At 46.3% G+C, this 70,888-nt stretch overlaps 1 protein-coding gene across 14 annotated transcripts; it reads left to right on the top strand.

The window, feature by feature from the left end:
* The first annotated feature begins 16,582 nt into the window (after window positions 1–16,582).
* On the top strand, window positions 16,583–62,878 carry RNF152 (ring finger protein 152). Of its 14 annotated transcripts, none has more exons than XM_087761444.1 (5): window positions 17,014–17,162; window positions 21,850–22,051; window positions 22,383–22,683; window positions 29,426–29,506; window positions 57,336–62,878. In XM_087761444.1, the coding sequence occupies exon 5, from the start codon at window positions 57,562–57,564 to the stop codon at window positions 58,171–58,173; it is 612 nt and encodes a 203-aa protein (XP_087617570.1). In that variant the 5' UTR covers window positions 17,014–17,162; window positions 21,850–22,051; window positions 22,383–22,683; window positions 29,426–29,506; window positions 57,336–57,561; the 3' UTR covers window positions 58,174–62,878. The 14 variants fall into 14 exon arrangements, with proteins under 14 accessions (XP_087617618.1, XP_087617580.1, XP_087617644.1 ...); XM_087761434.1 differs by lacking the exon at window positions 17,014–17,162 and adding an exon at window positions 20,921–21,276; XM_087761426.1 differs by lacking the exon at window positions 17,014–17,162 and adding an exon at window positions 21,232–21,276 and having other exon boundaries at window positions 21,805–22,051.
* Window positions 62,879–70,888: the final 8,010 nt, after the last annotated feature.

The following is a 70,888-nucleotide window of genomic DNA, read 5'->3' as shown; positions in this document are numbered from 1 at the left end:
AAGTCATTTAGCCTTTTTGGCTCCTCTAAAGAGATAGCGCGATAACACCTTACAGGCCTTAGTGTGAGCTCATTACTTAGTGTCCGTAAAATACCTTGTAGATGAAAAATGCAATTGACAGCAAAGGCCGAATTCTCTTCTCATTTATACCAGCCCAGCCGCTATTAAAGTGAATTGAGGCTGGGCCAGGGAAACCCGGAGGAAGATTTGGCTGTAGGTGTAAAGTACCATGATTGATCCGTCTGTGCAGAGCTCCTTGAGGCAGCTCCTCTGGCGAGCTCTCTGGCCTCTGCTGGCACAGAAGCCCCATGCTTATTTTATTTTGTAGCTACTTCTTTTTTTAAATTGGCTGCTGAGGACCCGGTACTGCTCTTGCTGAAGCCAGCAGGCATTGGCTAAGGTCGGCTGGGTGATTTGCAGACAGAGGCAACTCCCCAGGTTCTGCGGTGCAGCAGGCATCGCCTTGGGGCAAGCGATGCAAAAGTGGCTGGGATCCACCTGCATCTAACCCAAACTCCTCAGATGAACCTGCACCAGCATGCGGAAACAAGCCCCGGAGATGCCCTGTGAGGCTGGGGCGACCTGGGCTGGCTGCTCTAGTAATCATCTGGTAATGGTCCACTGTATGAGCTGAGGTGCAGGTACGCCAGGTGCGATGGCCAGGGCCATCCCCACAAGGGAGCTAAGAAAATGGGAGACCCTCTGTCATGCAGCCAGGCCCCACCTCTGCTTCTGGGGTATTTCGATTGTAGTGAAAGGCCGCAAGAGCTAGGGAGAGGCAAGGCTTGCTCTGTGCTAAATTGACATTTGAGTTGTGAAATGCTGCTAATAAATTGCATCTCAGGGAGTGACGTTTGACTGAGTCTGATACTGAATAAGGTGGTATCCTGTAACACCCCACATCTGATTGTAGGCTACGCTGAACCAGCATCATTTTGTGGCAACGTGTATCCACAGTTTATTGAAGTTGGAAGGGTGGAGCCCAGATGTTTGCTGCTGCTAGAGCACCTGTGTTCTTTGACTTCCTTTACTCCCACTCCAAACGCAGCCTGATGCTTCCTGTAACATCTTCCTTAATTGCAAGCAAGGGCTTGAAACTTGCCCATGATCAAAGGCTGCGTTTTGACAGTTCAGGTGCAATTAAATGCGAGTATCAAGTACGGTGCCTGCAGTTTAATATTAAATCTATGCTCAAGCGCGGGCATAAAACCAGAGCCACAGCACCTTCTTGCAGATCACGTAGTTAGATATCAAACGTGTGTACTTGCAGACACAGAAAACTACGCTCAAGTCATTGGAGGCTTGGGCAAAGCCCAGCTAACACTGAGTAGCCAGCCACTCCTATAACAATGTTTTTCATTGGACGCAAGTCTCTTAACTTGCTAAAAGGGAGCCAGGGGCAAGCATTCAACAAAAAATTTCTTTAATCGTGGACCAGATATGAGGGAGCCAGAAAGCTGCTGGCTTTAAAGTGGTTTTGAATCAAGAACATTTGCAGTATCCTTGGTATTTACACTCAAAGGCTTCTCTCAGAGCAAATAAATGCCTGAGCGTGGAAAGGCAAGATCACATTTGCCTTTGAAACCTGTGCTCTGGTGGATTAGGAACAGAAATGTCTAATCCACTCTTTTTTTTAAAAAAAAAAAAAGAAAAAAAAGTAAAGGTACTCCATTTAAGTAACATGTTCAGTGGGATCCAGACAGGATGAATACCAGAAACCTCCTCAAATGTTTGTTAAGGTAGAAGAGAAAAGTGGCTGTTGTCTAATTTCCCCAGCTCCTGAAAAAAGCACTCTCAGCTTCTGTTCTGCTTTTATAAGGGATCTTTAAACATGCTCAACTACAAGAGAGAATTGATGAAAACTCCATGAATCCAGGTCATTATTTCTATGGGGTTTATATGAGACTTGCTTGGAGGCTGGAGCAACAGGTAAGGTTGCCTCTGGAAGAAATATGCGGTCTGCTCCATGGCTGTCCTATTCACTCTTGTTCCTCCTTGTCCCCCATCAGAAAATAGTAATTTGTATTTCTCTTGTGAAAGTAATGAAAATCTTTCCTCTTTTGCTGCCACCTCTTTTCCTGCTGGATCGATGGTATTACGGACACTACTGATGTATTGTCTGAGGCTAAAACTCAATAACAAGCGCAAATTAGATTTAAGGAAATGAGACAATAAGCAGAACAGGAAGGAAACAGACTAATTTAAGCCTAGAAATCCACATACCCTAGCGTAGTGCAGGGGTTTAATACCTTTCTTTTGACTGTAAAACTGGGGACGTGAACTTTCAGGTGCAAGGTCTGTGAGGGGCAATGTTCCTACTCTGTCTCAAGTCAAAACATATTCATTATTTTAAAAAAATCAAATTGGCACGAAGCAATTGCTCTTGATGAGGTAAGACAAATGTTGAAACACCACAGAAGGAAAACCTGGTGAAAACTGTCCTGAAAACACTCAGGAAAGGCCAGAGAAGACAGGCGAAGGGAAGATGAAATCAGAAGTGAGTGAAATGCCAACCCTGCGCAGAGACCACGTGGCTGGAGGAACACGGGGAAGGGGTTTAGCCCTGCGCTGCAAGTTTCCACCTGAATTTATGAAAAAGAGGATAGCGTGTTCTGGAAGGTTTTAAATACCAATTCCTGCTCAACCCATTGCTGCCTGTAAATACTGAAACATAAATTGCCCGAATGGGCCGGCTAAAGTGCTACTGCCTGAGTACCGTGAGCAATGTGTTTGCCGACATTATTGCAATGGAAAGTGAGCCAAACTAATGACAACTGCCAAAAAAGTAGAGCAAAAAAGGTGTACTTTCCCCTGTGTGTCAGAGGCTGACTCCGTGCCAGGCTCTGTCAGGATGTGAAGGGAAACGTGCCCAAAGGCAGCAGAGTCCCCCCACAGACCTTCCGTTCCCACCCCTACTATTTTACCACATTTATATTTGGCCAAGCGTAGGGGGACGGTGATAAGGATAGATCCATTCTTTTGTGGAGTAAGGAGGAAGACAGGACTGCTAGAAACATCTGTTCATTTGGATTTGGGGCCTGGAGGCCACTTAATCTTCTCATGGACCCAGAACCAGCCACGGGAGCTGAGGGAAACCTCACTACGCTTCACGCCCCAGCGGTACCTTCCATGCGGGGGTTGAAAGCTTAGAAGACTATAAACAAGTTTTCGAATGCACCAGGAGGTAGCTTTTATTCTCTCTGGTTTGCATATTGTGAAACTGGAGCACTGAAAAGTTAATTTTCACAGTTTCCTACTGCTTGACACCTGCATGAAAGGTCAGGGTTTCAGAAGTGCTTCAGGCGCTTGGGAGGAACCAAGGACAACTGCTCTTTCTCACAACTTTGAATAGCAGCCACTTCTTTGCTAAATTTGCTAGCATGCAAATGCTGGTGAAAGTCAGCACTGAAGTTGACTACAGCAGAGTTTCAAATCTGTCCTCTCAGCGCTAGATAATGCCTCTCATTATCGCTGCGGTTTTACCCTCCCTAATGAGTACTGCACTAGGAATAAATCAGTGACATGCGAACTGGCATGTTTTTTGGTAAGCACTATCACCCATGAAATTTGTATCATTTTTCTCCTTCTGCCCAGCCTGCCCACTTAGCAGCGTTCCTCTTTCCCTAGGAAACCGATCCTTAATTTGGAGAGTCATTTACAGTACTGGCAAATGACTGAAAAGAAGCATTATGGACAGAGATGTTTCAAAAGGCCAGTTTCATCCCCTGGTCTACGAATAGGAGACCTGGTTGTTCAGATTGGTGTTTTGTCTCACGATGGCTCTGGGCAGGGAAGAAGCAGTGTTTCTTTGACCCATGATCATGCTATAATCATCCCAAGTGTAAGTGAAGAGCTGGAGCCACTGTCACTGAAAAGGAGCCAGTGATAGGGAATTTCACCTGATGTATCTGGTAACATTTTAGAACCAGTGGCCCAAACTCAAGCACAGAAACCGCTATGTATTTATTGCATAAACATATATAGGGCTCTCTAAATTTTGGACAGCTGCAATACGGTTGTCTACTGCTGCTATAGTTTTGACAGTGCTAGCTCTGTGAAATTACTAATTGCACTTGAAGTGCTGAAAATAATACAGCCATATGTGTAACTGCTGTGTGTACTTCATAAATGAGATGGTGCCACCATAAACTGTGAAAATAATGCAGCTGTATAAAATTAGAGTGATGAATGCGCATTGGCCTGCAGTTCTACTAGTGCAAGCCAATGCTGGTACCAAACATTTCCCTCAAAAATGAGGATATTTAAATCTGCTTTACAGGCAGGCGATTGCTTAGTATGCCCTTTGTTTATGTGCAGAATACAACACTGTTATGTTGTTTGTTTTTTTTTTTTTTCTTCCATCCGAATTCTTGGATAGAAGTGGGAGTGCTAACTACTGACATTTCTGTTATGATGGTCGCCCTCCAAGGTAGGTGGGCTTGGCTTCAGTTTTGGAGAAAATCACCCATTCTGCCCCACGACCAGCTGCTGGGGTCGGGAAGCTGCTGAGCGGAGGGAAGGTGAGAAACTGGGTAAAGCAGAGTATGGCAATGGGAAGCATTTGTCTTTGCTGCATTGCTCCCCACTTGTGTCTAAGTAAGTGCAGAGAAAATCCTCAGCTTAGCAGGTCATCATCACCACAGCCCATCTCCATGCAGCTCCTCAGGGACACCAGCTGGGCAAGCAAAGGACAAGTTAGGACAAAGGGCCAAGCGAAGACCTAGGCTATTTAGGGTCAAGAAACAGAATTCCAGTCAAATGACACCCAAGTAAGGAGACAAAGGACCGGGAGTGAATCCTAATGACTCGGAGAGGTGGGAGAGGATAGGGAGACAAAGACCATGATTGCTATCAGCTCCTAGAGGGAACATCGCAGCCACATCCCATGCTATCCCATGGTCACCCCGAGGGAGGAGGCTAGGAGAGATGCTGAGGACTGGTTAGTGAGTGAAGCTTGTACTCCTTGTAGTCACAGAGAAACCTGGCCAGGCTGCTGGGACGTTACCTGGAGAAGACAGTGGTGATGAGATCAAATGAAATCGGTTTTGTTTTAAAATAAAATCATCTGCGGCTGCTGCAGTGTTGCAACATTAAAGATGAAGGTTTAGAAGCAATTAAATCTCTGGCCAGTGTGACTACACTGCTGGATGTTTCCCGAAAGAGGCACACTCGGGATAAGAGTAGTTAAGCCATCAGCAGATAAACAGAGATTTGTCAGCTTCCACATCCTGAGCAGTCTCTGCAGGCGTGGGTGCATCACTGGGGAGTGACTGCCACTGTTTATCGATCTTGATAAGTATACAGAAACCTCTGTGGATAAATAGCAGCCAGGGCTGTTATCACCAGGGCCATAAAATGAGACTCTCCCTCTGATATCACTCAACAAAAAAAACCCCCTACATCCCAGAAGTGGTTAGCAGTGTGTGAGAGACCTGTAGAAAATACTGGTGGGTCCATATGGAGAGCCCAATGCCATAGCACACCTTTCTTACCTAATAAGCTACAGGTGGCTGAATGAAATGAGGTGGTGCATTACCTGTACTCAGCAGAAAAAGACCACACCACACAGCCAGCCAGAATAAGCCCACTTTTTAAATATTCACTCTTTTTTACTTGCGTTTTTCACGCTGTGGTAACACTATTGCACTCCCCCCCCAATGCCTTAAAACATAGTGTCAACAAGAACCAACCCGCTGGTGCAGCTGCGATGGTGCTTCAGCTGCAGACGTGACTACATAGCATCAGCTCCAGAGAGAGGTTTGTCATGCTGCCATCAGCACTTTCTTGTTATATGGGATGTCTGGACAGGTAGGAGAAATATTAGGCTCTGGCAAGCAGCAACTTGCAACTGCAGCTGTTTTCACAGCTTGAAAATAATCCAATGCGGGGCAAAGATTGGCAGCACTGAGAGCAGCAGGACCAAGGGACCAGAGGCGGGCTCCCTCCTCACCTCAGATTTACAGCTTGGTCCTCCTCGTTTATTTGAGCGTTTCCCCCAAAGCTGCCTGGCAGTCTCCTGGAGCCACCGTCGCACGTCAGAGAAGTTTTCCTCGTAAAATAAAGGGTAAAGCAAGCCGGCTGGGACTAGATCTGGCTGGAGCAGGGTGCTGTATTTATAACACGTCAAAGATGAGGAAGGTGGTTACAAGAGTTCAGGCCAAATAATATACTTCACAGCAGCAGGGAAGCAATTACAGGGCGTGAGGTGAAAAGCAAGAAGTAAAATCCTAGTATTGAGAATGATGCTGCTTGATTTGACCTCGATAAAGCCACAGCGAACAAGATTGAAACTACCTGGGCCAATGACTCTGCCCTGAGACTACCCTGAGAGCAGCCCAATTTACTTAAGACAGCTATGATAAGTAGGAAAAGTGAAATCCCAAACAGGGGAAGGGTTCAGTGAAGCTGATCTCTCTCTTGTGATTATGTTTGGACAGTTGCCTAAAAGATGCTGATCCTGAATTCAGAGCCTGCAGAGCACTGGATTTTTCTACCCCTGCTATAGTCTATCATGTGGAGTGGAAAATGTGTCTTCTATCATCTGTCACTCTGTCACGCACAGGTGAATCCTGCTTTGGAAAGCTCTGCCTATAAATATTTTCTTCATGTTCATTTGCCACATTTTTCTTTAGGCACCAGCGTCATGTAATTTGAAAGAGCCAGAGTCTGCAGCTTTCAGCCAAACTCATAGTCCTTTAGCAATGAATTTCCTAGCGTGTGTTCACTGCTATAGTTGCAACTTACCCAGTAATAGCCTTATTCACCGTAAGGTTTGGGCACATGCGACCTAAGCATGGAGGTATGTTGCTGTCACTTCTCCCATAAAGGACCTCTCCCTGTGTGGATCTGTGTCTCCTTAGCTGGGTTCCTGCCCTTGGGTCGGTGGCAAGCAGCTGGGGAGGGACTTCCAGAAAATGCTAGTTGCACCTCTGCCATTTGAGCATATGCAATGGTTTGAAGTCAAAGGCTTTTCTTTGTTAAAAGTTGGGAAGATGATGATGAAAGAAAACATTTGTGGAGAAAAGAATGAGATAAAAGAGGCTCGGAGGTCTGCGAAGTATTGTGGAGCTATGTCAGAATGGTTTTAAAAGAAGACTGAAAGAGAGAAATGAGTAGAAAATTAAGCAATGGAGGGGAAAGACATGCAGATAAGGTGAAAATAGCAGCGTAGGATTTAAAGGGAGAGAGAGACAGGGAGAGAACAAGCCATGAGAAAAACCGAAAAATGGACAAGGTGATGCAGAATATGGAGAGAACATGTGAAGACACCATGGGAAAGAGAATGAGAGGGCAGAGGATGTTGCTCTTCAAAAAAAAAAAAAATGAGGAAAGAAATATGAAGAAAAAATAATAAAAGAAACATGGAAAACGATAGACAGAGGCTGGCAGAGAAACAGAAAATGGTTGGAAGGGAATTAAAATGTTAGAGGGAGAGCATGAAGAAAGCCGTGTAATATTAGGATTAGCAAAATGTATTTTATTTATTCATGTTCCTTCTGGATTCTTTTTCCCTGGCAGCTGCTGAGGGTCCAATTGCTGTGCACTCCCCTCCCTCCATGGAGGGCAGCCAAGCACTTCTCTTTGAGGATGACGAATGCGCAAAACAGTCTCGAGCACTTCAACTTTAAACAAAGCGCTCTCCGAAGCCCCCTTCTGCCTTGGGCAGCTTCTCCCCAGCCTCCCTGGTGGAAACCTGGCAGTTTTGTTACAACTTGCATGTAGGTTCCCGTGAGCTCCTGTTGCCGGTTGGTCCATTATTAATGCTGAAATTGGGATGAAATAAGTGAGAATCAGGCTAACCTTCCTTGCAAAGAGGAGAGATGTAATCTACTCCTTCCTTCACATCTCTCCTCACCATTGGCTCCTTGCAGACAGATGGGCTGGGATGTCAGCTCTAAGAGATATTTAGCAACTTCTTTATGGGACCATCCAAATCCTATTGTAGTCAATGGAAACTCCTCCACTCGTTTTAATGGGAATTGGTGTGGCCCTGCAAGGCTCACACTGGTGAGACTCACACCCAGCCATACCCTTTGGCCTCTTCGGAAAATTTGATTTGCTGAGCAATTCAATCAGTGGGAAACTTGGGAAGTTGAGAAAAGTAAGATAAGGCCTTTAATCCTTTTCTTTCTTCCCCTGAGCAAGGGGAGGCCTTTTCCAAGCCCAAAAAGGTGTTTAAAAGAAAGGCTTTTCCCACAGGTAATTTTTGTCAGTCCAGACAGTGATACAGTGAACCTTTTGAAAGCTTCCTAGTGATTTAAGGGCTAAGTCCCATCTGACTTCAGAAGTGAGGCTTGGGCAACTTTTTGCCCTTCAGCCACATCTCCCTGCTCTTCAGCCAGATCTCTAAGGAGGTCTGTGCTCCTTTAAGGGAGATGTGAACAAGGGGTTTTAAACAACTCGTTTTGAATCACAGGCATGTATAAGAGCTGACATGTCACAGGGCTGACATTAGACACATGGGTCAGGCAAGTCTCAGTGCCCAGAGGTCTGAACTAGGAACCTCCATACATATTTTCCGGCAGCAATCTTAAATGTGATATAAGTGGCATTGTGCTAGAAAACATGAACACACTTGACTGGAGCTCTAGGAGAGTGAGTATTAATGAGATGGATCTATCAGCTTAATAAGAAGCTTATTCCCTCTTGGACCATAAGCAGGTTGTTTGGAAAAACACATACTAACCGAGCGAGGCTGGGAAAAGACAGAGTGTTTTAGAGAGCTCTCCCACCGCCGCGGTAGAGCGGATACAGCTCTGATGCATCAGTGGTGGCCCCGGCGTTAGGACCCCTACCAGCAAGGGTGTCAGCACCACTGCAGCCGCGATGGCTTTCTAGCCAGTGAGGTCTGAAATGCTCTCAGCATCATCTTGTTTTCAGCAAGGCAGGAGGGGGAAAGCCCCTAAGGACATACAGCAGCAACTGCAGTCCACTGGACTCTATACATGCTGACATGGGTTTGAATGCCCTTGCCTTGGCGGACCTGGTCCTGAAGAAAGTTGCTTGCGTGAATAGTCTTCAAATTAGATGCTGCTGAAATCCCCCAAGTTTCTTCCAGGGGTGTGAGGACTGCAGGATGAGGCCCTGGATGACAGACTGCCGTGCAAGGGTTGCCTCAGCCAGGGCAGTCCGATCAGGCACCTCTCGCAGGGACAGCGTTGTTTTTCATGCACTTCCCAGCCACCAGCAATGCCATCCCCTCTGCTGAGGCATAGATGGGGTGCCCTCGTTTTCAGAAGCCCCAGTAAAGAACCATATTTACTTCATATTTGTGTACTTAACTAGCCATACTGTCTATCTCAGGCAATCCACGGGATTTCCTAAAGAGCTTTCTTACTTAATTCATTTTAAATGGTGGTGAATCTGCAGCTGTAGTGTTAATTATAAATGATGGCAGTTGCAGGAAGCGTCAGGCTGAAGAGCATTCGCTGCCATGCTAGCGCTGAGCACAGAAACATCCCAGCGTGCTTGTTTTTCTGTGCGTGCTTCAGATTTGACGCTGAAATTCCAGCCCTTGGTCCCAATCCTGTTAACAGTTAACTATGTGAGTAAAGTTACTCAGCTGAGGATGCTTCAGTGTAGCTTCTCGCGCAGGTAAGGGCTGGCAAGATAACTCAGTGGTTTGCAAATGTGTAGTATAAACAAGTCAAGCAAACAAGTCTGCATAAACATAGAGACTTCCACGCCTCGCTGTATTTTCTTTGCTAAAGTACATGGCGCGACCTGTCTGGGTGACCGCTGGACTTTCGTTGTTGGACACGGGCCGGGCGTTCTGCCTGTGGTAACCATAGCTTTTACAACACCAATCAAGAAGAGTAAAACACCTTGAACCGGCTGGGTTGTTCGGTCCTAATGAACTATGTTTAGAGTGTTTACACAGCGCGATTTCATCTTCTCAAGGCCTGTAATGTGAACTGTGGACTCATACTACCCTAAGGGTAATATATGTGGTACTTGTGCTAGGCTAGAGAAAATAACCTTTCTCCTATTCAGTTTGCCTTAATTAGTGTCTGAGTTGAGTTGCACCACTTTTTTTTGCATATTCTGTAACTTTTTGAAACCTTAACCTTTTGGGCTAGGGTTTTCTGTGCCAGATGACTACTCAGTCTGATTCTGGAGGGATGTTTCTGGCTCTTCAGCTCTTTCTAGGAATTTTTTTCCCAGAACAGCTTCCTGTGGAAGACGTAGTGCCACGGCACTTTGGAAAGGGAAACCATGACCAGGCAGCGATAACAGTATGTGGAAAATCTGGTTTCATGCACGCGTCTTTTGCGGCTCCTGTGAAAAATACCCAGATTCAGCCAAGTTATAAGCCCATGGAAAATCGCAGTTTGCACACAGCCGGTAGAGGCTTGTAAGTTTGGCTGCTGAACTCTTTGATGTTTCTGTTTGCGGAGACCATGCTGTGGTCTATGGCTGCAGGGACTGAGCGGGAGGTTTCTGGTAATGCTCTTCGGGGTGCCTCCTGGCACAGCCACGGAGACTTGTGCTCTGCATCATTCACCTCCTGGACCCCAAATGGTGAGGAGGAAGGGTCCTGGGCTTTATTTGTGGAGGTGGCACAAATAGGTAGACTAATGCAGCCTAGAGAGAAAGACTGAGGATTGGGGCGTAGAAGATATTTGGGCCCCGCTGTAAGAAATCTGGTCTGGGAGTTGGGGTGGGAAACGGGAGCTGGAAACTTCTGGGGTGAAATGTGGACAAGAGCCTGGTAAGGAAAACTGGGGAGCTTGTGCTGAAGAGTGGAAAGTGGCCCACCAGGGGTGAAGGCACGGGGAGCCTGGGACATGGAGCTGGGGTGGTGGCACAGGGGGAGGTGACGGGGGAGGTCGGCAGCAGGGAGCGGGATGACAGGGCTGTGCTGCCGAGATCCCATGCAGCTGAAGGGGAGCCCAGGATGCTGTGAAAAGCAGCACGCGCTCACATAATTGAAGCGTATGATTATGTCAGGAGGGACTTGCACAATCAGCCTTAATTTGGGCGTTTTCTAATTTTGAATGCTTGCGTCTGCAACCTCAACTTTATTTTTAATAGAGCTTTTTGTCAGCGATAGCACTATCTGTAGTTACTCTGTAGTGAGTTGGTGGCAAAGGGCCATCGCGATGCTCTAGTATGCAAGTCCTGAACAGTGAATGAAGTAGTTGTTGCACTTAGTAAATTATGATGAAATATCTGCATGCCATTTATTTGTGTTGTGTTTGTATATGAGGACTGTAATTCTGTTAAAACTCAGCTACTTCAGAGGAGGAGAGTGAATTAACATGGATGAATGAGGGGCTGTCTAACTAATGGACTTTCAATATAGTTAATGCCCAGCAACGGAGGAGCTGCTTTTGGTTTTGGTTTTTTTTTTTTTAAATAATCAAGTTTTGGTAATTGAAATTCACTGCTGTGAGAATATTTTTCACATAGATGTTTACTCTTTTGTTTCACGTACAGTGAACTATTAATTATTGAGAAGATACAGGTATGACTCTGTCCTGATGTGCGGTAAAAACCAAAGGATCAAGATTTGATTCATATCAGTGTATTTCTCTAAATGTTGCCTTGTGATGGGGTAAGGGGAGATAAACGTGCAGCCCTGCAGGTAGTTGCCAGAGCTCATAAACACCTTTATTCCCTCTTTCATTTCTTGACAACTGCAGCAGCAGAGACAACATCCAGGACCGTACAGAGAATAACCGCGGCGGTAGCACCCCTGGTGTGTTTATCCAGCACTCTGCACTGGCGGTAAATGTTCAAAAACCACCAAAGCCCAGCAGGAGACGGCCAGGAAGATCTCCAGAGGTCCCTTCCCACCTCAGCTGCGCTGTGCCGAGGTGGGCCAGTGGCCGGGGTGCCGCTCGCCCAGTGTGCCAGGGACCTGGCACGTCGCAGGCACCTCTGCGTAGGCTGCCCAGAGGCCGGCGGTGAGGCAGCGCCATAGGTGGGACCCCGGTTGGTGGGACACAGGGTTTGTGGCTCCTTCGAGGTGGCTCCCTGAGACTGGTTTAGGCTGGGCCACCACTTTAAGGGAGGCACAGGGATCTATCAGCACGCCCAAGTGCTCTCCTGGATTGGGAGCCTCAGGGGGCTATTTGCGCTGCCTATCTTTGAGCACTAAACTTCAATGCAGGAAGCTTTTTCCCCTATCTTGTCTGTCGAGGGAGATTAGCCCAGGCAGGAGGTGACTCAGAGTATCCGAGCCTATTCCTGCTCTGAATCACCTCCTGGGACATCTCCCCTTCGGCTGTAAAGGCAGCTGGCCCACACTGAAGGAGCAACTTCCCTACGTTTTGTACCTAAGGATGCCAATGCACCTTCGTTTTTAAGGTGAGTTAATAGATGAGCATTTACAAACTACCGCAGGAGAAAATTGTTGGTCAAATTTCTGTACCCCATCCAAGGACAAAAAGTGGGCTGAATGGCATACAGGTGAACACAGAATTTGTTGCTCTTCTATGGTAAGCACGTCGACCATCTTCTCCTGCCTGGAGCCTTTAATGTTAGCACAGGGGTGAAGGCTCTCCTACCTAGAGATTATTTTTTGAGAGAGAGACTGGGGGTTTGAAGCAATTTATTAAACTGAGTTACCACAAATACGTGGCCTTTTTACGTGCCCATTTTCAGGTTAGCAATCTGTAAAAATACTCACTCTGCTGAATATTTTAAAGCATGCAATAAAACAGTGTTTTATGGAAGAGAACAAGGGAATGTGTACAAGCCTGTCAGATTTTGATGAGCCATCATAATTTTATCACAGGATATCAATACGAGGAGCGACAACTACCTGTGATCAGTGGGGCTTGAACCTGTTTTCACCAACAGATGCCTTTTTAATCTCTAGGGGATGTACTTTTGCCTTGCAGTTCTAGGCAACACCCTTCAGCGAAGCTTTTGTGCAAGGCGTGAAGTTTGACAGGTCCTGACTCAGTAGCAATTTTAATGGTGAATGTAATTTTTTCCCATTGGTCCCAGACGTCTGAGACTGTAGAAGTCTTCATTTTTTTCTGCTGAAAGATGTTACGTGAGCAGGGGATATTATGAAGTTGGGTTAGGTACTGCTGTCTCACGCACGTGTGCTTGCTGGCTGCCAGACTAAATGCAGGAGAGCTGAGCTCTCCCTGCCTCTTGTTTGGAGGGGGTCAAAGAGGTTTCTTTCCTCTGCCCCATTAGTGATTTTAAAAAGGGGAAAAAAAAAAAGTAGGGACATTATTGTCCCTGATTTCTCCCCCTCTGACAGCTTGGCCCATGGTTTCAAAAGCAGCTGAAGGAAAACAGGAAGACAGGCAGACAGCAGGATGATATAAACTTTGTTTCTCTAGGAAGCTAGGCTAAAAAAAGTTCCTAGGCCTCTTAGTGACAGAATAAACCTTGGGAATGTGATTTAAGTCTCCACTGTGGGCTCAGAAACGAAAAGGAATGGATCCCCCATGTGCTGATTATTTTTAAAACGCTCGCAAGCTCCAATTTGGTTTTATGATTATTTCGTGACTCGCTCCCGCACCTGAAAGTTTGACACTGAGGTCTTATAAATATATTGCCTATTAGAGGTCCCTTAGGTGATCACAACGGAGAAACCAGGAGTTCGTTACCGTTGTTGTGGTATCCAGGTGCTATCCCAGCACTTGTAGGGATTACTCCTATTATCCCTGTGAATGATGGGGGACCCCACCTCCCCCGTACGAGCTGTGCTGTACGAACGTGTCTGAAAGCAATTTGCCCTAATTGACTGTTATGTATGATGTGCTTATAAAAAATGTTAGAAAAATCCAGATGGAAAAAAAAAGGTCCCTTGATCCAACCAAACCGGTGAGAGAACGGCAAAGGGCAGCAGAGCACAGCTGCCTGGGCAGCGCAGAGCACAGGGCTGTCCTTCCGTCTGCCCTTCCACGCCCCGGGCGCTGGACGAGCCTTTTTACGCCATTTCTATCAGGCTGGCACTGAAAAGGGCAGTGCCAAATAACTTGCTACCTTTTACAAATCCGCAGCCTGGTGAAAACAGTTTTATCGAAATAAACCACGAGGAGCAATCTGAAGCTGAAATCTATTTCCCTTCCTTTATTTCAAGCCTATTGCTGGGAACTTTTCAAGATTTCTTCCCCAGAGATTTAAAGACTTCTTCTCATAACAGGTGCAGCCTGGGGGACAGCGGCGGCGATGCACGAATCCTCCTGGGAGTAATTACGCTTCCTTTCCCCTTCCCCTTCTCTCTAGCACCTCTCCGGCAGCGCTTCTGCCGGCAGCTGTACGCATACGTTAACTTTAATCCATTCAGTAGAGGGAGTCAGATGCTAAAATCTAAGCGTGTGCGCGAGCCCCTCCAGGATCAGGACCTTGTATTTGCATGCAGGAGCAGAAATACTTAATTCTTTGCTGCCCACTTAACCCGGATGGGGTGTATGGGGGTGCCTTGCTCTCAGCTGGGCTATCTAAACTCTGCTGCAATGGTAAAACCACAGCAGCAACAACAGCAACATAATTAACAAAGCCATCGTGCCAATGCTCTTCAACACTGCCTTGCGGGATCCGTCTCAGCGAGCAGGTTATCTTTCTCCACATCTGTGTAGTCCCTGGCCTCTTTGGCGGACATCATTTGCAGCACTGCTGGCTGGCGCTTAGTCGGAGGGGCATTTGTTTCCGTTGTGTAATGAATTTTCCTCTCTTGTGTCCATGGAGATCTGGTACCACAGCAGTGCTCGTGGGCATTAGCTGCCACTTGTTTTCTGAGGAGGAAAGGGAGGAACTGGTCCAGGGAACGGTAGGGACTTGGCGCACAGAGGCACGTAAGGAGCTGTGCCTCCCAAACTTGGCGCGTCTCTTCAAAAACAGGATGTTACACAAATACTCGATGTGAATTTGGCGTAAGGATCTCCTTAAACTGTAAAAACAATCGTGCACCCCCCCTTCCCCGGCATCTCAAAGGCTTTTTCTGAACAAAGCCTGGAGAGCCTTGAGTGGCCGGGGTGGGAAGGTGTGGGACGCGGTGGGTGCCGTGGGTCACGGCCCGTCCCCGAGAGCAGAGCGGAGCGGGGGACGGCAGGCAGCCCCCAAGCCCTGCCCAGCCAAGGGAAGCCTGGAGAGAAGCAACTCAGGCGTTTGCTCTTCAGATGAGTCAGGCGGGCGGTGGGGGGGAGAGGGGGAGCAGCGAAATCTTTCGCACGGTCCTTCTGGCCTCTCCGCGGAGAAGCGAGAGTCAGCTGCATGTGCTAAAATTATGTTTGTGGTATAAAATACATCCTGAGAGGTCAGGGATGGTAGTGACTAATACTTTGGAGGCAGACGTGAGGGGGGAACCAGGCCCAAACTGGTGGCTGAATTTGGCCTGTTCGGCTTCTCGTGACTTATCTCAATTATTTGATTAGGAAAGTTTGAACCAAGAAATGGGATGTGAAAATCTGCTTTGAATGTTCATTCTGAGACTGGTAATCGAGTTTTAAATATTTATGGCAGAACCCGGAGTTGTACTCGTGAATGCACTACAGGCTCTCCCCAGTGGTGAGCCCGGACTGCCGGAGACCCTGCTCTGCAACTGGCCCCATTGCAGAGGAGAGGGGGAGAAGGAAGGGGGGAAAACCAAGCAGACCTTTGTGAATGTTATTTCTTTTGCTGATTACTGAGGTTTTGACTCCTCCACAGTCAGTGCTTTCAGTGTGGAGCTGTAGGAGCTAGGGAGGAGAGGGCTGTTCTAACCAAAACCAGCACCTGGACAGCCTGCAGGTCTGCTCTCACACCTCTTGCAACGGTTCGCCCCAAAACAACCCTGGCTCTGCAGAAAGACGAGGCAACGAGAAGGGAAAAGACACTTGTCTGCCCTTGCCTTTTGTAGCTCTTGCTGCTTGCCATTACCGATCCCATGCGAGACACTAGGAGGTACACATGCATTTTCTCTTCCACAGCTAATGTTAATAGGATTGTTTTCTCTGCAGGCAGCGCAGGAACGAGTCCGTGGTTCTGTCCTCTGTAGCAGACATAGGCCTTGGTGCAATGAATCAAAGGGAGGCCTTACTCCCCAGCCCAGCCCCGGGTCTGCTACGGCAAGACACCCTGCCACATGCGCCTATGACTGACTCCCATGTGCAGCAGCGATGCAGCCCTAAGCCTCCGGCCGGGACTGGAGGTCTTCGAGGCCAACGGCACCAGCCCCGGCAGGCTGAGAACCGGCCCCGCGCGGGGTTTGCCACAGCCCCGTGCGCCCCGGAGCCGCCGGGCCGGGCGCTGCTCCGCCAGCCGCGCCGAGGAGGACGGGCCGGGGCGCGGCGACCGCTCGCCCGGTGCCCGGGGGCAGAACCAGCTGCGTTTCAAAACCGCAGCGCCCTTCCCCAGCGCTCAGCAGCCCCCGGGCGCCGCAGCTCCCCTCTCCCCGCCGGCGGGGCCGGGGGTGCCCGCGGAGGCGAGCGGGACGCCCCGCGCTGCCGCCTCTCCCCGCCCGGGGCAGCGGGGGGGGGTCCGGGCCCCGCCGCTCCTCGCCGGGCAGCCCCGCTCCCACTCCCCCGCCGCGGCCACGAGTGGGTGGGGTGGGGTGGGGTGGGGCGCACCGGGGTCCGGGGCGGCTCCGGCGCTCCCCGCCGCCTCGGCCCCGCCTCGGCCCCGCACCCGGGGGGGGACGGACGGACGGACGGGGGGCGGCGCCGGCTGCGGCGGCGGGCGCGGGGCTGCCACCCCGCGGGCAGGCACGGCGGCGGCGGATGGCGGCAAGGTCAGTGGGCGCCCCCTCCCTCCCTCCCGGCCGGCCCCCGCGGTGCCGGTGCGCGGTAGGTACGGTGGCGGCGCCTCTCCCTCCGCCCCTTCCCGGCGGGGAGCGGGGCCGCCGCGGGCGCGGATGCCCCCCGCCGCGCCTCCCTCCTTCTTCCCGCCCGGGCGAGGGGGAGAGGCGGGCTTGGTAACCCCCGGCCCGGCCCGGCCCGGCCCCGCCGCGCAGGGCTGGCTGCGGGCAGAGCGGGGCTCCGCCGCCGCCGCCGCCGCTTCCCGGCGCTCCCCCGCCGCGGCGCCCGTCCCCCCGCGGGGAGGGCGAGGCCCGGCGCGGTGCGAGGTGCGGGTGAGCGCCGAGACGTGCGCGGGGCCGCCGCCGCTCCGGGGGGCTGGCGGGGCGCCCGGGGCACTTGGAAACCCGGCGGGGCTGCGCCCGCATCGCATCGGCGGTGTTCGAGCGGAGGAGGGTTGTCCCGGTGCTGCGTGAGCAAGTAAAGCCAGATAACCTACGGGCGGGGGTTTGGTGGGGGTCCTTTGTTTCTGCTGGGGGTCTGGTGTTGGGTTTGGGTTGTTGTGTTTTGGGTTTTTTTTTGTTTTTTGGGTTTTTTTTTGTGGATTTTACACACACACCCCCCCCCCCCCCCTTCCTTATGCTGGCAGTTAGCGGAGAAGATCCGCGGTGGCTCGGTGGTGTCATTAAGCGGTAGGCATCTCGCTCGCTGGGTTTTTGGAAAACGGCTTTGTTTTTTTTTTTTTTTTTTTTTAATCCAGCCAAGAGGAGGGGTGCAGCCCCCGGCCCCGGCGGGGTCCCCGCTCTGCAGAGCGGCAGCCTTCGGAGTTTTGCGCCGGCGTTCGGCGCTGCCTCCCGGCCGAGGTCGGGGAGCTGCAAAAATGGGATTTTTGGGAAGCCTGCCGGCATCCATCCCCCGGGCGCTTTGTCCCGGCACGCCGTCCGGCGGCGGGACGCCCTCGGGAGCCGCGCTCTGCCTCTGCTCGGCCGTGCAGACGCTGAAGATGGGTGCAGCGGGCTGTTAGCTGGGGGGCCCGGAGGGCGTGTGTTTGTGCAATACGTGTCTTAAGAAAAAAGGGCAAGCAAACAGGCTTTTGATAAGGTCCCATTAATCGAACTATAAACGTAGTAATTCCTCTGTTGTCGTTTCCTCGCTGAAACTCTTCCTCCTTCTCACCGATATGGTGCATGGTTTGCTTGTTTTTTTTTTTTTTTTTTTTTTTAATAGTACGTTTCAGAGATACTTTCTTTTGATACAGATTTGCTTAAGTCTGGGGTCTGATTGAGGCCGTTGGAAAATACTTGTAACCTTCCAACTTCCGATGTATATGAAGGTCCTGTTTTTAGCCTTTCTGTATCCAGGCTGGGGTCACAGGCGTTTTCGAAATGCCCACTGAGTCTGAACTAACGCAGAGCTCATGGGATGATGATAGCAGCAATTTAGGAAAAAAACCTTCTGCTGGAACCGCTGTTCTCGGCTATGCAACGCTGCGCGACTGGATGTCAGCTTCTTCTTAATTGCATGAAAGGCGAAAGGTAAAAGTAGCCCTGGCCGAGGACTGCGGAGCCGGGACAGCCTTGTGCTGTTGCTGTGGGTGGCACTGGTGGCACTGGTGTGTCCGTGGCTCTCGGGATGGGGCTTTGTGGAAAATTCCCGCCGCGCACACGCTTCTGTTGGCAGTACGGTTAAAAAAGCCCAAGCCTCTGGTTCAAACCTGTAAGGTCTGTCAGAGGGTTTGGACGGCTTGCCAGGTACGTGAAGACAAATGAAAAAGATGTTTGTTTGCTGCTGCTTGTCTGGGGGGAGGGAAGTCGGTTGGGCCACACCTGATGGAAGTTTTATACGCGTGTTACAAAGTCTCCTTGGGAGCACTGGCATATCCAGATTAGAAATGCCAGCAGGACAATAAATATTATTTTACCCTTAACATAGTGTGTTTAAATTTTACATGCAAATGCAATAACTCAGAACGAGCCGCTCATCCGAAGATACGCTATGGCTTAGCAAGAGCGTGTGGGGAATGGGCAGGGAGATGCTTCTGGGCGCTGGTCACCCTTCCCCAGGTGACTCACTTGGGCTTCCAGCTTTGCCAAAATCTCTGGGTATGTTTTTTCCGTACCTGTTTCTGGCTCCAGTTCAGGCTTCTCACCTTGACCCTTCAATGAACTGGAGCAGGAGCTCCATCAGCCACAGTCTGACGGAGGCTTCAGCACACTTTTAACTTTAGTCATGCATGTTGTCCCAGTGAAATTAAAGATGAATACACACATGCTCAGCTCAGGGCTGCCTCTCGTAAGCTTTCCAGGGTGTGAACTGCACGCCTTTTTTACTTGCATGGTGCTGAGAACAAATGCCGTATCGTGTCTGGGTTCTGTACGGAAGAGTTGACCTTACTTAGGACCAATACCTACGGAGTGGGAGCGGTGGTGTTTCTCTGCTGGAGTTTAATGGAGGATTAGTTTGCACTGGGGACCTGAAGTCTTGCTGGAAGCTAATGAAGCTTATACTCTTAAATGCTCAAGCCATCTTTTCAAGCAGAATTTAATTTTCTAAGTCGGTGAAATATTTTTCAGACTGTGACCCAATCAGTTGATGATGCCTGGAGGATACAGGTCTAGAGTGATGCGTGTGACCTAGATGTTGCCCTGATCAGTTGGCGTGACTCTACCAAAGACCCGGTGATTTGTGGTTTTGACCACATGACCATTGACTTTGGGACCTGGCCTAGGGCACTGGCCTTTTAAAAGGGTGGTCTTACATTGCCTTCTGTATACCTGTATTTATTTGCCAGCCATTTCTGCAGCCCTTCCATGCATCAAGTAGCAGTTGTTCAGGCAAGTAATTCCACTGGCTTGAGCGTGGTTATTCAGCTGACTAAATGGCGTGCAATCTGAGTTCAAGGTGGTAGATTTTGGGCGTGAGTGCTCTCTTTTTGTGGAGAATGTGGGAAACTAATTCCCAGAGCCTGGGATGCTGGCATGCCTTAAATTCTCTCCTGTTCTTAGGATTTGCCTCTATCCAGTGGGTGGGTGGGCTGGGAGTGAGATGGAAGGCTGGACTTGCCTCCCCTTTACAGTAAGGAGCTCTTCCCGAGAAATTCCACAGCTGTTTCTGAGTCTGTCCAGGGTTGCCTGCTTGCTTCACTGATGCTATTTTCTACATAAATAGGTTTTCTGCTGTTGTGCTGGGCTTTGCGAAGGGAGCAGAGGAGCCCTTGGAACTGATGTACCTGCGTAGCATGGTCTGTCAAACCCAGCGGCATTAGAGGAAACTCTTCCAGCCCTCATCAGCGCAAGCTAATTGTGCAGCAGCTCCCCAGATCCTGGGCTGGTGAGGGCTCAGCAGTTGCTGGTCCCACCGCAGCAGAGTCAACCCCTGCCTCAAAGGCGCCCATTTGGGGCAGGCGGCCGAGCGCCAGCAGCGTGGGCTGAGGGATGCTGGGGATGGCGAGGAGGGAGATGCTGACATCTCTGGGATGAGATCACCTCCAGGGCTGGGGCTTGTGAAGGAGAGAGGAGCTCCAGCAGCTTCCACACTTAGAACCAGTGGTGGTCCTTCAGCCCTGGCCAGGCATTTCACCCCTTTCAGATGCAAATGGCTTTGCCCTCCCTGTCTTCCTGCTGCAGAAATTCCCCCTTCAGAGTCACCTTCAGGTGTCAAGGAGGTTGGAATTTGCCCCTTCCTGCTCCTGATGCACAACAGCGGGGCCGTTGCAGAGCTGAACTGCGGTGTGTGCTGTGCAGCAGCCACGCTTGCTTGGCCGAGACGTCGTTGCCTGGGAGGTAGCAGAACGTGGAAATGCCACTAATCAAACGCACCGTAGTTTTAATCTGGTTTTATTTTATTTCATTTTAACTTAGTTTCCCCAGGAAACGAGTGCTGTCTGTCTCCTGCCCTTTGCGTTTGGCCAGTTTCAACCAGATTGCACCAATGGTTGGCAGTCTTGAAGATCATTACTTTCCCACTTGTTTTTGTTAAGATTAGTGGCTGGCTGGGAAAGCTTTGAAGCAGTGTTCTCCCTGAAGAAAAGGAGACTGTTTTCAGTTATTCTCCATTCTGCCTGGTAGCAGCTGCCCGCCCAGGCATTGCGTGTGTGGTGGTCAAACACGCGGCACCGTCGTAGCCCTGGCCGCCTGGCGAGGTGTGCCTGGTCTCCAGGGCAGGGGTGGGCGTGGGGTAACGCTGGAAGGAGCTGCAGTGGCCGCGACGGAGGGGCAGAAGGGCAGAGGACACGGATCTCCAGCAGACGGGGCCCGTTTGTTATGCCTCCTCGTGGCGTGGCTGCCCTTTCGTTTGTCAAGCTAAAGCCACTTGAGATTTAGGAAGGCTGTCAGGCTGACAGCCATAGCTTGGAGCCTGCTTTCCTTGACCTCCAGGACACCTTGGGCTGAACGGAGGTGAGCATCGGAGCGGATGGGAACATACAGCCTGGACAGGACTGATGCAGAGGTGCGCGTGTGTGCAAACTGCACGTGTGCAATGGCAGCGTGATTATCTGGGTGTTCACCGGAGTCATCCTGTTGAATTCAGTGATAATTTGACAGTGATGAGAAGATGACATTCAGCGCCGTACGTTTTTCCCAAAATAGCTTCCGTGAGTGAATACAGTCTCTGATTCCCGCGCAGCCCCCTCCCCACAGTTACTTCAGGCAGGAGTGTGCTTGGGCTGATGCAGTGCTGGGAGGTATCAGGGGTGTGCTTCGGTATTGCTAAGCACCCCGGTGTAGGTGCAGCTGGTCTGGTGTGGGTGTCTTGGGTGGTCTGCCTCAGAAATCTGAGCAAAACTATCCTAGGAAAAGCAGTCTTGCCCTCACCCAGGCTGTGCCTGTGCTAGACATCTTTTCAGTATAGCTGTGCTGGGCACATTTCTTCCAGACCTGGACTGAAGGAAAAGACAGGCATCTGTTCAGGCAGCGGCATAAGAAATAGGAGTGTGAGGGTGTCAAGGAGCATATGTGGGATGCACATGCAATTAATTCCTCAGCCAGTGCATGTTTTGCTACCCTCTCTGTTGCTGCTGGTCTTCAGACAAGATATGACTGTTGTCCTGGGGCCTAGAGCGTGGCTCTTCAGAGATTGCCAGTGTCACTCTCTAATGTCACAATATTAAATGTCACCCTAGAGGGCCGAGCTGAGTCTCGAACACCCGTATGCCACTCCTTTTCAGACAGGCTGCGATGCAGCTAAGATCAAATGCAATCGTCAAGGTGAGATGAAGGGAGGAACTGTGTAGCTGGCTCCCCGTCACGGGTTGTGGAGGATGTGGAGCACCAAGCCATGCCAACAGGGCAAAGGAGGACGCTGTTCCCTGTCCCCCCACGCAAACTCTGCCTGCCGGAGACGGGGCTGGACACCTCTGGCATCCCAGCGTAAGTCTCTACACTATTAGAGATGTGGCATTTAGTGAAGGAGAACGTCTCTTGCTTCCCTTCTTTCCCCTCCACGGCACCAATTCGTACCCCTGGCAGCGTGGCACGGTAGGTGCCTGCGGTAGCTAAGAACGGGCTCTTGGGCTTGGGCCAGACACCCTGTGCAGGTCCCTCCTCTGACAGTGCCGGCTGCCTGAGCTTTGGTGTGAGAAATCCTGAAACAGGCAGTCGTGGGGTAAAACGTTGCTGCTGTAACATTTCTGCCTGTTCTCGCTAACTGTATCGTGCTAACTGTATACATTTAGTTATGGTGTAGTGCTTTCTCTCTTAGGTTTTAAACCAAACTGCGTGGGTTGCATGCCAAGAGGGAAGGACTGCAATGCTTCCACCACCACGACGGACTTTTCCACAGTGGAGCTTTTCCAAAAGATGTGCACTGGAGAGAGCTGGTGTGGCCCGAGTGCCTGGGACACTGCAGGCTCTGACTGGCTGCACCTCAGGGACTCGGTAGCTCCGGGTTTTGCAGGCTCTGCTCTCTGAGGATGGGGAAAGACGGAAGCGAAGCTTGCTTTGTTAGGAAGAAAAAAGCCTGTAAAGCTTGTGGCAGTAGCTGCCAGCACCAGTTAGACAAGGTAAAAATACTACTTAAAAGAAAGGGGGGGTGTGTGTGTTTACAAATGGGGCCATACAAAGACAAATAAGACTTTTTACAAAGCATGAAGCCTACACAGCGAGCGTGCTGTCAGACACGCTGCCTCTTGCCAGCTAATATCATCCGCAAATAAAACAATTTAGGTTGTTGCTATTGCAGCTGCTTTCCCTCATGAAGCAGGGTGAGCCAGACTTGTCCGACTCCGAGAAACGCGTTGGCAATTTGCCTGAAGTCCGAGGCGCGCAGGGTAATTCAGTTAAAAAACCCAATATAACAATTATTATCCAGGATGAACACGTACAACCATAACGTTTGCTTGCAGTTGTATTTTCTATGACACACTCAGAAGTTGCTCGTTGGCTGCATTCACCAGCAAACACAGCCTGGAGGTGATCGGCTTCTTCCCTGACCTGCAGTTAACAGCAATAATTATACTTAAACAAGTTTTAATGTGGGAGGTAGGAGGGATTCAGTGGCTTGGGCAGAGGCTGTCATTTCAGATCCAGGCCTTGGGAGCTTTCCTTCTGACCTTGGGCAAAGCGCATCAGCTGCTCAGTGCCTCCGCTCTTCACATCTGATTCATTTCAGGGCAATTGATTGATATTGGGCTTGGTTTCCTCCTCTGAAACAACCCCAAAATCCCTAAATGTTTGTGCATGGAATTGAAGTTTAAATGTAAAGCCTCCCTCTCTCCTCCCTGCTCTTTACCTTGGATAAAGGTGGAAGAAAAAGAATCGTTCACAGCCATCTGCTGGAGGCGTCAATCACACTGGGAGCAGAGTCTGCCAGTTGTTCCACACAGTATTAATGATGAAAAGATAAACACATGAGCTCATAATTATGTTGCATTTAAATTACTTACAAAATAATGACATTAGGAGAACAATGGGGTTACAAAATCGGGCGGGCAAAAGCACGGAAGTGCCAGGGCTAGCGTTGCATAGCTTCCCTTTGCATCTGCATTATGAGACAATCTTTAATTCTATAATTGCATCATTTTTTCCCTTTCACAGTGTCCCTCTTTCAGTGGATAGGTAATTACTGCATAATTCATTTTCTCTTTTCCACATTTACTTTCTGCGTGTGTCACCTCATCTATTTATTTTACACCGCACCCAAACCTTGAACTGATCAGTGCTGCTAATTCCTTCCTGGGGGCTTTGCAGACGGGGCAGTTCTTACTCTTGCAACATCTTGGGTGCAGGTACCGTCTTTGTTTGCATAGCTGAGGAATGGAGGCAAAGAGCAAATAAAGCTCAAATGAATGAAATGCCTTCAATTTTGGCTGCCTCGAAGAGATACTTGGGGATGATTTTATTTTTCACTCACCCCAGAATACCTGGCATGATGTAGCAATTCATCTGCTGGAAGCAGAAGGACGATTGACCTCAGCTCTAAGTCTCAGCCCTCTTGCAGGTTAGCCCTAGATATCTTGGCTTTGCAGAGGGTGGGGACTGTCCCATTAGGGATCACCTGAAGAAAAACTGGTTTCAGGGACTTGCTGAGCATCTTACAGAGACTGCAGAGCCGAGAAAGGGGTAATTCCTGCCTGCAGGTCATATGTCCGGCTTCCTCAAGCAAGGTGGTTGTCTCTTTTTCTTCCTGCGTTGCCTCCTTCGCTAATCTTCCTGACCTCCGCTGGGTGAGGCAGGGTCTGAGAGACAGCCATTGCTTTTATCACACAACCCTATCTTTTTCCCAAAGCAGTTGATTTCCAGGGCTCAAATGACTTGTGATCATTGAATTGAAGGCAGAATCAGTGCAGGTGTATACAGGAGCTGGATGGAGGTTGTATGGGCAGTCTTCATTATGGTACCTCTTAATTTTGGAGCGCTCAATTTTGCAGTCTTTGTATTAAAAATTTAACATAGCTGGGTTTAAGCATAATTTTGTACCTGTACAAAGGGAAAAGGGTGAGATAAATAAAAATTAGTCCTGTCACATGAATCTGCAGTGACCCAGGTCATCCAGAGGGCACAGACCTTTGGGCTGTAGCATTAATTTCTAAGCCATGAGATATCGGCCTGCTTAAAAGCACTGTTCGGCTATGGGTGGTGGTAGTTGCCAGAGTGGGGTGCCATGCTCAGCAGGCCATCTGCTGCTGTGTTGGGAGGGTTTCGCAGCCCAGAGCCAGGATACCCTCAGATCCCATTTAAGGATGGGTTGGGTAGAGCTCCGGTGCTTCCCAAGTCCTCTCTGAATTGCCTGTGTCTGTCCTGCTCTTCCCTCTGGGGCAGCCTAGTTTCTCATTCCCTTAAACTCACCCTCCCTGCTTCCCCCTCCTTCCCCTCTGTTCCTGTGCATCCCTAACAAATGCCACCTGCTTCTCCCCTTGCTTTCTGGTACCATCGCTCTAGCCCACGCCCATCTTTTATTACTACGGGTGCTACCTATCATTTTTAAGAGGTTGCAGATCTAGATACCCAGGTGGGGTTGTGTGCAATCTTGGTTCCAATTTAGATCTGTAATTTTTGCATGTTCAAACTGTAGATAAAGGCCAGCCCAATAGCTTTGACTGAAGCATTTAATCTTCTGTACTTTAGTCTAGAGCCATTACTCTGGGCATCCTCTGAGATAAGGCAATGGGTAAAAGGCTGCTTTAGCTCTACTCCGTAAAAATAGGTTACACTTAAAGAATAAGCTGCGTTCTGCCCTGTTTCTCAGTGTTCTGTTGTACATGGTCTTGCTTGATCCCACCTACCTTCTACAATTAAGCCTAGGTGGATGTGCCATTTTATGGGGTTGAATATGAGATTGAAATTACATCCGTTCATAGAAGAGTGAGGAAGACTGGCTGCTCGTGCTTTTTTGTTTCCTGGGAATGAATAGAAACATGATAGCGCAAGCAAGAGTGTGCAGGTTCTAGAGGCTGGGCTTCCAGCTGAAATGCAAGTTGGTGCGACTCAGCCGCTTCCCGGAGAAGTGATGTCTGTAGTCCTAGCAAGCCAGTAGATGCTTTTGGCCTGCATGTCAGTCTTCTGACCAATTTACAGTGAGTTTCTTCCTACAGCTTTCTTCAGAGGAGGGGAGGGCGGTTAGTATAAACCTCACGCTTCAGTAAGAGAGGAGGAAGCAGAAATTTCTGATTATGCTTAAATAAGTGTAACAATTGGCTTTCTTTACTTTGGGCTTTTTTTGTTTCATTAAACTGCATGAGGAAAAGTGGATGATACCGGCAAAGAAAATAGAGTTGCCAACAAAATCTGGTCTTGGAACAGAGCAGGCTGACCTGCAATGAAGCAGTTGGGATGACAATGATTTTAAAGTAGACTTGTGTTCTCAGGAGTTTGTGATGTAAGTCATGGCCATGATAAATATAAACCATGTCAAACTAGATTCATAAAATAATGACAGTGTGTCTTAAAAAGTTTTGGATGACTCAACGGCTTGTACACCTTCACAAAATAATTAATAAGCCAGATGCTAAAAACTTGCACCAACCAATTCTCCCTGCATCACCTCTGTGTAAGTCCAAGAGCTGGTATTTGAATACTGAACTTCACATATTTGAAAAGGAGAGAACTACTGAAAGGAGCATGGGACTGGTTTTCAGCTCTGGTCTAGAGATACTTGGGGGGCAAGGATGTGAGTCTGTGAAAGGTAACTGGGAGAAATGGCTTGTATCAATGGAGAGATCTACGCATCTTTCAGAGGGACAAAAAAAAAAAAAAAAGGTTTTGCAAATCAAAAAAAGATTGCACATCACTGGCTTTGCCATCTCCTGCCTGGAAGGTGGCAGCGAGCCTGCATGCCTAGCGTTCGGTCTGAGTTTGGGTAGGCTTCAGTTAATCCCTGACACGACCTTGGTGTTTGTGTGTGTGTGTGTGTTTCTTTTAAGGTAAGCGTATTTGGGCAGATCTTCAGGCACCTTAAGTTGCTGTAGCTTCCCTGGGAAAGAAGCGGCTCCTCTGTGGGGTGGCCCCTGTGCTGGGTGTGCCCGGCTGGCTTCTCTCCACCCCCTGTTCTGCCTCCCCCTCTCCTCTTCCTCGCAGCATCTGTGGTCGGATGCTGAGAGGCAGGGACAGGGCTTTGAAAAAGCTGGCTCAGCAGAAGTGGTGGAGAGCCAGCTGATGCCAGTATTAATATTCTTTCAAAATTGATGGATGAGACGATTATAAAATTGCAGAGGGAAGTGAAACTTAACAGAATCCATGTTTTAATTGCATTCTGGATTTTTTTCAGCAGCCAGCTTCTGAGGTGCAGGACAGAGCGAGCATATTTTCTGAGGATGTTGATGTACACTGCACAATGCATTGTTTTTAAAGAAAGAAAAAGAAAAAAGCTTTGGCCAGTCTGTTTTCCACACTCTGGTGCTCTCGGTCTTCTGCAGCTGCACTGTGTGGTAGCATGCTGTGTCTAGACAGTAAATCAGATCTGAAATACTGGCCCAATGCAGCTAGAGGAACAAAAGAGTCTATCGCAAGCAGCTCCAGATTTACCTCTTTACCTGTTGAGATGCCCAGACTTGTGAGGGGTACCTAGGTGGTGGACTTGTAATTTCCCCTGTGTGCCCTTCATCCCCACGGAGAGGAGTGAGGTTGGCTTGTGGTGACTGGCAGCGTGGGTCTGTGTTTCCTCCACACTGCATGCCAGCCATCTAGCACTGATGCCTGCTTGCCCCTAACCTGGGGAAGATCCTTTTTCAGCTGATGAAGCCCCCCACTCGGTCTGTGAGTAGCACTCCTAAATGGGTGGCCTGCCATGCAATGGGACCTTTCTTGAGCTTCAGCTTGCACCCTGCCTTCTCGTTTTCCTTGTTACTACTCTTGTCGCTGCTAGGAGGAGCGCCTTCCTGGCCCCGGGGAGTGTCTGCACTGAACATCAGGTGCAGACACACGTCGTTCATGAGCAAGGGTGGAGGCTGCACGTGTGCCTGCACCCATTGGGGCTGCTTCTGCCCCGGCTGGGTCTGTTGCGGGGCCGTTGTCACTGGTACAGCTCCCTTTGCCTCACGGTCTGGCTTTTGAACCCTGCGGTATGCAGTGAAGGTCCAACAAGTATGCAGTGAAGTGTGCTTGTAGGCTCTTCATGAGACAGCAGTTCGTTTTTTATTTGATGGCTTTTCTAAATGTTGTTCAATAATTTTGGTAGGCTGGCTTGCGTGCCTGGAGTGTCTTTGTGCCATACTTTGTGCGGTCCTGATAGCCACTGTGGTCAAATGCTTTCCTTTAAGCAGAAGTAGTATGTTTAGGTGGTCTGCAGAGAAAAAGGGAAGGCTATGACAGCGGGAAAATAATGCTCATGATTTTAGGCATAGTGGATATTGGTGAACCAGAGGCGGTGAACAGCTAACTTGTAACGAGTGCCATCTTGCAAATATCACCCAGATGTTGGTGTGCTGCGTGAGGTTTTTTCATGGGCAGGTATTTTGCTGGAGTATGTTTCATCGAAGACTGGACCAAAACACTCTCCATACAGTTTTGTTTTTCTTCAGGCTTTAACAAAAACACTGTTTTCTTTGTAGTATTTTTCCTTAGCCTTTCTTTCCTCTGGGATTGAGAACTTCTCTCCACAGTCTCCTTAACCCAAACATGACTTGCTCTAACGGGGCATATTTTGAGAAAGTACATGTGTAGGTGGTTTAGTTAAGAGGAGAAAGCATCAGCCTTTTCTCTTGCCTCCTCCTGCTTTCTCCCAAGTCAGAAGCTGAGAAGGAGACACCTTTCAAGATGTTTCTGTTCAGGAGTGGGCTCTTAATTAAACTCCCAGTCTTACGAAGCCCTGGCATCTTCAGCAGACGAGCCTTCTGCGGGCATCAGCTGCAGGTGAAGTTGCGTAAGAGGAGGCACGCTCAGGGGCTTGGAGGGCTGCTCTGTTTCTAAGAGTGAGTAATTTGGGGTGGAGGTGGTCTTCTGTCTGAGAGCTTTAGCATGCCTGTTTTCAAGCTTGGTGCCTTCCACTTCTCTCGTACCTCCAGAGGATTTCTGGGGTCCGATCGGGCCGTGACGAGCTCCCCCTTTTTCCCCTGCTTATCTCCCTGAGGCAGCGGCTGCGTGGTGACATTTGGAAGTTGGTTCCTCTTGCTGCGTTTCCTGCCCTGGTGTTGGTTGGTATTTTAGTGGCTTCAAGCTGACATTAGGGAGAGCAGCGCACCAAAGAGCTTCAGGACTGCTGCGAGAGGAAAAGTTTCTTACGTTCTCAAAGGTGGTGTCCTCGCAGGTGGTAAAACAGGCTTGTGAGATGTGGTTGCGATCCCTGTGAGTTACAGAGGCGTCTTGGCTGAGCAAGCAGTAAGCGCTGAAGGTGAGCAGCAGATTACGATGGCCTTTTGACATCCTAAAGGACCTGAAATCTTTGCGGCATTTACTCTGAAAATATTCTCTCTGCCTTTCCAGAAGTGCACTGTTTACGCACATGCAAACATTGAGGTTTTGCAGCGTACGTGCTTGTGGCTGCTGTGCTTTGGGCACAGCTGGTAATGCTGATAGGAGGATTTCTATTATACAAACACTTGCTGCTTAGGAGGTAAAAATTTGCTGAGAGTGGCACTGGAAGCCCAGCAATTCTCCCTCCAGCAATTCTCCCTCCAGCGAGGAAGGGAGCTGCTGGCGGCTGGGCTGTGCTCAGCGACGCGCACGCGCGTGGTCACAGCAGGACCGAGGGTGCTGAAGTGCTGGCGTTGTTATTTGGAATACTTCAATTCCTTAAGCTTTTTTTTTTTCCTAGCAGTACTTTCCAAATATAATTATTTAAAAGTAAACCTGAATGATGCTATTTTGCAGATGCTTGGGAGCCTGTTTTCTTCCTTCTGCCGCAGTGGACCTGTTAGCACCAGTGACTACAGCTACAAGTTGCTTGTCCAGGTATAGCTTGTCTTTGCTTTTGTGGGATCAAGGCCTGTTTGGTATTTTTTGACTTGTTTCTCGCAGGATTTCTTTTTGTTTGCTGCGCTGTTCTGTATGCCAGTTTCCCTGTAAATGTTACGAGAGCTGGCAATATGGGCCTGATGCCGAGGGTAAGGGGCTATACCAGATACATTTTCTTTTATTTTGGAAGCTCTTGCGATCCACACTTTGCTGGCAGGGCGGTAGCGATGTTTCACAGAAGAATGCCTTCCTCATCATTTGATTTCGGAGTGCTCTAACAGGGTCCATTGGCAGCCCCAGGCAGCGCAAGTGACGCACCGGGGCCAGGGTCCATCCAACAGCAGGAGACGGGGACAGAGACAGGACTGGGGTCATGGCTGCAAGTGTGAGCTGAGGTCCAGCCAGGGACAGGGCTGGAGACCGGCACCACGGTGGCGGCATCCCTGGGGCAGGGACTGATGGCCTGGGGGGGGACTGAACTAGGGTCCTCTTTCTATTTCTTTAAGTTCCTATCTACAGCTGTAGCCGTTCTGCTGTGTTGCTTACTCAGTGTTTCATTTTAGGAGGCCTTGAAGGTGCGTTGCTGTAGCCGAACAACGCCTCCTCCATGAGATCCCTGCATTTGCAGTGTCTGGCTGTTTCCTGCGTGCGGAGCCAGGGACAGAAGTGCTCGTGAGCCATTACGGTAGCTGGGGGATCTCTTAGGCTCCCGACACGTGGCTGTGCTCAGCGGGCTGCTGCCCGCTGCCGGGAAGCGTGACGTACGTAGCGTTGTCATGCCGAGGTTATTTCAGAGGGCCATGGCAGCTTTTGCACCCAGGGCTGTGCAATCTGAGGGTACATTGTTTAAGCTGGAGAGGCACTTGATGAGAGGCCAAGATGGTCATTTGCATTACTGATGAGATGATTAGTAGACGGTGTTCGTGGTTCTCATTAGAGACCTGTGGAAGACTGGGACCAAACAGAAAGGATGTGTGTGTGTAATTTATGAGGCCTGCTGCTCAAACCTCCATTAGGACTCTTTATTTGTTGCCTTCCACACTGGCAGCGGGGAAGGGAAGCTGGAAAATGCTAATTGTGTCATGCACTCTCAAATGGAAACAAAGGCGGCCGTTGCACGCTCTGCACAGAGGCTCGGATGCTCTGCGGTGCTGGTGTCACTGTGGATCAGCAGCATACTGCAGGGCCAGGGTAGGAAGAGTGCAGAGATCTGATTTTCATATCCTCTGAAGATCAGTTTAGAACCGATGATTAGCTTCCTTTGTATAGAGAAATCCTTTTTTTTTTTTATAGGTGAAATCAAAGGGCCAGGCTCTTTGGTCCAAAACTATTTATTCTCAGTATTTGTCACATGTTCAGCTGACTGAATTAGTTCAAATGGAAAATGCCTTTTCCAAAAACCCAAAAACTTCCATGAAAAAAATGTATTTTACCCATTTTTTCATTTAAAAGCAAAATGTAAAAAGAATACTCTTGTCTGCTCACTTCTTTCACCTTCTTTCTTCTATGTTTCTCTTAGTGGCAAAATAAGAAAAATAAGTGGTTGAAGAAAAAGTTTTGTATGTACACTCATACATGTATGTATGGTGGGAAAAACAAAATATAGGGATATTTTTGACTTACCCCAAAAAAAAGAAGCTAGTGAAAATCAGTGATTTATGAAAATTTACTTTTATGAAGAAGACGCTTTTAGCAACTTGCAGTAACTTTGCAAGTTATTCTGCTTTGTATTCTGGTGGTACATAAATGGCTTCATTCTCCACTTTCTTGCCCTTGGTTATCCTTTTCTAACTACAGCACAGTTGTATTGATTTAAAACTAGTCTAGGGTATTTGATAGCCATGCCCAATTACTTTTCTGTTAGTTCCCTAGCTTTTTTTTTTAGTACCACTGGTGGTGGCAGCTCCTAGCTCTGAAGTGTGCCATGCGCTTCTTGGAGCAGCCTGGCCTGCCTGCCGCCTCACTGTCCCTGCGTCACCGTTGGGGAGCCTCTCGTCTCCATTTCGTTCGTGATGCACGGGCCTGAGCAAAAGCCAATGACTGCTTTCAGAGGGTCTGCAGTCGCTGGCGGGATATGCTGCACGCTCTTGAGATGTATCAGCTTCTCCTTTCGCAAATCAAATCAAAGAGGGTAATGTGCAGATCCTGTTTTTTTCAGCATGGCTTGCTTATGCGGTGGAGAGGATGCGAGAAATGCATGCAGTCATCTAGGTGGATGAAACGATCTTTGAATGTTTCAGTAATGTCACACGTGACAGAAATGCTGAGCTTTTGTGTTAAATAAACGTGTCTCTTCCAAGAGAGGAAAATCCTTGACAGTACTTTTTAAAGCTGTTGGGAAATTGTGGGTTAAGTAACTACCTCTAGGACCACATTAAACATTTAATTTTCTGTTCTTGCCACTTTTCTGATTTTGCCACTGATGTGCAGACAAGAAGGAAAAAAAAAAAGGTGAGAGAAGGGAGCAGTTAGTTTGTTTGAGGTTTTCTTTGTTTTACTTCTTTAGTGCATCTTTCTTGTCTGCATCTGATTCCTGGCAGGGCTTTGTGACCTCCAGTGAATCCCATCGGTGCTCTCCATTCGGAGCCTCCCGAGTGGGCAGAAAACCAGAAGCCAGAGCACTGGAAGCACCGACCTGCCCGAAAGGAACAGCATCTTGCATCAGCTCTTCCTCTTTTTTCCCATGTTGGGGAACACAGCGGGAATTGTTTAAACCAGCTGAGCTTTACTGCAAAAGCAAAAAAACCCAAACACCACCAAACTGTCAACATTTGGAGATGATTACAAAGAGGATCGAGCACTACTATTCTTCCTCAGGACACTCCCACGTTCATTGCTGGCCTTATTTTAATACATTTTTAAAGTTTTTGAAGACCGGCTTCATCTGAGAAGAGAGCTATGATTTGGTTGTGGTGCACGTGGGAAGTGGGGGTTATTCTCGTGAGTCAGGATACACACACTGAGACTCTCCGGAGCTTGAAGTGAGAACTGGGAGTCGCCTAGGCATTAGCTGAAGAAGAAAACATCTTAGGCCACTGCAAAAATCATAAGCAAAAGAAATACAAGTTGCAGTTCTTTAGTGCTACATAAAAGGAAACTGCTGAACATGTTTCCTTGGAAAGCCAACCAGTTTGTGAACTGCATTGTATTACTGCTTCTGTAAATGTCTCCATTTCATCAGCTCCTGTGTTAAGATAGATATCTGGCACTTTACGTTCTGCAACCGAAAAGCTAGAAGAAAGAGGTTTGTAGGAGCAGCAGTTTCAGGAGATTGCTTGGAATCTCCAGATGCTTATTAGGTTTCTTTGAATTATCGGGTGATGTACTTGGTACCTGGTATTTTGTTTCAGAAGTACATAGTGTAAATAAATTTGATTAGAATAGCGCTCATCCACTTTCCGTCAGTCTTTTGGCTGCATTTTCTAGCTTGGTAAAGCACAAAACTCCAGGTACTGGCAAAATCTCTTCCTGTGAAAGGCTGTTGCAGAACAGCTCTGTTCTAGAAAAGGGAGAGGCTAGCAGGTGTGCTGCACCTCCCAAATCTGTACAGGTCTCTCCGCCACTTCGAGGATGCGTGCATGTGATTTAGCCATTCCTTCATCACAGTTCACAAGTCCCTCTCTCACTGTGCCTCGCTTGCAATTGCATGACTCGCTTACAGATCTCCGACCGGTAGAGGAAGGCAAACGTTGCATCCACCTGCCCTTACCTGTTGAGAAAGGGTGCTTGGCATCTGGGAGGCACAAACACCATCTTGCAACCCTTGCTCTCCCCAGGAAAGCTGGTGCAAATCAGAAAGAGCCAGAGAAGCAGGGTCCTGCAGTCCATACGTTGCCAGCTTCCTAGGTCTTAAGAGTGCGGTGGATGTTTGGAAGCAATGAAAATAGATGGCCATGTGCCCAGTGCAAGAAATCATTAACTCCACTGTATTTATTTTCATAGTGGAATTGCATTTTCACATCTCCATGAGAGATACTTTTAATGGGATACACACCCAGCAAAGCGCTTTTTTTGCTGGACATAGTGACTTCGGCACAGATGTGATGAAACTAGCTACTCTCTTGATGAAAACGCACTGAGCTAGTAATACTGCAGTTTTGTGTCATCTCTAAGGAAATGTGGCGATGCAGCTGTGGTGGATGGAGGTCGTATTTATTTACAGTCCAGATGAACATTGCTGTGCAGGAAAAGATACGTCGGACTGGCATAGCTTTAGCAAAGTTAAGTGACTGTGATTTTAGAATGAAACATGGGATTAATAACTACCTAGAAAATAGAGTGTTATTTGATGGAAATTTGATTTCACTTTTTAGTGACTCAGGAATGTGAACACTTAAGATTTGAGTCATGTCTTTTAGAGATGTTTTAACAGGACTTTTAAAGTTATGGGTACTTTTCATTGCATTCAAGTTAATATGCATGTAAAAGCTTGAGAGCACTAAGTCTGTGCTTGTGAATTGGGCAGTTGTGCTTGTGAATTGGCCATCTGCATTTTGTGTTTGCATGCAAAATAATTTGCATTAGCAGTAGAGCATTCCATGTGCATATAGCGTGTGTTATAACTAATCTGCAGGCAAACTAAGTAGGTCTGGGAAATGTTACTATGGGAGGCCATGTAGGTAAGACTGGATGGTTGCTGGGGCCTGCTAGATTGTGTCTTGTCTTAAAAACAGAAGGGGAAAAAAAAAAAAGACGGCGCGGAGAGCGTGGGGGTTACCTGGTTATTGTAGTTAGGATCCAGTCTACTTCAACTGATGCAGTGGGCTGTTGATGTTAGAGAATTATGCAGGGCTCTGTTTCAACTGGTCTCCAAAATGACTCAATGTAACTGACAGTGAGGTCATGTGGATTTTTTTTTAAAAGACCTGTTGGACTAATTATGCTATGTTATGTGACTTAGTATTAGTTAAGCATGCTCAGAGTTACTTACTGGTAAGAGTTCAACCTTTAATTTTCTGCTGGAAGCAACTTCCCTTCAAGATTCAGAGATGTACAGCAGTTGTCATTAGAGATTGTAACATATTTAACCCCAAAGCACTGTATAAATTATGGGGAAAGGAAAGAAGCTGCAGAAAGCTGGAGAGGAATTAATTGTATGGTGGGGGCCATGCTGAACAAGCGGATGGCTTAACACTCACTATCGCAGGGGGAAGATCGGTTGTATCGGTGTTTAGTAACTACTTTCACTGAGTCTGCTCATGTGCGTATAATATATGTGTGTATATATATAAATTAGTGGCTGCTGTGATTATGTATAATGGCTTATTATGTAATTGTTTGAACAAGGCAACAGAGAAAGTTAAGACTTCCAGACTCTTATTTCTTTTGCTTATTGCAAACATAAAGTTCCTCCCTCTCCACCTCCGGGCACTCCAGACGTTGCTCGCGCGTTATCTGTATTCGCCCTTGCTTCCTGCTCGCGCTCTGTCCCTACCCACCCTTTCCTCTTGCTCCTGCCCCGGCCTCCAGCTCCTGTAGGGAGTCTGGTGTCTTTTCTCCTGCTGCTTTCTGCATCCTCTCCGTACCCTCCCTAGTCTTCAGTAATGCAGTCCATCCCTAACAGATGGAAATCGAGCAGCTTTTTAGTTTCCCCTTAATTTCTGTAGCATATGTAAGTTAAAAGAGAACGTTATTTTTTTAAATTTTTAAATGTCTTTGTCCAGTGTTAGTCTCCAGATACTGTAAAAAAAAAAAACTTAGGAAAGAGTATTTCTACAAGACCTTAGAAAAAGAGTATTGCTACAAGGCAACTCTCTCAGTCTAAATCTCACCAAACTCTACAAGGCTGAAAAAGCCTTCATCTTTTGACCTCTTAATTCCAGAGAAGTAATTTTATTGGGATTCAGACTCTCAGGGTTTATATCCTAGAAAGTTTGTGCCTGCTAAGGAAAAGCCTTCATCTCTCATATACTGTTGGCTGTTTAAAGTCCAGAGGCAAAATTCAACTCTGGAACTGTGGGGCCGTGTGCCTGTGGGAGGGCTCTGTCTATCAAAACCAGGTCTTTGTACTGCCAGCCTGTGGGGCAATACGATCAGATGAGCCAGGGCACGCAGTGGGGTGTTTTTAGTGATTTTTGCCGATTGCAGGAAGACAGCGGACTATCTGACTCGTCACAAAGTCTGCTGGACAAATGCATTTAACCAGTGAAAAGAGTCCGAAGCGATGCTGTGTTGTATGCCTGTGGTATCTATGAAAGGGTGTTGGGTGCCTCAGGACCGGCTTTGCTTTCGTGTGCCATGATGGCTGTGTGCGTGGCATTGGGAAGTCTGCCTCAGCGTACCGTTCAGCTTGGTGTTCTTCCTCCAGTATAAGAGCGGCTTGTTTTTCTGGTTCAGTCTTAATCCAGAAAAAGTAACCCCCGTCATCAGTGAGCCACTGGGTAGGTACAACCTGCACGTCACACATGACACGTCCGGAGAGCATGGCGTGCCCTGTGTAGCAGTGGTGGCCAGCGTTGAGTCCAGTGCTGTTCTTTCCCTCTGAGCTGTGTCTGGTGTTGGCACAGCCTAAGCTAAACTTAAACCTCCTGAATACCGGCCTAGCTAACTTTCTGTTCTTCGGGACTATTCAGTCTTCCCAGTCCAGGCAAACATCACTTCATTCCCCCTCTCCAAAGGCTGTTCTTAGTCACTGCTTTTTTCCTCCCCCCCCCACCCCCGGACTAAACTCTCAGTGGCACCTCCAGTAATGTTTCATTGCCATGCCAAAGGAGGAAAGCACTTTGTCAGCAGCCTACTTCAGGCAGAGAAATTTATATCTGTGAGAAGCATATGTACAGAACAGCAATTACTCAGATCATCAATATTTATACAGCAGATAATAGTCATCATGGACAAGATGAATATTGTCACAACAGCAATAGCTGCTGGGGGGGGCATGCAAAATGTAATTGCTAGGTTTCTTTAAACGGGATAATTATTTAACTTTCAAGTGATTGGTGAGAACAGCTTAGAGTCTGAATTAAATATTCAGTGGGAGCTCACCTGCTTCTAGAAAGTAAAGGAAATGCCTCTCCTGTCTACCCTCATGTCACACAGCGAAAGCTGCCTGGGATGTCGTCCTTTACATGCGGCTTCTGCTGAAGGCAATGCTGCTGCCAGTTGCTGAGCGAGGAACCATAAAAAAAGAACTAAAAAAAATGGAGGAGCTTGTTTTGAAATGAGTTTTTGTTACATCCGCTGTGGACAGACACATGTTTGTAGGTGAGGTGGAGGCATGGTTGCACATGCTTTGCTTTTAAAAGCTGCACCCAGTGTCCAGTGGGAGGCAGCCACCCTTAGGGCGGGTTTTTTACCAGAGCTTTCCAGCATCCCGTTCGCGAGCTGATGTGATGCCAGTCGCCTTAGTGGTGCCTGGCTGAATGGGCAGCCCAGCGAGTCCCCGTCGCGAGTCCCGGCTCCGGCTCGGCAGCCGGCCAGAGGGACAGCTGGGTGGTGGCTTCCTGTTTGCGCAGGAGACGCAGCTCCTGGTATCTGCAGAGAGGAAGGCTCCTTCCACCCAGCCTTTTTAACCTTTGTATGGTAGCGTGATTATTCGGAGGGCTTACCTTCGCTGGCAAGAAAATCTGCTAGGTTGCCTTGTTTTTGAGAAGTACTAAATTTACTTGCTGACTTTTTTTCTTCTGGTTGTGAAATGCCTCTAAATAATAGCTCCATTTTCCCCTTACGCTGACTGACTCTTCAGATGTGACTGTCTGGGTTTTTGAACCCCTGCACCCCCTCGACTTCTTTCAGTTGAGGCGGAACAGTGGACGGGAGTGTGCAGCACTTGGTGTTCAGTGTTTAGCTCAGCTGGGTTGGCTGTCATTTGCAACGTCAGTGACACAGCTTGAAGCTTTTGAAACACCAAAGTAACTTAACATTTTCAACACAGTAGATCCAGAAAAGACCTGAAGTACTGCGGTATCAAACTTCCAGGCACCCTATCCTGTGGGATGCAGATAGCGAGGCTTCTTGTGCAATGCCAGGAGAAATGTTGGCCCAAGAGTGGGATTTGCAAAAGCCTGCATCCCAAATAAGGAGACGTGAGCTGGCTGCAACAAGGGAGAATCAAGAGGAGGTCTTTTAAGACGGCAACCCTCTTTCTGTTCCAGGAAAACATGCTGAACTGCTCCTTTTTATTCCTTTCGGGAGTTAGGTGCCTTCTGCTGAGACGTAAGCAGTCGAGGAGCTAGTGGTTGCTCTCTCTGAGTTAGGTCTGATACTGAGACCGAAGGAAGCTGTGACTGAGCTCCCACCTTTGTCTGGTGGCATTTGATCATGGATCTTTTTCTCTTCATAGGTAAACCCATTAGACTGCCTGGATTCTAGCCCTTCTCCAAATGAATTTTTAATATAAAATAATTAAACATTCATTGGAGCAGGAACAGGAACCCAGGTCTCTGCCTTCCCCTCATACTCACTTTTCCTTTCTGACCTGAATATTGAATTATGCACTTCAAAGTGGAATGGGTTCAGCAGGAGGCATTGGCGGAGCTCTGCTGAGCTACTGAAATTGCTTGTACTTAAAACTTCCATCTGGGAGAAGGAAAAGAATATTATTATTTTGTCAGACTCGCCCTTAGTGAATGAAAGTTTCCTTCTGTCATGAGCATACCCAGGCTCTTGTGTGGATTCACTGAGTCCGCCCCTCTGGTGTGTGGCTTTGGGAAGTCCTGACCCTGTGGCACGAAGATTAACTTCAATGGAATGTGTGTTTGAAGCTAAATTTAGGTCAGCTTAGATCTTCCTGATGCAGGTAAAGCTGAGACGTCCAGTAATGGCAGTATTAATACTTCAAATGCTTGTCTACAGTGCATAACTCTTAATAGAGATGTTTTCTAAATAGCAGATCACAGACGCAGTATTGCAACTACGCGTCTTTAAACTTTTTCTTAAGTAGTAGCCCCTAATTTTTTTACTGATGGCAGTGTAATCTTTGCTCAGAACTTAAGCTTGCAGTCGACAGACTTACTTTTAGTTACCTTCCCCAGATCCCTTTGAGGCAGCCATTGCATGAAGAGATCCTTGCTGTTGAGGCTCTGTTGGGGGATTATCTGCAAAGATGTTAAAGGTGTTAATCCAAACTTTTTTTCTGCCTGAGGTTCTGCCTTGAGGAAAGTAAGTACTGACCACCTCTTGGAAAGATTGCTGCAATTTATAAGCCAGCCCCTTATGTGGGTGACCCAGACCTGTGACAGACCCATGCTCAACTCATTGCTTCTTCAGTTGTCTTGCAGCTCAGAACAGCTTTTTTTCGGAGTAAGGAGAACAACAAGGGGCCATTGAAGAGAGCAGGTAATCAGCACTACTGATAGTCCAGATTATTGAATTGTGTTGAAATAATGAGGTTTTTCATCAGGCTAGATCGCTTGTAACTAATTCTCTGAATTTTTTTTTTTTGTTGCAGTAATTTACACTGGGATCTGGAGATTATGAAAGGGATTGCTTCCCCCCCCCCCCCTTTAATGGGGTACTGTGTTTTGGCCTTCTTGTCCCATTGCTAAACCCAGACCCAGTTATGTTCTAATTCGAGGATGAGATGTTAGCAGTGTGAGGAACTGGGGTGCTTGCAGGATCCGGAAGCCGTGAACCCCTCTTAATTCCATTTCACTTGTGTCAAGCGCTGGGGCACCACTGTGAAGACTGTAGGTTAAGGTCTTTTTGTCACGCTGGTGCAACCTAGCTAAAGCCTTGAGGGGTTTTGATGAATAGGGGTTTAAAGATCCAGTCCTGTGTAGTAGTTTAACTAAAAATGGGAAGGCTTTTGTGGTGAAGGATGGAATTGGGGATGTATTGGTACGAAGCCTCCAGAATGTTCCTGGAGCAGAAAAATCCCTGCTTCTGAGCAGTAAAAGGGTAAAGCTGTTTGCCTCTTCAGTTGGTTTTACAGCTGGTTTGATGATTTGTCCTGCCTTGCCTTCTGGAAGTTTTGTCTGCATCCTCATTTTGTCAAAGTTCATTGGTTTATTTTATGGAGGGGAAAAAAACCCCAAACCTCCTTTCACTGAAAAATGGGACTGAAGGGTTAGGTTTAGGAATGCTAGCACCATCTCCCATGGGAACTGTAATTAGCATACTTTGTTTTCCCATTCTTTCCTTGGGGCTTGGCTTTATGGCTGCCTTCCATTTCCTCTTTTCATGTTGAGTTGCCATTGTGGTTACGGGAGATGTAATCTAGCTGGGAAACCTAATCTGTGTTGGAGAATGGGAACACGGGCGGGTCGTCCCGTATGCAAGTACCTGGAGTTGGTAGGGGCAGCATTTCACAGTTCTGAGAACGGGGTTGCCAAATTTCCATTATTTAGTACAAAAGCAACACTTAGTACAGGTGACATAGCCCTTCATTTCGCTTCTTTCATAAGGTGTTCATTTGAAACCCCAGATTTCCAATAAAACTCACTTTTGTCTAATTTTATTTTAAATCAGCATCTTTGCTTAATTTCCAAGCATAAAATACCATTTTTTTAGGGGCTTGCCTTGCAGTAATCAGTGTGATACTAGGATACTGGAATTTGTTGTAAGTTCAAAGTACAGCAAGTATGAGATGGTGATTTGATTTGCCTGAGGAGACTTTTCTTGCCGGTCTGTCAAATATTTCTGAAGTGTGGAATGGAACAAGACTGGGAATGGGAATAAAGTACACTTTGGATTTTACTTTCTGAAGTAGATTCCCTTCTTAAAATAGAAATCAATAGAAATACTGGAGTTGTGTTGATCAAACAGGCTGATATATAGTCAGTCTGCGGAGCAGGAAAACGTGGCAGTGTATGAAGTTTAAGCATGCCTAGAAGACAGAAGCTGGTCAATAATAGCAAATTGGTGAGAACTCAGTGAAGTTGTATTGCTCCCAAATTTGCTTTTAATAAGCAGTGAGCTGTTTTTACAAGGGCACTGTTGCGACTGCTACAGTTGGCTAATTAGCAGCCCCCCTTCAGAAAAAAACCCTGACCCTCCCGACAGTCTTCAAGTGTAGAGAAACTTGTTCTTTTTATTCTCTCAATTTCACGATGCCTTCTGCCTTCCAGCTTACAACCTCTTGCAAGCTGCCACTCTCCCTGTTTGTGACTTCCACAGAAAACACAAGTAATAGCAGTTGAAAGGGAATTTTAAAATAGATTAGGAAATCTAGGGCATGTCAGGGTGATTTTGAGGTGGTCTCAAAAATCCAGCGGTTGCCTTTTTTGAAAGCTTTTGCTCAATGTTTTGAGACTTAGCATCCTTTATCTAAAGGTTGAGAAGAGTGAGGCTTTCCTCTCAAACAGAGCATATCACATACATTGGCACTTGGTGGAGGTGGGACTGCTTGTGGGATGACCTCTTCTCCAGTGAAAGGATTACTGGGCAAATCTGGCCCAAATCTGCGCTAGAGAAGAGTTATCATGAAAGAGGCTTCGTCCAGCTCAGTGGAACTGCTTCATCTGGAGGGGTCACTGGCACAAAGAAATGCTTGCAGGACTTGACCCAGGGCGGTTTTTGCAGCTTTAAAGAAATGAGGCTTTAAAGAAATTGTTTATCCACCTGCAAAGTCCTTATGATATTTTTTTTTTTTTGCTAATATTTAAATTCATAATTATTTTCATACATAAAATAAGTGAATTCATGCTATCATACTGGTGTTCCTGAACATCCTTGCAAAACAGCAAGGTAAGCCGGTGAAAAAGATTTTGATAAGGAAACGTGTATTTTAAGAAGATATTATGCCCATGTTCAGAAATAGTTTTGGGAAAAAACCTCACACTGACTTCCCTCTTGGAGTCCTGATTTACAGTCCAGGTCTTCTCTCTTCTGATGCAGCCACATCCCTGACACAAGAAGGTGTGAGATGGAGGAGTGCTTATGGTCTCATCTTGGTAATGAGGAGTTCTTTAAAGAAAGGTTACAGTTTTGTGGCATGTTTCCTTTCTTCCTTACATCCACTTGTTTGGAGTCAGCATGACCCAAAAATGAGTGGTGGTGTTTGGTGAAAACTATGTGAACTTTACTGTTGTAGCCCTTGGAGGAGCTACAGCAAAAAAGCCTTCATATTTTGAGGAACCTGACTCATTTTCTCCAATGTTTGGGTTACATTCCCGTGGTACTGCTTCCTCTGCTGGCTGAAACTCCTCTATATGGTCCATTGGAGAAACTCGTACCTCTTTATGTTAATGAATGGTTATGAAACAAGAACAAAAAAATTAAAGATCATGCACTGGCAATTTAATGAAGTGATACGAATGTACAACTTTGTCCTTTAGTAAGATTATAAAACTGTTGCTTTTTCAAATGAAGAGAGACACAGAGGTGGCCGTAACATGTACATGTGCAATTTTAAAGCAGGATATAATGCTGAGTTGGCATTTTTCAGTTCACTCTTTCAAAGGTCTCATTTTCTAGCACTTGTGCTCATTTCTTTTGTGTAATTTAAAACAATATATAATAGCATTTTTCCATCAGCAAAGGCCTGTGACCTTTACTGCTTTCTTTAGAGGGGTTATGCAATCAGACATAAGGGCAGGAAAATATTTAATGATTTTTTTTTTTTAAAAAGGTCTTCAGCTTATGCCTATGTACTTACAGTTGTACTACTCACATTTAGAGCACCTGTGTTTTGCACCTGCACTCTTATTTTGAGGAGCCTGAAAGTGTACTTGCAAAATCTGAGCTCATTTGCGAAAATCAAGCTAAAAAAAGAATATAGGTGGATAGACTGCTTGTCTTTAAAGCAAGAAGCTTTCGTTCTAATGTTCCTTCCCTCTTTGGTCCCCCACCTCCGTTAAATACACGATATTTTCTTCTAAATTTAAATTCAGAATGTACAAAGGGATTGACCCTTTCCATATCTCTTGACTAGTCAGTGGTGGAGAATTTTGCGGGTCTTTCTGAACCCAGTTACCAGCACTTGCCTACATTTTGCTGCTTGGGAACGTTAAAGCTCTGGAGAGTCCACACTAAGTGCAGTCTCCTCTATCAAGAGAGGTTGCTCATTAAAGAAGGCAGTTGGTTGTACCGAATAGTGAGGAGAATACCGAAGCCTGGGCACCCCTTAGTTCTGCTTCCTGATCAGGTGGGTGGAATATCGGGGAGACCATGCATCTGTTCCGTGAGATCCATGGAAATAAGAGATCCAAATAAGTTCTTACAGCAACAACTGTGCAACTTGCTTACTTGGAAATATTTCTGATGTCTCATGATGATCACCAGATAGTTACACGCTCCATTGCTGCTCAGTGCTAGGATTGGTATGGGTTACGGTTATGCTTCATGACTTGCTTTTCCACATGTGAATATTTTATGAACCAAATCCACATTGGGATAGCAGCTAGGAAGGCAGAGTAAGCAAGAACAGTTGCCCCATTCCTCTTTCCATGCCATCAGCCCATATTTGTGTATTAAAAGATGCTTGCTCTAAAAACATGTACTGAGCAAACTTTTGTGCAGTGCATATAGTGCATATAGTACCTTGAGCTGAATCGTGTCTCTTTCAGTGGGTGATGTTAGTGAACCATCAAGAAAAAAGGTATGTGTTTATTGCTTGTGAGGAAGTGAGTTTGGAATTCTAGATACAAATCAATTTCCTAAAATATAATGGATATCATGTGGCATTGATTGTGAACCCCCTTTCTGCAAGAAAGGCACATTACTTTGCTTGGTTGTGTTTGGTTTGTGTGTTGCTCGTATCCACAGAGGTGACCTTAAACTTTTCCAGTTTTGTGTCGTTTATATTTGGGGTCAATTCGGGGTGGGGGGCGTGTGGAAATGCCAGTGATCCACTGACATGTACAGGAGAGGAAAGGAAAGGAAATTACTTCCTGGCAGATCTTTTCTGCTGTTTCCACCTGAGCAGATGGATCCCGTGGTACAGGTTTGCCTTTAAGGAGAGTTTAAGCAGTAAATACTTTTGCTTTTTGCAAGAGGGCTGCTTATTTTCCGTATTTGTATAGCTTTTATGTAATTCATAAAGACTTCTGATAAAAATGGAGGCTTTTTTTCCACCCAGTTGTATGACCTTCAGTGTTTTAAACTCTAAAGTTTTCCAGGGGAGAATGATGTGGGAATTGCATCTTTGTCAACTGAGCCAGTTCATTACCTCTCTAAATGTTGACTGCTATGCTTGATGCCTAGAGATGGACAAAACAACTGGCTTCTACAGTTTTTCTTTAACATTTCATTTTCTAAGAGAATAGCACAATCTTCCTAGGTTTAAGGGTACCTCCTCCTATCTCCCCCAAGTTGCACGGTGTTTTAAAGGGCCCCATTTTGAAGACTGAAGGATTGGGATGGTTTCCAGCATGAGCAAAACTAGCAGTTCCTCTTACAGTTGGATGAGAGTTGCAAAGACCAGGGGAGCCACAGCTCTTTCAGGTGGATTTATTTCTTCTGGCTGACGAGACTACTAGACAGTCAGTGTTTGACTAGAAGAAGTGCCGGTTTGACCGACTTTGCTGTAGGAGGAGCATGAGTGTCGGGGCGAGGCAGAAGGCTCAGAGGAGGGTGGGAGTCTGTAGCGATGCTTCCTAACCATGCAGGTGAACATTGTTGCTGTTACGTATGTATAGGGCATAGCTAAAAATAAACAGAAGGGAAACTGGTTTCCTAATCGTTAGGGTGTGTTTTTTGTTGTTGCTGCTGTCTTAAAGCAATAAAAGCCAGCATTATTTCAGCTATATCCCAGCTTGCTGGGTGTTGGGTTGGGAGGAGCGTAGGAGAGTGGTAGGAAGCTGTAAGACACTGTCACCTCTCCATGCACGACGTGGGAAAGCAGCTCTACCTGCCCTGCGGGAGCTCTCCCCTCAGTCAGGGAGTAAGTAAGCTCAGCACTTTGGGTGTGCTGGTACCCTACTCTCTTTTAGAAATGACTGCGGAAGGTGCATCTCACCTTGCTGGTGCATCCCATCCGGCACCAGGGTAGTCTTACGGTGCTAAAAGATGGGACTGGCAGCATTTGTCCCTGCTGTTTGGCAGTGGGAAAGTGGAGGTGATCATCCTAAACCAAACCAAACCTCCTGAGGGGTGCTAAAGCAAGCTAGTGGGACAGCCAAGCAGAACTGGCTTGCTTAGTCCTGCAAGCCCTGGTGCTGAATGCTTTATATTCTGGAGTGCCACCTGCTGGCACTTGCTCTCTTCGCTCTCTCTTTTCTGGAGGCAGCTGCTCTAGAAGGTGAGAGCTCAGACCAAAGAGTCATGGGTGTTACAGTAATAATAACGGTACTAATTATTTGTATTGATCGTTACATTATTTTTTTTTGATTGTCATAGCACTTAAGGACCCTGTTTATTGGCAAAGACCACTCTGGCAGGTGTTCTGCAAACTCAGTGTGAAAGAAACTGGCAGAGGCTTCACTGCTTAAAAAATACAGAGCACAGTACGAAGGAGTGGTTTAAAGTATAGAAAAGGATTTTTCCGATCCGGGCGGTTATTTGGCAAAATATGAAGTATTTTTTTCTTTCCGTCTGGATTTAGTACAATATTTTGATCGTTTCTGTGGTTGGCAAAGAACCAAAATTACTTCTCATAAAAAAGTGTGTTTGTTTGCTTTTTAAAGCAGTAATCATTAAAGTGAAAGACACCTGGCAGTGAAGTCACTTAAACAAAAGTTAGGAATACACTGACCCAACTCTAAAAAGTAACAATGATGTCAGTAAACTAAATAATTCTGAAAACCCTTTGGCTGCAAAGCAAGGGCTGCTGTAGTTTGTGGCACAATGCAAATCTGGGTCCAGAGCTGAAATTTTTTTTTATCCTAGTCGAGAACTTGTTTTGGCAGTAGAAAAGAGGTATTTTTGAATCTGTTTTGTAACATTGATTTTCTGTCTGTGGGCCAGATCGTCAATGGGCGTAAGTCAGCGTGGTTCCTTGGCATCGGTTTGGTTGTGTGCATTGACGTTGCCTGTGTTCAGTGCACCACTGTAAGGCACACAGATAAAATACTATAACGAAAATGGAATAAAGACCTCAAGTGAGTGGAATCTGGTCAAACCCTGCATAGGTGCATAAAGCTGTGTGTATGCACACCGTGCCTTCTTAGATCATCTCTTCCAATGCGGCGCTTTCTAGAGTGGCAACACAGACTTTTGGCCTTTTTCCCTTTCTTTTAGCAGTCCCACCTCTTTGGTTCCTAACTGCTGTTCTGTGTGATGCTACATGGAGTACATGTTGGAAATAAGTGGTGAAGCTTATCTGATGTAAGTCTTCAAAAGCAATTAATGACTTCGGGATGTACTCTTGAGACCCTTGGGATGAATGTGACTTTTTTTAGATAGCCCTGAACCACCTGCCCTTTCAAAGTAAGATCCTTTAGATCCTTAGCAAGAAACACCTGTAAAAAACAGCAATCCTATCAACCACGTAGCCTCTTCAGGCGTCGATCACATGATGAAACGTGACTTGTCTGTTGAAAATGCCCCACACTGTGATTTTTTTTTTTTTTTTAAGCCAACAACCAAGAAAAGCTGAATAATGGTCTTTGTGAACATGCTGCTGTGAAACTACTGCTGATAGTTGGAGTGTATTTATCTCATTTGCTTTTGCTAGACTGGGAAAGAAAAAGAAATCATGGCATATTGCTAGACTTAAGTGTTCCACATTCAGCAGTAGAGTGATGTGAGTAAGAGATACTTCTGGCTCGAGTCACTCAGTGGCTGACCACATAAGAAGAAAAATTGTTGCAGAGTCAGTACAAAAAGCTTTGTTTGCCCTTTGCGTTACCTTTTTATAAATTTCTTCTTCTGAAAGAAAATAGTCAAATGGAAATGAAAGTTGAAATGAGCTGACATTTTAATGGAAGTGACCACTTTTGCCTAGGGAGCAAGTATTTGCTTAATTTGATCTGAACCTGCAAATGCATTTGTTCACCTCAAAACTACATTTCTTTAGTTAGCTCTAACTCAGATGCAGAAATCATGAGACTGGCTTGCAAGACACAAACTGAAGTTTAGGGGGTTCTACCGAACTGGGATTTGGGGCTTCTGAAGTTCATGTTTTCAGGCTTTTCTTCAGAAAAATGGGGCTAGCAGCTTTCTTTTTACTGAGTACTGAATTGACTGTCCATAATCCTGTGAGCTGAGGACTATCAGGATTGTGATGAAGTCTTGAGCATTAGCAATATTATGCTAGTTATTTTTTCTAAGTTTGTTTTGCTGTTACATTGCAAGGACTGCAGAACTAGGCCCAAAATTAAGAGGTAAAGCAGTTCGCTTCATTTTGATTTTTTTTGCTCTAATGTAGCATAACACAGTCCTTTCTGAGCATTTGCACTACTTCATACAGCAAAAATGCTGTATACTGATAGTTAAGTGCTGCCAAATGGAGGGTATTTTCACACCAGGATGTTAAGCAGCCAGACTTTGACTGGCAGAAGTATGATGGGTGATGTCTGGCCTGAACTTTGAAACTCACTATAAAGAATGAAATACAACCTGACAAAGCTTGGCAGGTCTGATAAACTTCTTGCAGCTACAGAAGGTGAGTGGCTCTTGGAATCGAATACCGTCTCTGTGAAGCAAAGCAACAGTAGATTTCACGTAATATGGGCAAGAATGGTTTATCTTCCTGTGCCTGAGCATTTGAGCAGCCAATTGCCGGTCCCCATCACAGCGTGGCTGCCGGAGCAGAGAGGCTAGCAGCTCTGCAGCTCTTCAGTCTCCCAGAGCTGTAATTTATCTCAGCCCAGCGGAGAGGGTTGTGGTGGTGCTAACCTGAGTTATGGTCGTCACCCTTGAGAACACCGCATTGCTTAGCTGTGAGACTACTTTTGTCTGCAAACGGTGCTGGTTCATATGAGGGAAAGACTTAATGCAAATCCCCTCACTCTGTTTTAGGCTTCATCCTAGAAGTCCATCCATGCGAGTCTTCTTGTTGCTCTCATGGGCGTGCCCATGTTGTCTGGAATTTTCCCAGGTGGTACTGGGTCTTTGAGCCACGATGTGGATGGGTCTTTGAGCCACGATGTGGAGCTGGTCGGGTTAGCTGGTGTGCAGCCAGTTGGTTTAGTTGCAGCTGGTTTGGGAAGGTTGTGTTGTATTTCCTCAGGTCAGACGTTTTCAGGGTGGCGCAGGGGAAGCAGGCATCTGCACTTAGAGATTACCTTAATCTGCCTGCAGCTGCTGACACCGGGTTCTGTGTTGGTTGTGTTAAGGATGTAAACGTGTGACTGATCTTGAGAGCATGTGTTATCCCGTTAACTTCCGTGGCTAATGTCATAGGCATAACTTATCTGAACTGGAGCTTGTGGAGTGTTTATAGTCACAGGTAGAAACGTGGTTTCGAAAAGTATTGGAAGAAATTATTTATCCAGTATAGCCCACTAAATCTCTTTTGGAGGATTTTACTGGTGTAAAGACAGACAGTTAAATCATGAAATAGGAAATCATCAGTATATATGCAGTCCAGGTTTGGTCTAACTCTGCTTGTGATCCATATTCGCAGTGAGAGTTGGACTGTTCCCAAAATTCAGGAAGTGAGGGTGGCATTAATATTACTAGCTGACAGAGCGTTGCAGCGTGAATGATTAGTTTCCAATAAAAAAGGAGCTTTTGGACTGGTTCCAGTTCCTTTTGGTGTAGTCTGCAAACCAGAATGACCAGTGCCATGACCTGGAGTAGCTGTAGCGCTTATCGGAGACCAAAAATGCACGAAGATCACGATTTGTCTGCATTAGGAAATGACATAATAGGTGACCTTGAGGAGGCATATTAGTTGGCTACCTTCTACTCTCTTGTGAAGATAAGCTCTTGGAAGTGGTTCTTCTGTGTTAGGACATCTGTTACACCTTTTCTCTTGATAAACAGGGGACTTTACTCCCTTGTGCTGCCCACTTAGCAGATTGCAGGAGAAAGGTAAAAAGATTAAAAAATCCCCCACCCCTGCCCTCATCAAATCTCCTTCAAGCCTTATTCTACTTCTTTATGGTCTATGAAAGAAGAGAATTTCCTTACTTATTGTTATGTGGCTTCTAAAAAAATATTTTCCAGTTTCTTAATCTCATCTATTTCAATGTAAAAGGATGAATTATTTTGATTCCCCTAGGTCTGTTGCCTTTTTTTTGTTCCTTCTGAATTAAAAAAAGAAACAACCCCTTCCCACACCCAAACAAAACAAACCCCAAACCATCCCAGTCCTTGAGAGCAGCCGTGTCAAGGTACCTGTTGAGTGATGTGGCTCTCTGAATCACGTCCTCAGGAAGCTGCGCTGGGTGAGCGCGGAGAGTGCAGAGCGCGTTAAGCAGGCGGGGCGTACAAGGTGGGAGTGCAGAGCAGGGTTGCAACAATTAAAACTCTCATTTGAAGGACTTATTTTTCCTGAGGTAAGCGTGAAATTGAATTTCCAGGTTTCGCATTGTATAGGCAATGTATGAACGTGCTAGTATCGATTCCTTTCTCTCCTCCTCTGTTTGGGCCCACAGGCAGGTAGGTTTTGACCTAGTTTTATCAGAATCCACTCAATGACCTCGGAGAGCTTTAGCACTCTCTCCTGTAATTATAGATTGGTGTGTTAGTACACTAATTCAAGCTGATTCCCACTCAATCACCCACTGACCTGTATCAGTGAGAAACGTCTGCATTTGAGCTTCATTTAAAATTAACTTTTTTTTTTTTTTTAATGGTGTATTTTGTAAGTCTAATGCCATAACCTCAGGGGAGGGAGGGAAGAATCTTAATTAAATTTCTCTTCAGGTATCAGGCAAATTCTATCAATGACAGATGGAGCATAAAGCTGTAATGGGAGAGCAAAATTTGTCATTTAAGTGATCAGGTGCTTCATGCCTCTCTCCCTCTCAGCATTTTGAATGCCACAGAATTCTGTCATGTTGCCATAAATGAAAATGTCTTTGAAAGATGATGTTGCATTGCATTTAAAAGCTGTTACTGAGAGTGAGCTTAATGCTCATAGGTTTACTCTTTGCTTGGGCAAAGCTCCTCCTGTAAGGCTGCGGGATTTTGGCCTTAGTGACTTAACTTGTGACCTCACTTTAAGTTAGGGAAGCAACTTCTAAATCTGTCTTTGCCAACCACATGCTACTTGTGTCCTGGTCATAAATATCTAGAGGTGCTGCTTTTATTCAGGGGGTGAGGGGTAGATTTCTTTTCACACCGCCCCTCCCACGCCCATTCCTGTTGTCAGCTTGAATGGCAAATGGGTCTCTCACTTGCTAGTGGAAAACCTGGCTTTTAATTTCTCCCACCCTGGGGTTTAGGAGTGAGTCAGGCATAATTAAGAGCAGCCAACAAAACTGAACAAGTGCTAATGGCCCTGCAAGCCTTGTGCCCAGAGTGGGCTGTAGAAATTAGCACCATCCCTTTAGGATGCTTTGAATGCTGGAGATTTTGCAAATCGGGAGGGAACCTTTTAATATCCTGTGCTGGGAAATTGTCAGATTTGGGATGTCTTAGGACCACAGTCAGGTCTCTCATCCTATCAGTGCATCCCTCATGCAGGAAGAGAAACGCTAGGACTTATGGATGGCAGAAGTGGGTGAGGAGTACCTTCAGACTCCTCCTAGCAGGGCAGAGCTGCACCTGCGGGTCCCCTGTGCTCTGCCAGGCTGGAGGGAGCCTGGGAGATTTAGGGAACCGTAGCTCTGGGGCAGCTTGACGAGTGACCTTGTCGAAAACCTACCGATGTGGCACAGTTGGGCTGGTGAGGAGCAGGTCAGGCTCCCATAGCCTGGGCTCCAGGGCCACCTGCACAGAGGGCTGCCGAGGGGCTGGGTGGGCAGGAAAGCTGTCTGCTTTCTGTCTCTGCCTGTCTGAAATGGGCACATTTCTGTAGAATATTTCAATTACAAATAGCGTTTCTCACTGGTAAAGCACCTCGCGGTGCTGTCGGATGAACGTAGCTGTACTGTTTTGACTCAGCAGTAAGAAACTGTACCCGTCCTTTGCTGACCTGGCATGTTGCAGGTGATTAGTAGTGTTTGCTGTTGGAACAAAGTGCACCTTATCCTGGTCATATTTGACCAAAATAAGGTCCTTGGAGCCAGGGAATGTGGACGTGTCAAAGTTTGCAGATAAAAGGAGGAAGCAGTGCAGTTGGCGACGTGAGATGGAACAACGAACGGCATGTGAGTTTCTCTCTGTTTTCTATAAACACCAAAGGCTGGTGTTTTCACCTGATCTGTTTTTGCTCCAAACCCGTAAACTTCTATGTTTAGTTACATTCCTGTGGGTGAACTTTCTGCCTCTGTCTCCTGTTGCTAGGGCTAGCTGGTGACAATTTCTAAGGTAAATGCTGTGGGATGGTGGTACCTTGCAACTAGGTTCCTTTCTCATGATCCACCTCCGATCGCTCAGCTGCCAGGGAGGCAGGACACCTGCTGTCCTCTTTGATCTGTGCCATTGAGATCATCCAGAGCAGGTTCTCCATCAGCATGGATCCCCTGGCACTGGTTCATAGCATGTTGTAGGCTTATATATCACAGTTTCACTCAGCTTTATTTTTTGTGGCTTTATACATCCAGGAGTCTGTACACCTGATTCTCATCTTGGCAAGGCCTGGGCTAAAGCTAAAGGGACAGTGCCAGCTTGCACTGGCTAAGGATTTGGCCAATTTAAAATGCTTTTGTTCTGCAATATTTCTGTGCAGTTGTGAATAACTAAATGGAAAGGATGGTGAGTGTTGGCTGCCTGACTTAGAGGAAGGTGCCTGGAAAATACATAATTCTGGAGAGAAGAATGGATGAACTTCGTTTTCTTACTGTTAGCTTTATGTCCCTCAAAACGCATGTAGTCTCTCAGTTGTAACCTACATGGTGGATGAACTGTGTCCGCGGAGATACTTTAACTTTTGGATTACAGGCTCTCATGATTTTCATGGTCTGTGGAAAAGCTCATATGTTCAATGAAAGCCACAAAAAATCTCAGGCATACCATGGAGATGCTCCCAGCTGGAAGAGATGGGGAGAAACGGGTGGTTTTCTGAGCTTTGTTGATTCTCTGTTGCAAAAAAGAATCTGTCCGCAATCTGTCGCCTCTGCATGGTAGCTCATGAGGTGAAAAGTGGAGCTGTGCTGAAGTTGTCCAGGAGCTTTGAGACAGTCTGGGTGGTGCTTTGCTTGCATGACCTTCGACCAACTGCTTCGTCTCTCAGCACTTCTTTTCTTAGATGATGAAAGGATATAATGATGATAATACTTCTCTCTTAACAAGGGTGTTGTGATGAATAAATTAATTAATCGTTGTGCTGTTCTCAGTTACTATGGTAATTAGTGCTACAGAACAGCCTAAAAATAAATAGGATAATTTAGTGAAGGGTATTCCGGGGAAATCAGGGAGTACGTCCTGGGTATTTGTGACAGCCCCAGTGTGTTTTGTCCAAACATGAATTTGTTGAAAGCATACACGGATGCTGAATTTTGTAGCAGAAATGCTTCCAAATATTAAATATGTTCCTTCCTCCTCACTGGTAGTTTGAAGTGACTCTAGCACACATTTCTTTCCGTATCTGTGGGCAGATGATTCTTGCAATTAGTTCCCCTTTTGAGAATGGTACCCCTCCCCTCACACCCATCTCCTTTCCAGCCTAAGGGCACCTGAAATGAATGGATCGTTCTTCATCATAAATCATACATACTCAGTAATACTGTCAAAGAATTGGTAATGTGTTTGGGGAGTTTACGTAATGAACCTTCCTCGAGAAAGGTGAAGTATCATCAGTGCACTGCCTTGCTCAAAGTCTCTTATTAACCTTGCTGTACAGCATGCCTAAATAAGTGCATAAATACTGTGCGAAAATGATACTGTGCCTGCCTAAATACTGTGCAAAGTTTTTGAGGCTTTTTTTCAGTGATCAGCTAACTACGTCAGCATGCCCCAAAGCCAGTCTTTAAAAATATGATAGGATGTTTAATCTTCCATGAATTGTCTTAGATTCCACAGGCATCATTAAAGTATATTTTTGGGGGCTTTCAACTTAATAGAATTTTGGGCCCTAATAAGTTAGGAAGTATATGTGAAGATAGTTCTGAGTTCTCCAGTGGAGGCAGCACCCCTTCAAGGCTGTGGTTTCCATTGCTTAGTATCACTGGGGCTGATAATAAAAATATTATGTCAACAGGCAAGGATTTGCCCTTACTTTGTTCTCTGACTTGTTGTCCAACTCCCATCATGGATGTTCAATGTCTTTCTTTGCACTGGGTTCCAAAAATAGCTGTCTTTTCTGACCTGGCCAGTCAGGGACCACTTTATAGTTAGGGTTTGTGCAGAGCTTTCTCTGCAGCAAACCTGTGCTTTCTTCTTCTCGCTGTCTGTAGCTGTGCTATACTAGCTGCAGCAACCTTCATCTGTTCACCTCCTGCAGCACCTCCCTACGTTGTGCTGGGAAGCTACAAATTGCAAGAGAGCAACAAATGCTCCTTCTCCTTCTTGGGGAGTGGGAAGCTGATGCCTTGGCATTCCTGGCATCTTGCTCACCCAAAAAAAGAGAGCTTGGGGCTCTGCTGTGGCCTCCGACAAGGTACCAGAACGGATAGTGTGACTGACAAGCAGCTGAAATACCTGTTTTATTCTCCAGACCTTTATTGCTCGAGTCACATGATCATTTCTCAAATCTTAAAAACTCTTGGCTCGTGCAGAGGGCAGCCCAAATCTGCAAGGAGGACCTTTGTGCCGTGCTCTCAGCCACCCGGCTGTATTTTGATCTTCTGCTGCAGGGGTCATCAGCTTTGCAGGTTCCTCCCTGGGTCTCTGTAACCACTTCGAATCTCTCATGTCGCCGGCCGGCGGTAGCCCTGTGGATGCTGGGCAGACTCACAGCAAGGGGAAGACAGTGCAGGGGAGGCAGAGAGGTCTCCTGATGATTCTTTGCAAGGCCTGTCTCTTTTTGCTTCCTTTGCTCCTGCTGCACCTTTCTGACACTTGAGTTTTGGACCTTGTGGATTTTCATACCCACTTAGTTTTTATTTGTGTTACTAGTTAGATCTCAGCCCTGAAGAGCTTCCAGTTGCTGTCAGGTTTGTGCCAGGCAGAGTTGCTACTCGTAGTTACCTCTGTCGGTGTGTATGGTTTCACTGTCATAGTCCCCAGCCCTCCCTTCCGTATGTGTGCCCCTATCCATCCATACATATATGCTGTCTCTTTGCGGAGACCTACAGATATCCCTGACAGTCTTTTCTGATATTTTTTCCCCCTGTTTTCCTGTCAAAAGTCCCCTCGCCCCCCTTGGGCATCACTGGGTGACGAGAGCAAATAATGACAGTGTTTTTGTCTGATGCTGACGTCAGCCGTGCCTTCACGTGCAGCCCGGCTGCCCCTTGGTCTTCGCGCTCAAAGCGCCGAGAAGAGTCCAGTCTGAGCAAGCTTTGAGTGAGGTGTTCACCTGTGATAGCTCAGTACTTCCAACTGGTATGGGGGTGCATTGAGCGCAAACTAGAGTTCAGTCTCCTGTCCTGCTGCAGTGTTAAATCTTGGCATAGTTATTTAAGTGAAGTGGTAGAAGAGTACTGAAAGAACTCCTGTGGCTTTTTCCTTCCTAACTACGTGCTGTGAAATGAATCAAATAGATATTATGCAGTTTAATTCTGACTGTAGGTGATGGCTTGACTTTCTTTTATCCCCAAATTAAACTGTGGCAGAGTGCAGGAGGGTTGTGGAGCTTTCAGTAAGGCTGGGAATAAAGTTACATTGCACCCATGAAGCTACATATCCAACCTTTGAACGAGGCAGTGTCAGCAGAGGCTGAGGGGTTAGATGGCTGCGGCTACTCTTTAACTTGTCTTTAGACATATTCTGAAGGAATCATACTAACCTCTCTGCTTACCGGTTGTTACCCCTGATCTGTCAAAATACACCTCTAATCATTATTTGAGACATTTTGGGAAAGTAAGAAATGTCATAATTCGGTATAGGTGTATGCACAATGCAACCTTGTTACTTGAAACAATGTTTATAGTTGTTTTGGAGGGAAAAAAAAAAGAAAAGGAAAAAAGTGTAACTTTAAGACACACAGTTGGAAGTGACTGTGTCCTTGATTCAGCACCAGATCAAAATGGGGTTGTCACTATATTTACAGCTTCTGAAATATATCCGCACATAGCTGAACAATGTATGTCACATAGGTGGTAAGCCTTATCTTAACCTTTTAATTTGGCTCCATTCTTTTCCATTTTCTTCCTATAGATTGCACTAACACTTTAAAACTTTGACCTCCTGGAGAAATGCTTCACAGTGTTACTTGGCGTTCAGACCAGCTGAGATCTTCTTGTTGGGATGGATTTTCTTCTTTTTCCTTAGGGCGCTGTTTGCCTGGAGGTGACTTTTGTTTTATTCTTCAGCTCCGAATACCTCAGCTCATTCTCTCCTAGCACTGATCTTCTACTGTAAGGATGTCACTGGGACAGGGTTGAGGGGCTTGATAGTGCATGAGTATGTGACTCCTGGACAAGGATATGTGGTCAGAAAAATGATCTTGATCCCAATCAAGTTCTCATCAATAGAAACTGGTTTACCTTTAGCACTGTAAATGGAGAGAGATGGTTGTAGGTGGCACCTAAATGAGGTCAGAGAACTTCACCAGTCAGTTCATTGTGAAGGGCAGAGCTTCTATGCAGAGATACTGATTTATGTCTGTGGAAGGACTACTTCCACTCTGGTTTTAAACATAAGCCTTACCATGTGAATTTCCAGGCATTGGGGCTTTTTCTCATAATAGTACTGAAGTATTGTTATACCTATTTCTTAAACAGATTTGCAGATATAGCAGACCAGAGTTGCATCTTTTAATGTTTGAGCTGAAGTTTGGCATGGGCAGTGTGTGATTAAGAAGAAGATTTTGTATGGATACTTCTGTGCAAAATATAAAACCGCTGGGTTGCTTGTGGCTAATCACCGAAAACTGGAACTGATGACTTCAGTGGTCCCTTCCTGAGTTCCTATAACTAATTTCTAATCTGGCCTTTGCCTCTTAATGTTTTTCGGGCAGGAATTGCCTAGCATTGTAGATAGCTCTCTTCCATTTTTCTCTCTCAGCTGCGCGCCAGTCTTTTAATGACCCTTTCTGACAGTGGTCTTTGTGCCTGCCTGTACCGTAGGGAGGTGGTGATGGTAACGGGAAGGAGAGGATAAAGAAGATAAAACCTCCACTGATTTTCTTCCACTTTCTTCCGGTGTGGCCTGCATGCAGGCGGTGAATGCAAAGCCCCCTGCGTGGCCGTGTTAGGCTCCCTCTGCACACGGAGTATCTGTTAATGCCGCATGTAATACAGCGCTGGTGCAGAGCAGGCGCCACACGGATTCGTGCTGGCTTCACGCTGGTGGGGTCTCTCCCAGCAGTGGCCTCTGTGCCACGTTCATGCAAAGCATCCTGAAAGTGCCGTTCCGGCGGCTGGCACGTGCCGTTTCCCCCTGCAGCCATTGCTTGCGTTTCACAAGCTCCTGCTTTCATAACTGCAGCCTCTGCTCCCTCCTGAGTCAGGATCGTCACTGCGTGTTTGTTGAAGTGCCTTGTGAGCCAAAATCCACTGCTGTTACAAAATCGGCAGCAGAGCCAGTTCTGCCAATGTTGGTGATATCACTTGTTAGCATCTGAAGAGATGACGTGTATTTTGTTTTCCCTGTTCAAATACTGGTAACTGCCAGAAGCAGGATATGGGACAGTGTGGTCCAGAGGGCTGTCCTGCATTGCAAACCCCACGTCTATGCCTGCCTTCTCTTCTTGAACTACGTTATATCTGTTTTACTGATGTCACCCATCGATTAGCGTGTTGCAACCTAGTTGCTATGATCTGGAGAGGAGAACAAGAAATAATTGTATAGAAAGGAAGAAGTCTTCCGACAGCTGTGGTCCTCAGGTGCTAACTCTGTTTTGGAAATAACATTGCAATAAGAGAAGATCAAAGGTCACCATGCAAATATTTTGGGTTTTCTTTATTGTATTCTTTGGATGTAAATTCAGGCTGATACTTCAAATACAGCAAGGAAGGCAATGCAAAAAGTTGTAAAAATGTCATCTGATGATATTTATCATGTGTTGGAGTGACCAAAATCAAACAAAGCTAAATAATTCACTCTGAAAGTAAACACAGCTGCCTTTTTTTGCATAGCTATAAGAAATAAGTAGGGAAATGCAAAGAATCCCTTTATAATGAATAGTTTAGAACAAGGTTAGTAACAATTTGCCTTTAATTCAGTGCATTAATAGATTGTTCTCTGTGGCGTTTGACGGTCCTGGGTCTAAACAAAGCCTTTTGTCTGGGGTGAAGTTTTCATCAGTGAGAAGTATGTTTCAGAGGGCCGTGTTCAACAAGCTGCTCGTGTAACCAGGCAAACAGTTAATTTGACTGAAAACCATGCCATTCCTTTTCTCTGTGCACAAATGTGGGTGTTTCAGTCTAGTTACTTGGTTGCTCATTCATGCACAGGCATAAGTTCAGGAGCCTGTGGAAATGCATCCGTTTAAACATATTTTTTCTCTCCGCCACCTTTCATGCAGACTTAGTGGTTGAGCCAAATAGCTAAAAATCCTCAGGGGTTTAAAGGATTAAGTGAGAACAATTGTTAAGGTGCAGGAAGGGCTGAAAAGTCCTGAAAATATGACAGGAGGTAGATGCTGAAGGAACTGCTTAGCGAACTACAGCCTCCCCTGTTATGGGTATAAATATAACTGTTTGTGGTGGACTGGTGGGTTGGTTGGGATTTTATAGCTGGAGAAAAAAAAAAAAAAAAGGGAGATCTGGTGATGGCTGACCTGAAGGTTTGCTGCTGGGCGGTTTGCTGAAGCCAGTGGGAAGATGCTTTCTTGTTAAGGGTCACAAATTTATTTCTCCCGCCAGATTACAAGGTCAGCGCAAGCTTTCATTCCCCCTTAGCTGGGCTCTTTTGTTCCCACTGGTTCCTGTAAGTCACCTGTTCCTTCACATTTTTCTGTTTGTCTCAGGTACTGAAAGGTTCAGGCCAGAGGTTTTCCTGTGCTCTCCCTAGCCACCGCCTGGCGCTGCCCTGAGGAGAAGAAGTGGCGGGAAAGCGGGTGCTGCCCTGAGGAGAAGAAGCGGTGGGAAGGTGGGCGCTGCCCTGAGGAGAAGCGGCGGGAAGGCGGGTGCTGCCCCTCAGCTGCGGGGTGAGGCTCCTCGTGAGGCCTGCCGTGCTTCCTTGCGCCGGCCGCCATGGAGACCCTGTCCCAGGACTCCCTGCTGGAGTGCCAGATTTGCTTCAACTACTACAGCCCCCGCCGGCGGCCCAAGCTCCTGGACTGCAAGCACACTTGCTGCTCGGTGTGCCTGCAGCAGATGAGGACCAGCCAGAAGGACCTGCGGTGCCCCTGGTGCCGCGGGATCACCAAGCTGCCACCGGGGTACTCTGTGTCACAGCTACCCGATGACCCTGAGGTGATCGCCGTCATTGCGATCCCCCACACCTCGGAGCACACCCCCGTATTCATCAAACTCCCCAGCAACGGGTGCTACATGCTGCCCTTGCCCCTCTCCAAGGAGAGGGCTCTACTGCCAGGAGACATTGGCTGCCGCCTCCTGCCCGGCAGCCAGCAGAAGTCCCTGGCAGTGGTGACGATCCCGGCGGAGCAGCAGCCGCTGCAGGGTGGCCTTCCTGGCGAGGGGGGAGCAGAGGAGCCGGACCGGAGAGGTGTTGTGAAAAGCTCCACCTGGTCAGGGGTTTGCACTGTGATCCTGGTGGCCTGCGTCCTGGTCTTTCTCCTGGGCATCGTCCTCCACAACATGTCATGCATCTCCAAGCGCTTCACGGTGATCTCCTGCGGCTGAGGCAGGGAGGGCGTGTGCTCCCCCGGGGGCCGGGTTGGGTCGGGTCGGTGGTGGTGGTGGTGGTGGTATCGAGCAAGACAATTCACCGCAGCTTTGCCCAATGACTGCAGAACGCTGTGCACCGGGGCAGCGGTGCGCTGGCCTGGCCGCAGCCCCCGGCAGTGCGCCGTCAGGCCTCTTGGCAGCGTGTGGAGAAAATCACGTCCCGTGTCTGGCGGCAACGGCACTGAGGAGGACTGCATGCATCACCATAATCATTTATCAAAGGGACTGCAAGTTACAGTGATTTTTTTTTTTTTTTTAATCGTGTTACGAGATTAAAGTCATCTATGTAGCTGGTTATACTGTAAAGTATACGGTATGAGCTCTTCTCTAAACACAGTAGATTAAAAGCAAAACTGCTCCATGTAGAATTAAAGAAGAATTGGCGCGCGACTCTGTACAAGGTGTTCAATACCAGTCCACACATGCATTATTTTTTAATGGGGGGAGGGAGGGAGACTTGTAAAACCAAGAAATCATTTAGCTGGTAAGGCATTTTATATGTTTTAAACTGCACATTAATTAAACCAAGTTAGGGAGTTGTAAAATAGTTTTTAAAAGGAAGTGTTTTACAAATGATCGTTTTGTTCCGTGGTGTGTGTTTTTTGCCTCTCTGTTTTTCCTCATTTTTTCAGCTACAGCGAAGTGGCACTTCCAGCATCTTTTATTTGAAGGAGCTTCCGAGCAGGGAAGCGAAGTGGGCTAGGAGGAATACCTAAAAATGCAGCCAAAACACTTCTGCCTAACTGGCTTCACACAAAGGATGGCTTTGAACAGTAAACACTCGACATGCTGTTTTACCTCTGATCTGGCAGCAGGGCTTCCCAATGACCTGGCCGTCATAGCCATTAGTGAAGAAGTGGGTCATGAGAAGTCCTGGGACTCCTTCCTGCAAGGACGTGATAGAAAATTGTCCTTCTTTTTCTAGAAGTTGGGTTTTCTTAATTGTTTTTAAAGAATTTAGACCTGTTTTGCCTCCCTCTTTCCTCGGAGATGCAACTGTGCACCCATAGATGGTGTAACAGAAGAGTTGCTTTAAGGAAGCCTCACCGTCCCAGCTGAGACCAAGGACCCTTACGTGCAATCATCTAGTAAGAGGCAGTGACATAGCTGGGAGAACCCAGGCCAGCCTGACCCTCTACTGGGTGCGCTGCCCCTCCTAAACCACTGTGGCTGTCCTGGTGTCAAAATGTCTGGGTGAGCATAACAGAGCCTTTTCCCACATTTCAGTCTTACAAATGTTGGTGGTCGTAAGGACAGATTAAAAAAACCACAGGAACTGTCTCCCTCCACCTGTGAGGATCATGAAACCCCAGTCATTTGCGGTTCACTTCTTGGAAAGAGCCAAATTCCTGAACCTTCATTGCAGTAGCGCCTTGCTCTAAGCAGTCCCACTAGCTTGAGTAGTACTTTACTTACTGCTCGTAAGTAAAATAGAGCTCAGTGTGAATTTGGGCATTTGGCGAGTCTGAAAGCTGAAATTTGTGTGAGGTTTAGGGATCGGATCAAGGGGCACATGACAGACCTTTAGTAAGACAGAAAAAGCTATTGATTTGCACTGGTTCTTTTTTGCAAGTACAAAGCATAACCTCCCTGAAGCGTGACCTCTTGTTGTCTACCTGCTGCTCCTTCTAATAATTAATTAGAGCTTGCTCAATGCCATATTATAACACCAGAGAACGTAATTTTGACTATGCAGTGCCCAAGTTGGCCCTGTAGAAGTCGGTGGTTTTCTGGTTATGTCACAAAATCCAGTTGCTGGTTCACAATAAATATTCTCAGCTAGGACTTCTATCAGGAACATACCTCTAACTTTGTGCTGGATTTCTTCCCCTCCCACCATTTTCTTCCTTGATTCCTGTTAACTGAAGAATAGCATATACGGTGCTTAATTGTTATGGTGTGTGGTGGGTCATGTATGGAAAGGAACCATTGTGCTGATTTTTATCTACTGTCATATGTATGCATAGCACAGCAAAAAAAAAATCCTCAGATAACACATTCAATGCCTTTTTCGTGCAAGGCCCATGTGCAGTCTGCCTTGAACCTGGCTTAAAAGTATTGTACTTACATGGACACCTCTTTTGCAGCATGTTTAATTTGGTTGCAGTAGGGAACAGCAGGAATTCCAAAATGCGTCTTGTGAACGTGCTAGTCTCTTGTTGCCAGTAGGTAGCCAGATTTCTACTGACATCCATGCTACGCTGCTTATCATGTAAAGGAAAGCCAGTTCACAAAAGAAATCTTGCCTTTATAAGACTCTTGAGGAAGCGACCAGATACAGGACTCAACCCTCTACTGCCTTATCCCCTGTAGCAATTGCTGGGTGTACCAGGAGCGTATAGCATAGCTGGAAGATGCTCCGAGAACAGCGCTGATGCGTTTTGCACCAACTTCTGCATTTGTTTATCCGAGTTGTCAGCGACTGCACAAAAACGTGAGGCAGTCAAAGAACAGGTCCTGGAGATACAGTGCTGATGATGTTAACCTCCTTCTGGCCGTACCTGCCCGACTGAAGCTCTTAAGGCCAAGGTTTCTCTGGCGTTGCAGAGAATGGCTGTCTTGAAAACCACCCCTCTTCATCCCTACGTGGAGGGTACAGTGTGAAAGAGAAATCAGAAATTAGGTTAAAATACCACACTGCATAACACATTATACAACAGGCAGACCTGGAGTTTATCCGGTATTAATGACGTAAGTATTACATTAGCAGAATACCATCCTGTATTACGTGATGCAGTACCTTGTTTTGTTAATATGAATTTCCTGTACTTTTTGTGCCTGCTGAAATGCATGTTTGACCTAATTTCTGATCTAGACATTTGCCTGCTCACAGCCTTGTGTAAGAGCAATAAGTAAAACCTCAAGATTTTTGTCTGCGTGCGCATGCACACGCGTGCGGTGTGTATGTTCATTGCTTTTTATAAATAGGAGTTCTGGAGATGTTTTTGTTCTGGCTTTAGACTGTGACTATCATTTTAAATTTGCAGCTGCCATATCACGTTGGATCACCTAGCTTTTTTGCTGACTTGCGTAGAAGTGAACTAAATAGTTTGTTGTAATGTACAGTGTTAAAATGTTTCTCAAGTATGTCGATAGTCATACTGCTTTAAAAATGCAGTGCAGTCTGTCCCATTCTTTGGTCCAATACCTGGCATTAAAAAGTGATACTGCTATATATACACCTCTAACTTTTTCTTATTTAATTTTTTTTTAAAAACAGCCTTGTCTTTGTAATCTTTCTCTGTGGAGAAACACATTTGGACTTGTGTCAAAATCATCAGGTTCTGGGCTAGTTTTTGTTCTCTAGTGTCCAGTAAGAAATCACTGCCCAGTTCCACCAAAAAAAAAAAAAAAGAAGGAAACTTACTGTGACTCCAGTACTGTTTGAGCAACCAAAATTTATGCTAAAACTTTTGGGTAATTACTCAAGCACCTGCATTTTTAGAGCAAATTACTGTGTATGAATGTGTATTTATTTGCTTGTTTAATGGGAAGGATGTGTGTGTTGGGGTCCAGCTTTGGTTTTTTTTTCATGGAGGATCTCAACTTCCATTTTTGGCTTGTGCTTTCTTGGCAAACAGACTTTAGGGTTCACTCTGTGAAATTTTATTTAGTGAATTTTAAAAATTCAGAATATGCAATTTTGGTATGCGGGATTTTTTTAGGAAATTGTGTGTTCAGTGACTGTTCATGCTTAACCAAGATGTAAAGGAGCCTGGATGTTTTGTAAACATGGAGCAATCGTGAGTCCAAAGTTTCATCTTTATTAACGAAGCTCAGTCTGAATAAAACATTACCAGGAAAAGAATGATATCAAGTGAATTATGGTACCTCTGTTACTTTGCCATCAAAGGAAGAGCACGGAAGGGAATTTGGGTGAACTGCTCCGTGTTTTATGAGGGGGTGGCTGAAATTCAACTCTCAGAGTTGTAAGGCAAAGTGTTAAGTGTGGGTCGTGGTAAATAGTATAAAGGTTTTTCATGTTTTAATTACCTTGGAGTACAGAATTATAGCTGATGACTACTCAGACACACAACAGATTTTTTTTTTTTCTTTTTTCTGTTTTAATCAGATGACGTAAAAGTTTTAAGTAAACTTTTTGGTTATGGAAGCAAGGGATTATTGGCCTTGACTTAAGCATGTATTGTACAGACTGGCACGCCTGCTCCCCCTTCGCCTTGAGACCCCCTTCCCAGTCACGTTATTATTGCTGGAGCCCTGGGCAGCCAACCTTTCTAATACTGCACGTGCTTTTCTGGAGTAGAGATGGCTGACGTTGCTCTGGTTTTGTCACATTCACAACAGGGCTAAAACAAACCCAAGCAATTCATACATGATTTGAGCTCTTCTGTAGGTGTCCCGGTATCAAAAGCTCCTGGCACCAATCTACTGTGTAAACTGCTCCAAGCCTCTGTGTTCCCTGGATCTTCTCGCAGCAATGCCATGAAGCGGAGGATGTTCCCTCCTCCCAGTCATAGAAGGGGGCCGTGCCCCCCATCCACAGCTAAACTGCCCCCAGGGAACGTGGCCTGCTGGCACGAGATGTGCTTGCGTGAGCACTGCAGGAGAGTCGCATGTCAAGTGAACACATCTCAAGTAAACATTGGGGTTTAAATGCTTCTTTATCCTAGTTGCACAGAAAGCACGGCTTGAGATTTGTTTTTTCCAGAGTTTTTCTATGGGTGGATGGAGGGGGTGGGGAGGAAGAAGGTACGCGGCAGCACATGAGTCCCAGCATCATCTGGGAGGCTGTCGAAGGATCTGCTGGCCCTGAAGGCAAAGGTTTTTGTGCAAGAGGTTCAGTAGGGCAAGATCGTCTGGAAATGCTGCAATGGATTTACGGTGTGTTAGTGACCTTTCTGGTGCTGTACGCTGTCCGTAGGCCTGACAGCTGGGGCTGTTGTGTGCTTTATCTTTGTCACTTTACCTCTTGCATGCTCATGTCAACAAGAAAAGCTGCTTGCTTCATCCTCAAGTTGAACCATTTTACAGACTTTTCTTAAGTTGCCCTGAGCATCTCTAATGGAAAAAATTACCTTCCAAGTTCAGTGAAATTTAGTGCTTAATAAATGTTTGGCAAATGCATTTTTCAAGCATTTATTTATGCTTCAACACATTCTTGTTTTAGTTCTAAATAATTCTTGTATTTTTTGTGCTAAGCATGTTCCTGAACATCAGAGGCAATTCCAAGGTATTAGGTAAGATCCACAGCCAGAAGAAAATGTTTCCTATCCCCCTATCCATCCCACAGTCCCCTTCAGATCTACACAAGTCTGTTTTCACTCCTCATCGATACCACACTGAAGCATCTAAGCACAGGGATGAAATGGGGACTCGTGGGCGTGCATGGAGCCCCTATACATAGGAGCACAGGGACATGTTTCCATGCTCAGGGAGGGGTTTGCACACAGCACATGCTCACACGTAGTAGAGAGAGGCCAAGAGGATTAGTAAAAGGGCCTCAGGCTCTTGTATCTCAGGAAGGTCATGTACTTTATGGTGCTGGGACGATGAGGTGCGGAGATAGCTTGGTAGCATGAAGCCTAGGTATTGCTACCTGGATTTCATGTGGGATGAGTTGCCGCCCCCTCTGAGCTGTCTCCTGCTAACCGACTCTTGCTGCTCTTGGGTGGGACTCACTGCTCCACAGGTCACCTCCTCTGGGGTTCAGGTGAGGAGCCACATCATTGCTCTGTGCCTCCAGGCTGGGGTGTCCACCCAAAAGGGAACAGCCAGATGCCTGGGCTCTTAGTTTATCAGGGGTCTGTAAGTTCAAGTGGAGGTCTTTTTCAAAAGAGCTGCATTAAGCACTCCTGAAAGCTTGAAGGTAGCATACAGACTTGGCCTGAACTGAAAGAGTTTGAAAGAGTGAAGAAAGGGTGCAGAAGGAGAAGGACACCTGGAAATGAGCAAACAATTAGGCAGTAGCCTGAAAATTCAGATCTGTATGTGCAAAAACGTCTACTGGGCATGTTTTGCAGTGCCTGCACATGTCATTTCTGTCAAATTGTATCTGAAGAACGGCAGTGAAACTCCAGATCTTGCTTTTCCTTCAACACCTTTGAGCTGGGAAGCGGCCTGTTTCAAAAGTGCAGTTTTCCACCTAACTGAAAAACTTGATGGGTGTGCAGAAATTTTTTAGGGTGCTGAATCATCACTGAAGCTCAGAACTCAGTCAAAAGCTGAACAGGAATTCAGCAGGAAAAGTTGCGACAAAAAAGAAAGCAAAGCCTTGAATTCTCGGTGTGTGCAGATGTGTCACATATTGTTTAAAATAAAAACTTGTTTTATTTGCATGTGTGTTGACGGGATGTACAAAAGCAGGTGGCCATCTCCCAGGCCAAACAATGAAGTTAACAGCGTTGGCAATGCCAAACAGCTAAAGACAGGATTTATTGAACCTATTCGATCTGAGAAGCTGGCAACAAAAGAAGTGGCTGTTTGGTACAGCTATTGCGCTCAACTTAAAAGAAATAGTAGGATTAGGTTAGGGGTCTGTAGCTTTCTGGCTTGGTTTTCAGGATGGTGTAAATAAAAGAAATGAGAAACGCGAGTGGTTTCATGCTGAAGGTTATTTACTTGCCTATCGTGGGAATTACAAAAAGATGCGTGTGTATCGTCACTCTGCTGATCGGTTTTGGAAGCATTGCCCTATCGGTGCCTGCATGCACTGACTCGGTCTGAATCACTGAGGTTTGCAGCTGCTTGAGAGAAATCTGGGTGTGCCTCAAGATCTGAAAAAATCTTCCCCTGCAAGGTGGCTTGAATTTAGGTTGTGATTGTAAAGTGTGTGATCTCACTTTGAAGAATTTAAGAACGGTGGTGGATCTCACAGTACTTTCAAAGCAGCGTGCCATGTGGTAGACGTGTGTGGCTGACTACGAGCATAAAAAGGGGCTCGGTTCCCAAGCACGGACAATTTGCTGATTGAACTGCAAATGAATAATTTCTTGCTTAAATTATATGGAATAATGGTCACAGATGTTTCTCAAAGATTTGCTTAAGGAATGTATTGAAATATTTGGAACATGATTCAGGAAAATATGCTAACTGAGAAAGCACTAAAGCATTAAACCTAAGGAAGCTGAAGGGATTCGGTCATACATGATTAAATGTTTTCTTGAATAGAGGTGGACTTTACACTTAGGTGTTTGTTTCTTGATACTGGGCTAGTCTGCACGATTCCTGAAGAACATTTGAAGTAATAAGCTTTGCTTTGGGGTTTTATTTTGAAATTTGAAAGCATATTGACTAGGAGAGGCTCTGTAATACTCCAAGGCAGCTGTTTTCAAGCACTTGAGTGTAGAAACCTGTGTTTCTGAAACTCCTGTTCTTAATTGCTCATTGTACGTAGCTGAGAATTCTTAACTCATGGGGGGGAAAAAAAAAGCTTGCAGTTCAAACCCACACCAAAACCCACCGTAGGAATCCAGAGCGATGATGATTTTAAAAACTCAGGAGAAATAAATTGAATTCTAATCGCTTCTTTCCTGCTGTGCTGAAATGCTGAGGGATTTGCTAAACCTACAGGTTGATAAAACTGAATCCCTGCTTAATGATTATAGTTGCTAAACTGGCTTACTGCAATGGATACATAGAATGTTCTTTATTTTCCTTTCTGACCTCCTCTGGTTTAGAGAAGACAAGAGTTGGACAGTTGTAGCTGGATTGAACAGCGTGATAAGAGTTGTAAAATGTTACCAGCAAGGAACGTGATTTTGTGATAAACACAGAATTGCAACACTGAATGTCTTTCGGCAGCCATCCAGGCAGAACAAGCATGCAGCAACTCCAGCAAACCCTGGGGACCGACAGAAATGGTGTCAGGAGTAGTGGGTAAATGAGGATATTTTTTAATACCCCGGATACTGTCTCTGTTTGTTATTGCTAATGCCTGACATCTTTGGGTTTGGATTCTTTCTTTTGTCCTTTGTAACGAGAAGCCTAAAAAGCACTGTGTACTGCTTCCTTACGAGCATGCCATCTCCTGTTTCCTCTTCTTCAGCCCATCGTTTGCCCATCCTGTTTCCCTGCAGATTTGCAAGGAGAAACTTGCTTTTGTATATATGAGCGACTGCAAATTTCTACTGCGTTTTCAGTGATGAAAAGGGTAACAAGTCTCCACAGAAACAGGAACATCTCCAGGGCTTCATACACAGTCTTGTTTGCAATACCCCTTTGTCTGCTGTTGCTATCATACGTCCTCTCTAAATGAATATTTTGGATTATTGTTTCTTTACTATAGCCCTAAGATTTTTGAAAAAAGCAATAGCAAAACAAGAGAAAACAACTCAGTGACTAGAAAGTATTTGCACAATCTGATTTTTAAGATAAGCTCATTCATTAACAGCTTTGTTCTTTTTTTGTTCAGTGTATCAGTGACATTAATTTTGCGATTCCATTTCCTTTGGTGAGGGAGGGAGATAAGGAAGAAGAAAATCCATATTCATGGCTAGGATTAGGTCTGCTGAGTTTCAAAATGTATATATGTGCTTCTGTTTTGTAATACCTCATAAACCTCCTAACAGCTGAAAACTGCAGTAGCACCAAAATCTTAATGAAATGTCACGTGCTGCCTGTTAAGTTTAAAATGCCTGTTGAAATTTGCAGAGCCTGGACTTTCTGGGTGTCGAGCACACAGAGCACTATATGTGGAATTAGTTGTGACTGTCAGTTCTCTGAGATCAAACTCGAGTCTTATGCCTCATTTAAAGCCATTAGTGGACTCGGCCTCTCAGGGTCTCTGTGATATGTGCTATACGCAGTGGCAGTCCTCCTTTTATAGATCTAAAGCAAGCAGCCTTTGATAAGGAGATATTTACCAATTTTGAGGGCAAATCATCTGTCTCCTTAAGAGATATTGTTAAATCCTTGATTGGGTCACTGACCCGACTTTTGCCAAAGGCAGGCAGGAATTTGGTTAAATCATCCCGGCACAGTCCGCCCCCGCTGTGCTTGCTCGGTGGCCCAAGGGGGGAGGAGGTGTCCTGGGGTGGGTGTTGAACCCAGTGGAACATGGATGTGACCCACCACACATCTCTCTTGAAACGATGCCCGCGTGAGGACACACGGTGAATACTCTTCTTGCTGGAATGGTCCAACATAACATCTCTGGTTAGAGCATGGTGTCTTATGATTCCTCTGCTGTAGATACGACTTTTAAGGTTTAAAAGAAATGTGAGAAGCTTTCTGCAAGGTTCCTTCAGCTTTCTAAGTCGTCACAAACGTAGAGCTCTCCTGGCCACCCGGTATCCTGCAAACTGGAGAACCTGCTCTCCTATTCAGCTTCGGGTGAGAAAGGTAGTCCCGAAGCAGGCTGCCTCGTGGCAGGGCGCTGCGGCTGTTGCTGCGCTGAGGGTTGGCATGCTGCTCAGATGGTCTTCTGTGGTAGGCTCTAAAAAGTGTTTCTCATCCTCCCTCCTCCTCCCCCACCCTCATTTTTGCTTATAATTGTTTTGGAAAAACAAAAACAGGCACTAGGAAAAACAAAAAGAAGAGTAAAGCTGTTCTTCATTCAGGACACGTTTATACCATCTGTTCCGTATCTAAATTCTGTCAGGAGAAAGCAGAGGTGCCCCTGAATTTCAGCTTTGCTCCAAATGAATCCCAATAGGCTTCCTGTTTTGGAGACTAAACCTTGCTAAGCAGAGGACCTCTGAGAAGAAAAATATTTTTAAGCCCTGGGAGTCAGCAGATGTGGTCGGTGGTTGCTGGAAAGTGAAGAGGGAGCAGTGGCAGTCCTTGCAACGAGGCATCCTCCCTGCTGCAGTCCCTGTGGTTCGAGACCAGCGGGCTGGTGCGGCACAGGGCTGCGGCGGAGAGGGCAGGACCGACTGCACACACGCACATATTCTCTAGGGGAGCTCCCTGTCAGCTTCCCTACGTGTATTTCGAGCTACTTGCCGTTGATATCAGTTCAGATTACTTCAGCTACAGTACCCCTAATTGCTCCAAAGGCATTGCAAGTGAGCTGTAATCTAAAGCAAACTTAAAAAGCCCATCCCACAGGGCCTGTCTTCGCACAATCCCTATTAGCAAAGGTTTCTGTATTACTAAGGGAGATAAGAAGCAGTGGGGATGGTTGGATGGTTGGGGATATTTTTTTTTTTTTTTGGTGAAGGCAAATAAACTTTGACAGGTGTTAAAACAAAAAGGGAAAGGAAAAATACTGAACAATCTTTATGTCAGCTGTAGTGTCCTCAGCACAGCTTTGAAGTGAGAGCTAGTTCTCTATCTTAGTGCCAACCTTGAAGACGTGTGTACGTATTCATGCACTTAGTATGTTAATTAAAACAAGAGCTGAATGAAAGTTTGGCTCTTATTTTAAGAATTGAAGGCAGAAAGGCCTCCCTCTGCCTGGTAGTGCCGATGTTCTCTTCCCTCCCCCTCCGGACTTTCAGGCTTGTTAATAGTTGCACCAGAAGCTGGAAGGTTGAGTCTAGCCTCGGGCACGCAGGTATTACATGGCTCTCCTACAGCTCTACCACCGACTCCGCTCCTTGTTTTTACACTCTGTGTTACACGGTCCCTTGTCCTCTCTAGGCTCCCTCCCCGCCCCTTGTTAATTATATTCTAGCTAAACAAGCAGGCTGGCACTGTTCAGTGGCTGTGAACTGAAGTCCTGGACGTGTTTCAGAAGCCAGAACACGCTTGACCTGGTTTTAGACAACTTCCCTCTTCTTTTCTTGTGAAGGACTAACCAGCCGCTACAGATACATGAGCTGCTGGGCCGCTGTGTCAAAACCTTGCCAAATATTGACTTTATAAAGGTGAAATCAAAGTGCTGTCGATAAATCTGAATGTCTGGAGAAGCATTCTTTGCTTGCTTTGTCTGTCCAAGAAGGTGTCTCAAACATTGCTGAGTTTCTAACCGCCCCCTTCCTCCCCCTGTTTTAATACATGGTATTTTTGTAGGCCAGTCTCTGGAGTCTTGTCCTTTGTATATGTGGAAGTGCTGATTTTATGAGAACTGTTCAGACACATTTTCTATGATTAAAATTCTTAAAAATGATGTTCAATAGATTAGTGCGTGCTTCCCTTTTTTAATACAAAAAGTAAAATTGGCTGGGACATTCACTCATCGGTTCCACAGAGAGCTTTAATAGAGTTGTGCAGTAATAAAGGAAGACTGAGATCCTCAGCCAAGTTTCAGATGGGTGGAGGTGACTTTCAAGTGGTCCATCAGAAAGCTGCTTTTATAAGCTTGTGAAAGAGAGGGAGAAAAACGAATGGGTTGCACTCCCCTTCTTTCCCTGGGCAACTTTACAAGTTTGGTAAAACTTTGGCCTTGACTTGGGTGCAAATCTCTGTCCTTTGGGATGGGAGCTGTTGTGATGTTTCCCTGTGAACGCTCTGTGATACCTGAGTGTACACGTGCTTGTGCACACGCATGCCTACGCTCATGTGTGTAGGTCTAGAGATACTCTCTTACCTCCTTAACTGACACGCATCCTTATAAACATTAAATTAATGGGCTACTGGCATTAATGAATGTAAATCCAATAACTTCAGAGGAGCTCTAGGGATTTACAACACCCAGGGTGAGGACCAACATATACAGGTAATTTTTTATATTCAGCAAGCTCCAGTGTTTCAAATGAGTGTATTGCTGTGAGCAAAATTGCAGCTCATTTTCCTTGTAAATCTTCCATTTTTAAGCCCGGTTTCCTATGGAAAGGAGACATGAACACTCATGCTCTGCATTTGTGTGTCCCTTTCCACTGACCTTTCAAACCGAATTTAACACAGTGATAGCCATCTAAAAGATGATAATTAAATTTCTGTTTTGATGATGTGTGGGTAGAAGAGTAGAGGGAAGAGAGAGACAGATCCTGTATGTGCCAAACACAAGAAAAAGCTACAGTGTGGACTTGAATCTTATTAGAAACTAGAAAGACCACATGGGAGATGCTCCCCAATAAATGACTCAAGCAGAAGAAAAACTTAAATTGGAATTTGCAGTGAACAGTGAGACAGCAGTGCACAGGAAATTAGATTTTATTTTTGCTTCTCTTCATGTAATTCATTTTCTTTTGCAATGCAGCCTCTTCTAGCGTTTAACACATGTATTTCAGTCTTCAGTGATGAATTATGGTGGTACTGGTTGCCTGTATGGTGGTACTGGTTGCCTAGGGCAAGTGAAGTTTTGCAGTTGCCAGAGGCTGAATCTCTTCGTTAGTAGTGCCATGACACAATTTTTATGATTTCGCTTTGCATTTAGTGACTTTAAGCAATTAAGCTTGGGTCACCCAGTTTCACTGTGGTGGGAGAAATACCAATTGGCAGAACTGTAGAGGACGTCATCAAAGGGAAATGCCCGGTAATGCTGTGTTTGACTGATTGTTTTTTAATATCAAAAGCAAGGCAAAACCATACAGTGCTCTGTCATTTATGATAGCTTAGTAAAGATGGTTGTTTTAGCTGGGATGAACTAAAAGAGTGTAAATTAGGTTTGTCATGTGAGGTAACATGTTTTATTAGATGAAGCGATAAACCGAGGAAAAAACATGAGTTTTTGTGCCCACAAGATCCTCTTCTTCAAGCCTGCAATAAGAGTAGCCTACATCAAAACTAGATACGGGCAGATGACAATTGCCCTAAATTTGCCTCAGTTACGCCACTTATTTGGAGTACTGAGAGAGTAAGGGAGATGTGATGTATGGAGGAGAGA

The sequence above is a fragment of the Nipponia nippon genome, unplaced genomic scaffold, assembly GCF_047370975.1.
Source record: "Nipponia nippon isolate SJK-2023a ecotype South Korea unplaced genomic scaffold, ASM4737097v1 scaffold_1, whole genome shotgun sequence".
NCBI lineage: Eukaryota > Metazoa > Chordata > Aves > Pelecaniformes > Threskiornithidae > Nipponia > Nipponia nippon.
The sequence above is the reverse complement of the archived record's forward strand: the minus strand, read 5'-3'. Positions and strand labels throughout refer to the sequence as shown.

Bases quoted from the DNA above. Each gene is read 5' to 3' on its own strand.
- RNF152 (XM_087761454.1), top strand. From the start codon at position 57,562: ATGGAGACCCTGTCCCAGGACTCCCTGCTGGAGTGCCAGATTTGCTTC.